General features: G+C 49.5%; 1 protein-coding gene across 1 annotated transcript; it reads right to left on the bottom strand.

Moving 5' to 3' along the window:
* Window positions 1–47,600: 47,600 nt before the first annotated feature.
* On the bottom strand, window positions 47,601–54,161 carry HMX3 (H6 family homeobox 3). The gene is made up of 2 exons (XM_069612023.1): window positions 53,641–54,161; window positions 47,601–49,253 (listed from the first exon to the last, which is right to left on the bottom strand). Exons 1-2 carry the CDS (start codon window positions 53,960–53,962, stop codon window positions 48,634–48,636), a joined length of 942 nt encoding a protein of 313 aa, XP_069468124.1. The 5' UTR covers window positions 53,963–54,161; the 3' UTR covers window positions 47,601–48,633.
* Between the last annotated feature and the right edge of the window lie 17,928 nt (window positions 54,162–72,089).

Genomic DNA, 72,089 nt, shown 5'->3' with positions numbered 1-72,089 from the left:
GTGGGCAAGACGTTCCAGGTATTGGTTGAATAGCTAGGGAGAGAGGTTAGACCCCTGGCGAACACCACAGGTAGAGATAGAGAGAGAGGAGAGGAAGGACCCAAGTTGGACCTGGGAGGGTCGATCGGAAAGGAAAGAGGTCAGCCAAGCCAGGGCCTGATTGGTGATACCCCGGTTATGACAAAACCGGTTGAGCAGGATGGCATGGTTGACCGTGTCAAAGGCAGAAGAGATATCAAGTAAGATGAGGACACAGGGGGCGTTGGAATCGAGGTTGGAGAGCAGATCTTTACGGATGTTCAGGACAGCAGTTTTGGTGCTTCTGTCAGCTCTTACGCCAGACTGATGGCAATGGAGACAACCAACAGATTCAGTGTGAAGATTAAGCTGGAAGATGGCCAGCTTTTCCAGGAGTTTGCCTAGGAAAGGAATGATGGAGATAGGGCGATAGTTAGCCGGGGAGGAGGGTTCGGCTGTGGGTTTCTTAAGAAGAGGTTGTACAAGGGAGTGCTTCAGGGGGAAGGAGAGAGACCAGTGGCAAAGGAGTGGTTACAGAAGTCGGCCAGAGCAGGGGCCAAAGTGTCAATGTGGTACTTGATGGTTTTGGAGGAACAGGGGTCAACCTGTTTTGACAAGACTTTCATAGATCAGACTTATCTAGAAACCTCATCTGGGGAGAACAGGGGAAAGGCAGAGAAGGAGGGAGGAGGAGATGCGGCCGAAGAAGGGCCAGAGGAAGAGCAGGGATAAGAGGGGATGCGGGGGAGAGAGAGGACAGTATGTCCTGGGTCTTTCAGAAGAAATGAGAAGACAGGGCCGTGCAGAGGGCCTGGGAGGGGACAGGAGAGGTAAAGATTGGCCAGCTCCTTGCAGATTTGGAAGAGTTCGGCCGAGTTGTTAGATGCCGCAGAGACACAGACTTGGATGTGGGCTCTCTTCTTGGTGCGGACAGAGAGCTGGTATTGCCTTTGGGGCAGGCGGCAGACCAGTTTGTAAGAGGATGTACTGGAAGCATGCCATTTCCTCTCAGCCACCCTACACTTGCTTTTAAGGGTGGTGAGGCCTGAGTCGTACCCGGAGTTGCACTTGGCTTTGGGCTTCAAGCAGATCCTCATGACAGGGGCAAGAACATCGAGAGTATCAGATATAGCAGAGTGGAGCATGGAAAGGGCTGTGTCAGGGTGTGAGTCAGCCAAAGGGGGAGGGGTGGTTGAGAAAGTGGCGGCAAAGGCCTCAACTGACACACGCTTTATGGGTCGGATAACCGAGAAGGTAGGAGGCAGTGCTGGAATTGGCTTGGGCTGAGTGGTGGGGAGATTGAGCTGGAACAAAATGATAAAGTGATCACTCCAGGAAAGAGGAGTGGTGAGAGGTATAGAAAGGGGAAGGTGTGTAGAGATCAGAACATCAAGAGTGTGCCCTGTATAGTGAGTTGGGGCAGAGAGGAGGATAGAGAGTGAGAGAGAGTCGCAGAGGTCGCGAAAGAGTCCAGACAAAGGATAGGAAGCATCCAGGTGGATGTTAAGGTCTCCAAGAAGGAGGAGCTGAGTGGCCGAGACCAGGAGGGAAGAGGAGAGGTCCACCCAATCAGAGAGGAAGGAGGAGATCTGACCAGGTGGCTGATAGATGGTAGCCACAGTAAGGGAATGGCTAGGAGAGAGAGAGCCTGCAGACAAGGCAATCGAAAGAGGAGTAAGCCTGCGTAGGAATGACAGAGGCAGGAATCCACTCAGGGAAGATCAGGGCAACACCCCCTCCGGAACGGTTGAATCTGAGCGCGGAGAGGATCTTGTAGCCATCAGGGAGGAGAGTGTCAAAGCTTGTGACAGAGCTGGCCGTGAACCATGTCTCGATGAGACCAAGGACATCGAGGTCAAGTTCCTCCAAGAGGCGGCAGATGTCAGAGGAGTATTTGACAGCTGAGCTAGAGTTTAGAGTGGCAATATAGAGAAGGTTGCCGTCCTTCAAAGACTTCCGCGTAGGGGTGAAAATCAGAGGTACGGCCCACAGTGGTGTAGAAGAAGCCCAAGGGGGGCAGAAGAGGAAGGAGGAGAGGATAAGGTAGCCAAGGCAGAGACAGCAGGGAGAGGCAAGGAAGCCGTGGGGAGAAGAGAGGAGACAGCAGGAGAAGAAAGGAAATTGATGAGGCGTGAGAAACATCTATCAAAGAGGAGAAGGTTGGCTTGAGGGCCTTGGACCAAGACGGTACCATTCAGGTAAACAATAATGATGACCTTAGAGGAGTGGAAGGAGGCCAGGCGGGCCTCCCACCGGTTGCCATCATTAATGGGAGAAGAAGAGAAATGAGAAAGCACAGAGACCATATGTAGGGTCCATAGGTCTGGCGAGGGAATGAAAATGAGGATGTCGGTGAGGATTAGCCTGGAGGAGGCACTGCTATAGGTGTCAGCGATAGGGAGGCCTGGGTTGGAGACCAGGAGGTTCTTTTTAAACTTCTTCCTACCAGATTTAGTGAGGAGAGCAGGATAGTCAATAGAGAAGCAGTTAGAAAAGATAGGAGAGACAGAGAGCACCATAGAGTAGGTAGGAAGAGGAGAGAAGAGGAAAGAGCGTGGGGGCGGGGAGAACACTAGGGAAGGACACAGAGAGGGGTGCAAGCCTAGTGAACGCTTTGCTAAGAAGGCAAAAAACCAAAGACAGCACTGCTCTCACAATGTAGTTTAACAACAGAGACGGCACACCTAGGTCTAAGAGGCCTGTAAAGAGGGAAAAGGGCCTAGATTTCACAATGCAATTTAAATACTTTCTCAGTGCAATTAAATAAAAACGCAACCTAGATCTAAGAGTCCTGTAAAGAGGGAAGAAGGACTAGATTTCAAAATGCAATTTAAATACTTTTTCAATGCACATCTCAGGGGCCCAAGCCCACAGCTGAGGCCAAAGAGTGGGGTGCAGTCACACAAAACAATCCGGGTAGCAGCAGCACTCGGCAGAGTTTCCAACACAGCCACTGTTTTAGTCAGTGCTTGTATTCAGCCAATCAGGAGCGAGCACGGGTCCTCGCCCAGCTGCAGCTCAGCGGCCATTGTGTTTGCTCGCTCAGTCCTTTTCCTGGTCCAGCCTGTGTTTCCGTCATCACATGGGAACTCAGCAGCTCTCTTCTGAAGTAGAGAACTACTCCCAATGTCAACACCCGGGCAACAGGCAGCACTGGTGCAAGATAAACTCGCGGGCTCGGCGTAGTGTCCCGCTCTTTTGCCAGCCGGTGTATTCCTTCAAGTGCCTTTATACATGCCAGCTTTCTAGGAATGGACTGTGCTATTGCCACGAGCAACGGTTAGATAGCTCCTAGTGGGGACAGTCGGCGCTCCTACAAGACACCGTTCACTCTCTGCAGAGACAAACAAGATCCTCTCAAGATCCTCGGCTTCCCTTTTGGTAACACAGTCAAGCACCAGGCTCTAGGTGGGGGTAACATTGCCGTATTTCTGTATCTCACTTCCAATTAAAGAAACTCTAATCAAACAGATATTTCTCCTTCCTTTTGAGGAGTTATTATTTCACCAAATTCCTCTGTGATATGAACTACGTCACCTCACTTGACCTTTGGAATAGGAAATTGGCTGCCTCGCGTGTCTTTGATTTGAGCTACTATCAGATCATCAAAGTGCATCTTTTGTAATGCGATTCATGAATTTATTAGACGCTAGCTGTTTGACCGATATCTGTCTCTATTGGAAATAATAATTGTATTGATTAGGTATGGACGTGAAAATTGTACATTTTCCCATCGTGTTTATTTATGTTTTATGTTTCTTTTTCAAGCCAGAACAATAAATAGAAACGAGTGGCAAGATGACACTTGGATGGCATGGATGAAGCGAGTGAAATTGATGGGAACTTTTGTCCGAGTGATTGACGTGTCACGTGACCAGAGTGTGAAGCTGCGGCTCCTGGGAAATCTTCGGGGCTTTGCGTGTTGCATGCAGGCCGTGCACGGCCACCCTTTGCTTTTTGGGGTAGTGATATACGGCTTCTTTCCTGCTCCCGGTGGCAGCCTGGACTCAAGAGGCCGTTCACGTCAGGCTCGGATTAGCTGACGAGGTGCCCTTGTAAAGTGGCAGCCATGCCACGGGCCCATGGCAATCCTAAAGTTTAGCAAAGCCACGCTCTGGGGGTGGGTGATGTAAATGCACGGTGAGGATCCACACTATTAAGTACATGTCCTTGCATTTTTGTGCCGAGGCTGTATTGGCTAAAATCCCTCACAGGGATGTTTGCCCCTCTCTGGGGCAGTAATGCCAGGCAATTCAAGGGGTGTGGCTGTCCGAGCCACATTGCTGACAGGGCACGGGGTGACTGCTGTGCGCCAGACCCAGGTGCCACTCTCGCAGTCCCCCCTCCAGCCATATATTGCACTGGGTCAGGACTGCAGGCTGGAGTTCCTAGGTTCTGTTGGGCCGCGCCCGTGCCAGTTTTCCCAGCATGCAGTGGGGCCTGCCGGCCTGCTGTGGGTGCCACTGACCACCTCTCAGAGTCTAGGGGTGGTCCTAGGTTATCATTTGCCTCCAGCTGATGGCACCTACCCTTTGCGTCCACCTGCCCAGGCGGTGCAGCTCCTTGGAGAGAAGCAAAGGGACGAGAAGCGGTGTTTCTCCCCCTGTGGAAGAGCCGCCTTCCTGCGAGATGCACGCCTCAAAAGCCGGGACAACCAGGTGATGGAGGGGGGCGCTAGGCTTCCAAGCCCTGCGCCACGGCGGTCCCCACAGATGTACAGCAAGACTGGCCACTACCACGGTGAGACTGGCCACTACCACGCCGAGACTGGCCACTACCACGCTGCGAGTGCGACTGGCCACTACAACAGCAAAACTGCCCACTACCACGGCAAGACTGGCCACTACTACGGCGAGACTGGCCACTACCACGGCGAGACTGGCCACTAACACGACGAGACTGGCCACTACCACGGCACTAATGGCCACTACCACGCCGAGACTGGCCACTACCATGCTGAGACTGGCCACTACCGCCACTACCACGGCACGACTGGCCACTACCATGGCGAGACTGGCCACTACCACGGCGAGACTGGCCACTACCATGGCGAGACTGGCCACTACCACGGCACTACTGGCCACTACTATGCCGAGACTGGCCACTACCACGCCGAGACTGGCCACTACCGCCACTACCATGGCACGACTGGCCACTACCACGGCGAGACTGGCCACTACCATGCCGAGACTGGCCACTACCACGCTGAGACTGGCCACTACAACAGCAAGACTGGCCACTACCACGGCAAGACTGGTCACTACTACGGCAAGACTGGCCACTACCACGGCGAGACTGGCCACTACCACTGCACTACTGGCCACTACCACGCCGAGACTGGCCACTACCATGCTGAGACTGGCTACTACCGCCACTACCACGGCATGACTGGCCACTACCATGGCACGACTGGCCACTACCACAGCGAGACTGGCCACTACCACGGCACTACTGGCCACTACCATGCCGAGACTGGCCACTACCATGCCGAGACTAGCCACTACCGCCACTACCACAGCACGACTGGCCACTACCATGGTACGACTGGCCACTACCACGGCGAGACTGGCCAATACCTCGCCGAGACTGACCACTACCACCACTACCACGGCGAGACTGACCACTACCATGGCAAGACTGGCCACTACCAGACAGAGACTGGCCACTACCACGCTGAGACCGTCCACTACCACAGCGAGACTGGCCACTACCACGGTGAGACTGGCCACTACCACGCCAAGACTGGGCACTACCACAGCAAGACTGGCCACTACCATGGCGAGACTGGCCACTACCACGGCGAGACTGCCCACTACCGCCACTACCACGGCAGGACTGACCACTACCATGGTGAGACTGGCCACTACCACGGCAAGACTGGCCACTACCATGCTGAGACTGGCCACTACCACGGCAAGACTGGCCACTACCACACAGAGACTGGCCACTACCATGCCAAGACTGGCCCCTACCATGGTAAGACTGGCCACTACCACGGTGAGACTGGCCACTACCATGGCGAGACTGGCCACTACCACGCAGAGACTGGCCACTACCACGGCAAGACTGGCCACTACCACACAGAGACTGGCCACTACCATAGTGAGACTGGCCACTACCACGGCGAGACTGGCCACTACCATGCCGAGACTGGCCACTACCATAGCGAGACTGGCCACTACCATGGCAAGACTGGCCACTACCACAGCAAGCTTGGCCACTACCGCAGAGAGACTGGCCACTATCACGGCAAGACTGCCCACTATCATGCCGAGACTGGCTACTACCACGGCAAGACTGGCCACCATAGCACAGGAATTCAGTGATCAGGGTCGTTCAAGTGACAGAGGTGCACTCTTCAAATCGCACATAATATAACATAACATGTACGCGTTTCCTTCCCAAGTCAACTTTGTGTGTCTACTTCCAAGACTCGATCTGGGCTTTCAAATGCACTATCTCACCGTTCCCTAAAATGCAGAAGTGGGAGGAGTGTGAAAAATCAACTTGAGGGGATGAATATCGGTTTATAAACCATCAATCAGCACCACACCTCTAGTATACCAGAAGGCGTCCGAACAGATTAGAACACAAGCAAATTATAAACCTTTTGGTCCAATTTTGGTAACGTGGACCGAACGGCAGGCTTATCTCTGTAAGGTCGTGGATCGTTGTTTAGTTGCAACACAGTGAAAATACAATTATTACCCAATGAAAAAAGGGACTGTCCAGTCAAGGTTGTATAACAATATCTACTTTATTATTATCACAACAGAGAGTTCTAGCACACTACAAAACACAACACACCCTGTAAAGGAATGCAGAGGACAGACAGTTTCAAAGAAGGAAAACAGATGCACTCTGCATGCTAACAGGAGTGTAGTCAGTAACGTAATTAATCTCAACCGTTCAAGGATACTTAGTTTCAATACAAAGGGAGCAACAGGTCATAAACATGTCGCTAGGGGCCTTCGGAGAAGGACCAGCGGGACAAAATCACAAAGTGCCTTGTACTGTATATGTTCTTGGTGCTTGACAGGGTCGAGTAGGCTTCAGGGTGCTTTTCAGGATTCTGCGACAGTGTTCAAGATGGGAGTCAGCTGGGGGTATAAGGCGACAAAACAGTTCGGCCAGCAAAGCCGAATGAACGGCTGCAGGTTGGGCTAGATGGCGGCTTCGGGTCAGGAATCGTCTCAGTACTGATCGTCGGTTCTGAAACACTGTTCAAGACGTCTTGGATGGCTTTAAGCACCTGCACAGGAGTAGTAGAGATAGTAATTCTACCCCTAATACAAGCAGAAGCGTAGTGGGATCCCCACAGAGAGGGGGAAGCGACTCATTGGACAGAGCATTGGGGAAACGACAAAGGAAAAACACTCTGAGGAGACTCCGTTTTGAGGTCAGTGGGGGTGAAGACAACGATGACAGCTTAGGAATGTAGGGGTCAGACAATGAGACAGAGGATAGTGACATGACAGAAAAGGAGGCCAAACTGTTGGTTCTTGGGAATGAGCCCAGAAAGGGCGACACTATGGGATGAAGGGAAGGTCGCAGAAAGGGTAAGGCTGGAACTTGGGGAGCATCTTGTGCGTTCCAAAGACAGATAGACAGATAGCGTAGTGCAGATGAAGTTACTCTGTATGCGCAGAGATTGAGGGCATTTCCCAGATGAAAGAGAACTAGCACGATAGGAGCATTCACAGTTATGAAAGGTTCAGGGAGACATGACAGAGGTGTGGAGCTGACGCAGTTCCCATTGCTAGAAAAGGGTTGTGGACGACCACAATACATACCGTGGCAACAGATGGACAAGGACAATCTGAGGTGTAATCTACCCTCGTTGACTGCAGGAGGGGGAGGTGGATTTATGAGCTAGAGAGATTGACAGCAGGGACGACATTAGCAGTGGGCGATATGAAAAGCTTACTTTCAGCCATTCTTGGGGAGTTAGCTGATGATGCTTGGAAATGGGAAGAGTTCCCCAGTGTGACAGCACACTACACAGCACACGATGGGGTGCAGTTCAATAACTGCAGAACAGCCGTATGGCAGGCTCTTAGGGTACAGTAGCCAGACACAAGTGCAGTTATGGCACGCAAAATGTGTGAGGACGAAGACCCACTTCACTATATTCAAGAGATACAAGAATGTTGGCGTCTCAAAATGCGTGAGCCGTGAGATAAAATGGTGGGTTTATTTTACCACATAATAAACCAGGGATTACCAGAACAGGTATTCAAGCAATTAAAGAAACTAATGGGGATGGAGGTGAAGCCATGGTCAGAAATTCAGTTGACTATAGTACATTTTGCCGACTCATGCAGGAGAAGGCGGGAAAGAAACCCCACGAGAGAAAGCAGGAAGAAGCGAAGTTGGATCAGAAAAAAATATCAAAATATATGATGAAGGGGTGATGTCGATAAGCGGATATGGGGTGGCTACCTCGAACGCTCAGTATCAGCAGCTAATGACAGGGGGAAGCTTCGCAGACAGAGGGAATGCTAACCATTGGCCGAGGGGAATAGGAGGTGTGCCCAGAGAGAGAGGAGCAGGGCACCCAGTGCAAGAGAGAGGAGACAGGTTTAAAAGGGACAGCCCAGATGAATGCGAGGTCCACTGCAAAGCTGGACATGTGGGAGGATAGGCCACATGCTCCAAGTGTGTAGGGGCAGAGAGGGAATGGAGCAAGGTGGGGCGGTGACATACCTGCCAACACACAACACTGGGCACCCCGACTGTTATGCCGAGGATCACATGCAGATGCTGACGTATACACTGTAAGGGGCACTAACACACAATGCACAGTGTCAGTCACAACAACCCACAACATATACTCAGCAAACTCGGTCCTGCTCACAGCTACTACAAGCAGTATCGCAAGCACCGGTGCATCAGAACACTATAGCTGTGAGACACGCAGACACCTCAACGCAAACTCCCACGCAGAGACTGGGGAAGAAACCATAGTAGGGGGGAATCCATTTACAGGGACAGGGTTGACTTTATACCCACAATAGCACAGCCCACAGACTGCCTTGATGTGCTGGATCCTATCTGTTACACCAGACCCGAACGAGGAACCAAGTGTATGGGGGCGACCAGATCCTGTATTAGGGAGGGGAAATACCCGATGTCAGGCATTGCTATGAATGCTCAAAGTTACTCTGGGGCTACAGATTTGGTTCCATTTACTGACAAATTGCCAATTGCCATTAAGGAGCACGATCGCACTATGCCTCTATTATATTCCCGCCAGACGCCAGTTAACATTATGGTAAGAATTAAACAAATGAGAAAGACTGCTGCTTCGGGTTGATACCAAAGTGGTTAACTTATTCGAAACCTTATTAGATCAACCTGTAATTTAAACAGTGCTTCAGTCAAACCAAGTTATTTGGGTGCCAGATGGAACACACAGGCCAAAATGAATATTTAAAAGAAGCAGTTGTTTTACTGATAATTTGTACCATAGAGTGAACGAGTAAAAATATTAATGATGCATAATATTTAAAAAAAAGAAAGAATATGCCAAATTGCAAATTTCAGTATTCAACATATCATATCTGGTGTTTTAGACATGTGTTTGCAATAAGAGAAGATGCTGTGGTTGCCCACTAGTGAAAATAGAATAGATAAAGTAGGTGAATTCTGAAAAAGTGCGAAAGACGCAACAGGGGGCAGGCAAATGGAGGAAGAGAGAGGCTGTCTGTTGATAGCAAAGTTGGTCCAACAAAACGGACCACACATTGTCCCCTGTCGAGGTCGCGTTTCGGCGGCAATGTTGATAGTGATACTGAGGGCCGCCTTCGTCAGGGCGAAATTTGAAGACCCTGTAAAGTACATGTAAAAGTAAAACCATTCTTAGGTCTGTGTGTATGTTCTGACACCTTGAAGTACAATATAAAGTAGCAAAAAACTATTTGTTCATATGTTTAAAGGCAAACATCATAGCTGCTCGAGGTAAAAAAAAGGGCATAGGGCCTTACCAAGAGAGTCAGTAGTCCCCTTTCCTCACACATGGACCACAACGGTCACAAGGGTTGCTGTAGCTATCTGGCTCAGGTGAGATGGTAGTGGAGAGTAATGCAGAACTCCTGTGGATGTACCTTCATGTTTCCAAATGGAAGGAGCCTCTGAACAAGTATTTGGGCTTCGTGCTGTAATAAGAAATGGGGGGGGAGTAGTGGTGATCAAACTGAGAGTTATGACAGTGTCCTGCTGTGTGAAATCAAACAGCCAGTCAGGGTAGCTGAAAGCCCAGTTAGGATCTCTTACCTGAGCGTGTCCCCCATCCAATGCTCGATTGGGAGAGAGGAGCGATGAAAATTGAAACACCGGCGTTTGGCTCGACTGTCAGCATGCTCTATCTGCCACGGGGGAGAAGAGAGAGAGAGAGAGAGAGAGAGACCATCTATCTGCAGAAAGTGCCCTGATCTTCAACTTGCATCACATCCGGGCCAGTAGGAGGACCCTTCTACTTCTGTCACCTCCACGGAAGGCTCACTGCCTGTTAGCCCCCACGGTTGGTCTCAATTGAATGTGGTACGCACACAAGCTGCCATGCCAAAAAGGTCCCCTAAATGACCCAGGACTACATGTGACCATCATGTCAGGAACAAGGAGGTGGGAGGGCATGGCTGTTAGGGATAAGGGAAGTGGGGGTAAGGGTGTTGGAAATGAGGGAGGTGGGAGGGAAAAGGTGTTGGAATTAGGGAATCGGGAGGGCAAGGGTGTTTGAGATGAAGGAGGTGGGAAGGCACAGCTGATAGGGATTATGGAAGTGGGGGGGTGAGGGTGTTGGGGATAAAAGGGGGTAATGGGAGGGCAAGGGTGTTGGGTATGTGGATGGTGGGAAGGTATGGCTGTTAGGGATTATGGAAGTGGGAGTGTAAGGATGTTGGGAATGGGGGAGGTGGGTAGGCATGGCTGTTGGGGATTATGGAAGTGGGAGGGTAAGGGTGTTATGATATGATATGATATTTTATTTGTATCGCGCTCGTACACAAGTGTTTCAGAGCGCGACTAGGCAAGGGAGGGGAACAAGGAAGAACACAGCACAACATAAAAACGATCTTACTAGGCTCAGTGACATTGAGAACGCGCAAGTGCATGGGAAAGGGAAAGGTAAAAAGTGCATGGAAGGGCGAGAGTGGAAAGTGCGGAGCAGAAGAGCGCAGATAAATAATAAATAAATAAAAATAAATAGAAAATGGAGGCAAACTGTGGTAGTGCAGCCAGCAAGTGGCAAGTGCTGTGTTTAAGGCAGCAGACTGGGTAAGTCTGATAAGTGCAGAAAAAGAAGGAAAATGGGGGGTGCTGTATGGGTACAGATACAGTCCCCAGTGCAAGAGGTGGCCAGGAGGCAGTGCAGGAAGGTGGCAAGGTGAGCAGGTACCTGGGCCCAGAGGACAGAGGGTGGCCAGGTGCACAGTGCCAAGAGAGCAGATCAGCAGGGGAGAAGGGGAGCGAAGGCAGAAGCAAAGAGGAAGGTTTTGAGGTGCTTCCGGAACCAGAGATGGTTCTCCTCAAGTTTTAGAGAGGCAGGGAGGCTGTTCCAGAGGGAGGCCCTAGCCGAAGATAGAGATCTACCCCCAGCTCGTTTCTTTGAAAAACGATTGACCCGGAGGGAGTTAGAGGTAGAGGAGCAAAGAGCTCGAGAGGGGAGGTATTTGCGGAGGGATAGCTGAAGGTATTTTGGACCCAGGCCCCAGAAAGCCTTCTGGACAATGCAGAGGGTTTTGAATTTAATCCTTGCATCCACTGGGAGCCATTGAAGAGATTTCAGAGCTGGAGAGATACGATCCCAGGGCTTGAGGCCAAGGACAAGTCTCGCAGTCCTGTTCTGGATAAGTTGTAAAGTGCGGAGAGTAGAGGCAAGTAGATTTAGAAAGAGGCTGTTACAAAAGTCCACCGAGAGCGAACCAGAGCTTGGGAGACAGTGAGCTTCTGAGGGAAGGAGAGGAAAGGCAGAGTACCTCTGAGGAGGTGCAGTAGGAAGTTTGACTTTTTAGAGACCTCAGAGATATGGGCCGAAAAGGAAAGTGTGGAGTCAAAGATGACCCCAAGGTTCTTAGCCTTGCAGGTGGGGGTAGGAGGAGGGCCAAGGGAGGCGGCCAGAGAGTGAGGGGAAAGGATGGTGAAGGTGTGCCGATGAGGAGGATCTCCGTCTTGCTGTCATTCAGACAAAGATCATTGGTGGCACACCAATTTTGAATGGCAGTTAGGCAGTCAGAGATGAGAGAGGGAGAGGAGGTGGCCGAGGGCAGCTGGAAAATGAGTTGAGTGTCATCAGCGTAGCACTGGAAATTTGAGCAGAACATGGCAATGCAGTGAGCGAGAGTTGCCAGGTATTGGTTGAAAAGCCAGGGTGAGAGGTTAGACCCCTGGGTAACCCCACAGGTGGAGCGGAAGATAGATGATAGGAAAGACACCAGTTGGACCTGGGAGGGTTGATCAGAGAGGAAAGAGTTCAGCCAGGCCAGAGCCTGATCAGTGATACCCAGATTATCATGGAGACGGTTGAGCAGGATGGTGTGGTTGTCCGTGTTGAAGGCAGAAGAGAGATCAAGAAGGACGAGGACAGAGGGAATGTTAGAATCAAGGTTGGAGAGCAGATCTTCACGGATATTGAGGAGAGCAGTTTCCGTGCTTCTGTCCGCTCTGAAGCCAGACTGGTGGTCATGGAGACAACCAACAGAATCTGAATGGTTAAGCTGAGAGATGGCCAGCTTTTCCAGGAGTTTGCCCAGAAAGGGGGTAATGGAAATTGGGTGATAGTTTGCCGGACAGGAAGGATCAGCTGTGGGTTTCTTAAGAAGAGAATGCACAAGGGAGTGCTTCAGAGGGGAGGGGAAGGATCCTGAGGCAAACGAGTGGTTGCAAAAATCAGCAAGGGCAGGAGCGAGGGTGTCAATGTGGTCCTTGATGGTTTTGGAGGAACAGGGATGAACCTGTTTTGGCGAGGCTTTCATAGATCAGACTTGTCTAGCGACCTCATCAGGGGAGAAAATAGGAAAGGAAGAGAAGGATGGTGGGGGTGGTTAAAGGGGGGTCTGCAAGCACAGACTGAGAGGGAATAGGAAGGGGAGGGGAGGCAAGGGTGGACAGGATGTCCTGGGTTTTAGAGATAAAGTGCGAGGCAATGTCATTGCAGAGAGCCTGAGAGGCAAGAGGAGGGGAGGAGACTGCTGCAGGGTTGGCAAGCTCCTTGCAGATTTTAAAGAGTTTGGCCGAGTTGTTGGATGCCGCAGAGACACGGGCTTGAATGTGGGCTCTCTTCTTAGTGCGGACAGAGAGTCGGCATTGCCTTTGGAGCAGGCGACATGCCAGTTTGTCAGAGGATGAGCAAGAAGACCTCCATTTCCTTTCAGCCGCCCTACACTTATGTTTAAGTGTAGCTAGGTTGGAATCATACCAGGAATTGCACTTGGCTTTGGACTTCAAGCGGATCCTCATGACAGGGGCAAGAGCATCAAGAGTATCAGAGATAGAAGAGTAGAGAAGGGACAGGGTTGTGTCGGGGTCTGAGTCAGCCAGGGGAGGAGGAGGGGGAGAGAAAGTGGCAGTGAAAGTCTCAGCTGACGCACGCTTCATAGGTTGGATGTCCGAGAAGGTAAGTGGAAGTGTTAGGGTGTGGTTGGCTTGGGGGGAAGAGAGTGAGAGATGGGAGGAGAGGAGGCAGTGGTCACTCTAGGAGAGAGGAGTGGTCAGAGGAATAGGGAGGGGGAGGCCAGGGGAGATCAAGACATCAAGTGTATGTCCTGCAGAGTGCGTCGGGCCAGAGGGGAGGATAGAGAGGGAGAGGGTATCGCAGAGGTTGCGAAAGAGCAGCCATGAGGGACAGTGAGAATCGAGGTGAATGTTGAGGTCACCAAGGAGGAGGAGTTGAGTGGTTGAGGCCAGGAGGGAGGAGGAGAGGTCGGCTCACTCAGAGAGAAAAGAGGTGATTTGCCCAAGGGGCCGATAGAGAGTAGCAACAGTAAGAGAGATTGAGAGCCTGCAGACAACGCATTCAAAAGAGGAGTAAATCTGAATCAGGATGATAGTGGCAGGAATCCACTCAGGAAAGATGAGGGCTACACCCCCTCCAGGTCGAGTGGATCTGGGTGCGGAGAGGATCTTGTTGCCCTCAGGGAGTAGAGTATCAAAGCTTGTGGCAGAGCTGGCCGTGAACCATGTCTCTGTAAGACCGAGGACATCAAGGTCTAGTTCTTCAAGGAGGTGGCAGATGTCAGAGAAGTGTTTGACAGCAGAGCAAGAGTTGAGAGTGGCAAGAAAAAGAAGGTTGCTGGCTTTAAAGACCTTCTGGAGAGGGGTACAAATCAGAGGTACATCCTGCAGAGTTGTGGAGGTAGCCTGAAGAGTGGGAGAGGAGGAGGAAAAAATGGGTAAGGTAGCCAGGGAGTGAGAGGAGGGGACAGCTGGAGATGAGAGGAAGTTGATGAGCCGAGGGAAACGCCTATCGAAGAGGAGGAGATAGGCCTGAGGACCTTGGACCATGACAGTGCCATTTAGGTGGACATTAAGGATGACTCTGGAGAAGTCGAAAGAAGCCATGAGGACATCCCAGCGAGTGCCACCATTAATGGGAGAGGAGGAGACAGGACAAAGCACAGAGATCATATGGGGGGTCCATAAATCTGGTGAAGGAACAACGAATAGGATGTCGGTGAAGGTCTGTCTGGAAGAGGCGCTGGTATAGGTATCAGCGATGGGGAGTCCAGGGTTGGAGGCCAAGATATCCTTTTTAAATTTCTTTTTTCCAGACTTAGTGAGAAGGGAAGGGTAGTTGATAGAGAAGCAGTTGGAATAGATGGGAGAGACAGAAAGCGCCATGAGTGGGAAAAGAGGAGGCAGAGGGAGGAGTAAGCAAGTAAAGCAGTATTGGACAGTCACTGGGCCAGCAGGTTACAATCAATGGCCAAAAGTTAGATGCAGAAATACACTGAAGTTGAACTTTCAAGTAAATGCAAAAATACACTCAGTCTGACTTTCAAGTAAATGCAAAAATACACCCAAGTCTGACTGTCAAATAAATGCAAAAATACACCCAAGTCTGACTTTCAAGTAAATGCAAAAATACACCCAAGTCTGACTTTCAAGTAAATGCAAAAATAAACCCAAGTCTGACTGTCAAATAAATGCAAAAATACACCCAAGTCTGACTTTCAAGTAAATGCAAAAATACACCCAAGTCTGTCTTTGAAGTAAATGCAAAAATACACTCAGTCTGACTTTCAAGTAAATGCAAAAATACACTCAGTCTGACTTTCAAGTAAATGCAAAAATACACCCAAGTCTGACTGTCAAATAAATGCAAAAATACACCCAAGTCTGACTTTCAAGTAAATGCAAAAATACACCCATGTCTGACTGTCAAGTAAATGCAAAAATACACTCAGTTTGACTTTCAAGTAAATGCAAAAATACACTTAGTTTGACTTTCAAGTAAATGCACAAATACACCCAAGTCTGACTTTCAAGTAAATGAAAAAATACACCCAAGTCTGACTTTCAAGTAAATGCAAAAATACACCCAAGTCTGTCTTTGAAGTAAATGCAAAAATACACTCAGTCTGACTTTCAAGGAAATGCAAAAATACACCCAAGTCTGACTTTCAAGTAAATGCAAAAATACACCCATGTCTGACTGTCAAGTAAATGAAAAAATACACTCAGTTTGACTTTCAAGTAAATGCAAAAATACACTTAGTTTGACTTTCAAGTAAATGCACAAATACACCCAAGTCTGACTTTCAAGTAAATGCAAAAATACACCCAAGTCTGACTTTCAAGTAAATGTAACAATACACTCAGTTTGACTTGTTGGGTTTGAAGGGGTAGTGGGAGGGCAAGGGTTTTGAGGATGTGGAAGGTTTTTAGGGATTATGGAAGTGGGAGGATAAGGTTGGTGGGTGTGAAGGGGTGGTGGGTGAGAAAGGGTTTTGAGCATGTGGGAGGTTTTTAGGGATTATGAAAGTGGGAGGGTAAGGGTGTTGGGTATGAGGGAGGTGATGGGAGGGCAAGGGTTTTGAGCATGTGGGAGGTTTTAGGCATTATGGAAGTGGGAGGGTAAGAGTGTTGGGTATGAAGGGGGTTGTAGGAGGGCAAGGGCTTTGAGGATGTGGAAGGTTTTTAGGGATTATGGAAGTGGGAGGGTAAGGGTGTTGGGTATAAAGGTGTGGTGGGAGGACAAGGGTGTTGAGGATGTGAAAGGTGGGAGGGTGCAGGTGTTCTTGAACAGATGCAAGCACAGGTATCTTTTAGTGGGTCTGACAGATTCACTATGTGACTATATACCAGTGTTTAATCTAAGGGAAATCAAATACCTTAAAAGGAATTCTCATCAATTCTTGGTGTAAAAGGCATCCGTCTCTGCTTTCATCATCGTCCCTGCGTGGGAGCAAGTGTGCCATCATCATGCTGCGGTTTACATCTGTGGGCCTTGGCTGACCTCTGCAATCTCTCCTTTTCCACTGGAGTTTTCCCAACTTCTCTTAAGCACTCCCTTGTGCACCCTCTGCTCAAGAAACCCTCTGCTGACCCCTCCATTCCGGCAAATGACCATCCCATCTCCATCACCCCTTTCCTGGGCAAACTCCGGGAGAAACTGGCTATCTCTCAGCTCATCCTCCACACTGAATCTGCTGGTTGCCTCCACGACCATCAGTCTGGCTTTAAGACATCCAGAGGCACGGAAACTGCTCTTCTGAACACCCCTGAAGACCTGCTCTAAAATCTTGACACTAACAATCCCTTGGTCCTCATTCTTCTTAACCTCTCCTCTGTCTTTGGTATGGTAAACCACAACATCCTGATTCCACGTCTCTGTGACACCCTGCGAATCACAGGGCAGGCTCTGGCGTTAACTTCCTTCCTTTCCGACCGCCCATCCCAGGTGGAACCTGGGCCTTTTCTCTCTACTATCACTCTCTCAACCTGCAGCATTCCACAGGGCTCTAACCTATCCCCCTGGTTCTTCAATGTCTACATGGCTGCCCGGGCACATGTGATCGCCACTTTCCTCTCTAACTTCCAGTGTTATGTGGATGACACGCAACTCTCCTTCAGGCTACTCCCAACCACTTCCTCTACCTTGCTCATATCTGACTGTCTGTCTGCAATTCAGTCCTGGTGTGCTGCAAGCGGCCTCTGCCTCACGCCAGTAAGACTGAGATTGTGTGCATTGGTACTCCTGCTCCTGCTTTCCCACTCACAGCCTGGATGGCATCCCTTGGCCCTGCGCCTGCACCCACCTGCGAGGCTAAAAACCTTGGGGTCATCTACCACTGCACTCTCTCCTTCTCCACTCACATTTCAGACATCTCTAAAAAGTCCAACTACCAGCTGCACCTCCTCAGAGGTAGTCTTCCTTTTCTGACCTTCCCCCAGCGGCTCACTGTCTTCTGAGCACTGGTTCTCTCTAGGCTGGACTACTGCAACAGTCTCTTTCTCAACCTCCCTGCTTCTGCTTTGCGCCCTCTGCAACCCAAACAGAACCGGACTGTGAGACTTATCCCTGGCCTCAATGACAGGGACGGCATCTCTCCGACACTGAAATCCCTCCACTGGCTCTCCGTGGCTGCAAGGATCAAGTTTAAGACCCTCAGTATTGTCCACAAGGCTTTCTGGGCCCTGGGACCCACCACCTGCAACAATGCCTACCTAAATACTGTCCTTCCGGAGCCCTGCACTCATCTACCTCCAACCTTCTGAGAGGGAGCCGGTTCTCCAAGCAGAGATTCAGAGGGAGATCTTTATCCTCTGCAGGGGCCTCCCTCTGAAATAGCCTCCCTGCCGCACTCGTCTTGAGCCTGATCGACTTAAGTTCTGGAAAATCCTTAAGACATCCCTCTTCTCCTCTCCCTTCTCTTTCCCTCTACCCTGCTAATCTCTTCTCTAAGCTCTATCCCTGTCTCCCTCCGTTTCCACACAGCTTACCTCAGAGTACTACAGGTCCCTGGCACCATCACCAGTCCTCTCGCACTTGCCTATGGGCCTGCACTTGCTGCATTGCTACTGCACTTGTTCAATGAGAATGGCACTTACCCAGGTTTCTGACTAACTGGGACACTTGATTCCCTCCCACCCGTCCCCCCACCATGTGCCCATGCCCCCTTTGCCCTCCCATTTTCCCTCCCCTCTCCTCTTCCCTCCCCTCTCCTGTACCGTCTGTGCACTTGCACGATCTGAACGTACCATGCCTTGAAGATCGTCTATCTATCCTCCCTGTCTCCCCTTCTTGCATGGTGGCACCTCAATGCACTAGGAAAAACTACAGAATCGTTGTCAGACCTAGTTACTGTTATCTACACTGTTAATTGTATAATATGCACTTACTCTGCGGTGCAGACTTTTATTGTTCAGAATTTCAAGGGCTCTGAATGACTGTTGTTTTTTCCCCCTTCTTCCCTCCCTCCTTGAGCGCTTTGAAACACTTGCCTTGTGTATAGGCGCGTTACAAATCACCATCACCATACCATACCATACAGTTCTCCTAATGCACATGTTGTGCAGCATGGCACACAATGGAAATTGGGACCACATTGTCTGATTTGTACATTAGGGCGCCTCCTGTCTGATGGAGACAACGGAATTGTCCCATCAGCAGGTAAAGGTACGCTCTATGCAGAGCCTGGTCCTGAATTCTGCCTCATCGTAGGCCGCCTCTTGTGCTGTGCGTGAGTTACGGATATGTGGGTGCCATCACCCGCGGGCGCTGGGGATAGCCAGAGTCGCCTGCAAAGGCAATGCGGATAGGCGTTGGTATCGGAAATGTGCACTGGTGTGGGAATGAATGGCCATGTCCAGTAGGGTACCTATGGCGCATGATATGATGGGTCATTTATAATGCACCTGCACACAAGTGTTTCTAGGTGTGACAAGACAAGGGAGGGAAGACAGAGGAGGGACAAGGCAAACAATCTTACTAGGCCTTGTGCCATTCAGATTGTGCAAGTGCAACAGCGCCAAGTGCAGGGAGAAGGGGGAAGTGTCAGGGAGAGGGAAGGGGGAAGTGCAGCCAGGGCAGCGCGGCTCTGGGTAAGTGCAAGGAGGCAGGGGACTGTAGAGGTTACAGTTACAGCCGCAAAGTGCTCAGTAGGCCCGATGGCAGTGCAAGGGAGACTGATCATGGAGGATCCTGGTACCTAGTCAGACTCTGAGGGTAACCAAGCAACCAGTCGGCCGTGCCGACAGGTGGTCAGCTGGGGATGGAGAGAGAGAAAGCAGAGGAAAAAGGGAAGGTCTTGAGCTGCTTCCGGAACTTCAGGTGGTCCGGCTAAAGTTTGAGAGGGGCAGGGAGGCCATTCCAGAGGGCGGCACCTGAAGAGCGGAGCGATCTACCCCCCACTCTCTACCTGGAGAACCTTATGACCCTGAGAGAATTGGAGGTGGCTGAGCGAAGGGCTCAGGAAGGAAGGTATTTGGGAAGAGAGAGTTGGATGTAATACAGGCCCTGGCCCCAGAAAGCCTTTTGGACGATGCAGAGGGTCTTGAACTTGATCCTTGCAGCCACCAGGAGCCAGTGGAGAGATTTCAAGGCTGGAGAGATGCGGTCCCTGGGTTTGAGTCCAAGGATAAGTCTTGCCATCCTGTTCTGGAATAGTTGCAGAGGGTGAAGAGTAGAGGAAGGAAGGGTCAGAAAGAGGCTGTTTCAGTAATCCAGCATAGAGAGAACCAGAGCTCTAAAGACAGTTAGCTTCTGGGGTAACATGAGAAAGGGAATAATACCTCTTAGGAGGTGCAGCTGGTAGTGGGCCTTCTTGGCAAGGTCTGTGATGTGCGGAGAGAAGGAGAGGGTAGAGTCGAAGGTGACACCAAGGTTTGTTGCCTCACAGGAAGGCGAAGGAAGAGAGCCCAAGGCAGACGGCCAGAATGAAAGAGGGAAAGCAGGAGCAGGCGTCCCAATGAGAAGGAGCTCTGTCCTACAGGCATTAGGGCAGAGGTCATTGGAGGTGCACCAATCCTGAATCGTGGATGGACAGTCAGGAAGGATTGGGAGAGGGGGCTGAGGGGAGCCGGAAGGAGAGCCGAGTGTCATCCGCATAACCTGAAATTTAGAGGAGAAGGTAGAGATCAGGTGGGCCAAGTAGACATTGAAGAGCCAAGGTGAGAGGTTAGAGCCCTGGGGAACACCACATGTGGAGAGAGAGGTGATGGAGAGAAAGGACCCAAGTTGAACCTGGGAGGGTCGGTCCCGGTGGGAGGAAGTCATCCACTCCAAAGCCTGATCCGTGATGCCCAGGTTCTCACTGAGTCACTTGATCAGGATGGCGTGGTTGATCATTTCAAAAGCAGAAGAGAGGTTAAGGAGGATGAGAACAGAAGGAAGGCTGGAATCCGAATTAGAGAGCAGATCTTCGCGGGTGTTCAAGAAAGCAGTTTCCATGCCATTGGCTGCTCTGAAGCCAGACTTATGGTCATGGAGACAACAAACAGATCCAGTGTGGAGAGTAGGGTAAGAGATGGCCATCTTTTCCAGGAGTTTGCCCAGGAAAGGAGTGATAGAGATCGGGCGGTAGTTTGCCAGACAGGTAGGTTCAGCAGAAGGTTTTTTGAGGAGGGGGTGCACAAGGCAGTGCCTGAGGAGAGATAGGAAAGATGCAGTGGCGAAAGAGTGATTGCAGAAATCAGTCAACACTGGCGCAAAGGAGTCAATGTGGTCCTTGATGGTTCTGCAGGAGCAGAAGAACGCCTGTTTGGATGACACTTTCATAGTTCGGACTTGTCTAGAAACCTTGTTAGGTGTTGTCAGAGAGAACGACGAGAATGGAAGAGGAGAGGGAGGGGCAGCCAGAGGAGGGCTGCGTGAGGTAGAGGGGGGATGTCCTGAGTTTTAGTGGTGAAGTGAGTAGCCATAGCCATACGGAGGGCCTGGGAGGGAACAGGAGAGGTGGAGACTGCAGAAGGATTGGCCAGCTCCTTTCAGATTTTAATGAGTTGGGCCGTGTTGCTAGAGGCCGCATAGATGCAGGCTTGGATGTGGCCTCTCTTCATGGACAGGACAGAGAATCTGTATTACGTTAGGAGAAGGTGGCAGGTCAGTTTGTCAGAGGATGTGTCCAAGGCCCTCCATTTCCTCTCAGCCACCATGCACTTACATTCCAGGGTGGCGAGGTAGGAGTCATTGTGATGCTGGAAATGCATTGGAGGGACAGGGCCTCCATGCCCTTGTCCTGTACTGCCTTACCATTTGTGCTCTGTGTTATTTTCTGCACAGGAGTCCATGTGGGACCCCTGGCAGTGCAGCTCTTCCTCATTTTGGTTGTGGTGAACAGACCCTTTGGATACCCTTATGGCACCCATGCGTGGGGGTTCAACCCTGTACCCCTAGTGTATGTTTTTGGGCACCTGTGTGTAGCCCACAGGGCAGGGTATGGGCTGGTGGCAGCTCCAAGCTGAATTTGACAGGTGCTCTGAGTATCCTTCATTTTGGGATACCCAGGCCCTGCCATTGCAATCTGTTGATTCCTGATAGAAGACAAGATGGCCCATGTGGCCTCTTGCTTTTAATTGCCTGTTACCTTGTTTTCCCAAAGTCCTGGGAAGCCCTGACTATGTCCCTTCGCCTGACTGTCTGTTGGGTGGAAGTTCCATATATGGTATTGTGGGGAAATCCAGGCCAGACTGGCTGGAACCTTCCCAATGACTGTATGTTGTGGGTACGCCCTTGGGGTGGGACCTGGGTGAATGGATTGTGTGGCCAATATACATTTCATATTAGGGGTGTCTGGTTTATGGTGTGCGACACAATAACTGAGACAGCCCTGCCTGAAACTGGTATGAATGCAGTGTGGAGTGCTGAAAGGCTGGGTGCTTGCCCCAATCCACATTCCTTGTTGTGAGTGGCTGGATGGAGAAGAATGGCCTGAATGCACTGTGAGTCTGATTGGCTGCCTGCCTGCATGAATGCCCCGCTGAATGATTGGCTGCTAAGCTTGGCACAGCAGTGTGAATGAGAGACAGAACAGTATTTCTGGGGACCTCTCACTTACTGGAATTGTTCAGAAGCTGAAGTCAAAACATGATGTTTAACCTTGAAACCCAGCGGGAAGAAGGCGGCTTTGTTGCTGCTTTCCTTTGACACAATCTGAAAGCTGTCGTGTCTTCAAGAACTGATACAAGAGAGGACCTGGCTAGGAGACCTCTTCCCAAGCTATGAGGGAACATTGTGCACCAGCTAACCTTCACCAAGGCTCCCTGGAAGTCACACCCGAAACGACTGTCGACCGGAGGCGGGGACGGCAGAGGAATCCTGAAGTAAAGCGACAGGACGTTGAGGCCATTGACGGCCATCACCGTCGTCTGAGGTTCGGAGGACTGCTGTAACCTCGTCGAATGGAGCCGCAATGCTCCATTGCCTAAGACACTTTGAAATTAAGGGGCCTCATTACGAGGTGGGCGGAATGGGTTCAGCGGCGCCGGTAATGGTAAATCCATTCCGCCCTATTACGAGGTTCCCTTCCGGGACCCGCTCAGAATGTCTGGTCAGACCAGATGTCCTTTGCAGGTCCCGCAAGGGGACCAGGGAGCTAATAACGGCCCCTTATTAGCTCCCTCTCCATTTCCATTGAGCCTATGAGAGCTCAAATGGGAATAGTGATGGGTTTTTTGAATGAGGAATTACCAGGTCCTCCAAGGTTGGAATGACCCAGTAATTCCTCATTCAAGGAACTCGGACCCGAGTTTGGAGGCAGCCATGGCGCTAATAGCACCATGGCTGCCTCCAAACTCGTAATGAGGCCCAAGGACTCCCTTGCCATCACCGTCGACCGTTTTGTCCCACCGCAGAAAGTCATGGTCGCCACCAAACCGAGGAGAATCAGCCGGTGGGTTTCCCGCCACCCGAAGTCCACAAAGATGCAGACGAAGATCCGAAGCCAGCCATGGTCTGATCGCTGACGCCGAACGCCGATGACCTGATGCCCTTGTTGGGCCTACGTTCTTCATTGACTCTTTGCGGCAACGGACTCTCATCACTGAGGTGCACCACACACCTCATCTTCACAGGATGTCCACGAATGATCGTCGACGAGCACCGCGAAGGTCGAAGCAGCTGTCTCAAAGACATTGTTCGCCTTTCGAGGAATCTCATCAACACGTGGCTCCTGCCTTAAAGAGAGTTCCCTCAAGAGGGATCTGTTGATGACCCGTCGAAGAACTCTGCTAAACCAGGTACATTGGGGTAGTAGAACATTTTTAGAAGGAAACAAGACTCTGCTAAACAATATACGTACTGGGCTTGTTAATATACTTTATTTGGTTCACATTGTTATTAGACTTGTATGTCATTTACAACTGTCAGCAGTTGGTGCATTTTAAAGGAGGCAAGAGTCAACTGTGGTACCACATAGATATTGTGCAGATTTATCATTATAGTATTGCCTGAGCACAAAGTGTGTTATTGATTGTGCATATATATTGAACCATATTTATATAAAGAACTGTATTGTCACTAATACAGTGTGTGGACATTCCTTTGTAGGGGCTTGGGGACTACACTGTACTTAAGAACCAGCTCACATCACCTCCAGAGAGCTTAAGACTTGATTGCTCGACCTTCGTTACCATATAGAGAATCAAGGCTGGGGTGCTCTGTGCTTCTACTCTACCGTATAGAGGGCAGGAGGACAGAAACTCCCCTCCAGTTTTTACAGTCATACCAAGCGTTGTACTTGGAGGTAGGCATCAGGCGGATTGTCATGACAGGGGCGAGGATGTCCAGAGTCTTGGAGATAGAAAGATGCAGGTTAGAGAGGGCTGTGTCTCATTTTAAATTCACTAGTTTTCTTTCCCTAGATTATATAACGCTTCATGGAATAAGGGGGGAAATGGCCAATGTCACTTGGGGAATCCCCCATTTCACTGACCCAGTAGAGGTAACAGTCATTCACTGACACTGGATTGGCAATAAACATGCTGTATGTGGATGTTCAGTACTGGGCTGTCATGCATGTGCTCTGATAAGTGTGCTGGTCATCTTGTGCACTTTGTGATGGCGCTCCCGCTCTAGGGAAATGGCATTCATGGGCTGCAGCGTACATGTCATCACATGCCATCAAAGCCTGTCAGTGTTGCACTGTCATCAGGAGGGCGTTGCCGGGCCCTGTGTAGGTCTGGCTTCCTTCCCTATGCATTGCGATACATGTAGTTGGCATTTGGGATCATGCAATGCTGTCTTGCTATGATGTTGTCCGGCAGGGCCTTGTCCGGGGGACCTCTGCTTCTTATTTGTTGTGTGAGAGCAGGTCCTTCATGCACAGGGCCGTGACAGGGCATGCATGAAATTGACATTAAATAGGTGTATGTTCGCATTCCTCATTCTTGCCAATCGTTTCATTTGCGATGACTCAATGTGTTGTTTGATGGTGATTGAACTTCCCCAGGATCTACCTATGTCTGTGGCTCGCCATATATGCTAGCAGTGGACTATTCAGCAGGACCATGGCATCATGGGTGGAACCTGGGAAGCGGGCACAGCAGCAGGGCATGGTTAGCTCTGCAGCACAGGTAACCTGTAATTTATTGGAATGTTTTTGCTTCCTTTTGCAGAGCACCTCTTCCAATGCCAGGAGCGCCACTAATGTCACATGCGTACAGTCCAGAGCTGTGATTTTAGTGAAGTGGGCAGCTACATGCAACTGTGCCTTTGTTGCATTTACCTGTGCATGGGTGGTGGGCAGGGAGAAGTGCTGGGGTACATGCTGCATGAGTGTACCCAGCACCTGGACAAGCAGAACAGAGGGTGTGGGCTGTGGCATGCCATGCAGCATGCCAACAGGTGTGTGTGGCCGGAAGGTGCAACACTGACACAAGCTTCAGCTGTGGTGGTGTAGATTTGCCTGCATCAGGGTGAGTGGCTCTGGTATGGTCTCTCTGTTAAGGCGGGAGAGTGTTGAAATTGTGTGAGTTCCCAAGGCGGGAACTTCCTCCCCTGCACACTAACTTAGGCCACACGCCAAACAATTGCACTTATGTAGACATCAAGTATGGCTTGTATTTAAAAAGATTAATAATTAATGTGATAGAGACATTTTCACATAAAAAATAAATATACAATCATTCACAAATGTTTTTTCTTGTGAAAAAGATGTTTAAATTTTAGTTTGGAAAGGTGAATAAAAGGCCAAACGTGTTTTGAGAATTTCTCTCTTAACCGGGGGTAATTTACAATAAATGTGTCTAGAAATAATCCAAAAATAATTATAAGTATGCATCTATCTCTTTAGTAAATTACTAACACAGATACAAAATATTTTCGTTATTATTATTATTTATTTGTTTTAGTTTGTTAAGAATTTTCACAAACTCTAAAGAAACCAAATATTAGTTACAAAAACAAACAACATTCCAACAATCATTTGATAAATAAATAACTACATAATACACTGTATAACATTCAGCATTAAAATCTGATATGTTATTTTCCGACCACTCTTCACCTTATAATGAATTCCTACTTAATTTGTATCATAATAACAATCCTGAATGAATCCTTCAAATACATGTTAATTTGTCGGCACAGACAATAAAGTAAAATGTGACTCTGAATCTGAGTTAAGGCAATAATTCCAAAATTCGTCAGTTTTGATTGATTCGTACCGGCTCACAAATTCTCCCAGGATACACATGTAGTCAGTTCCCAACTTCACGCACTCTATAAAGATGTGCTTAGTGGTTTCTACATTGTCCTGTGATTAGTATAGGCACCCACCACCAGTAGCGGTAACGGATTAATCCGGAGTCTGAGAATCAAGTTTCGAACAGCCGGGCTGGAGCGCTGTAATATGTATGTCTGCGTTTTAAGATAAATATGAGTAACGCTAGATATATACTTATAGCTATGCAAAGTATTGAAGTGTACATAAGTATTAATCCAATCCCATGGCTTTACTTTTCCCTTGTATATGTTTTTCTTTTTTTCAAACCTAGTGCCCCGTTCAAAATCTGGAAACCATTCAATGGAAGTAATTGAATTCTTTGCTCAATTTGACAACGCTGCTATTTCTTCCCTCGCCTGTGGGCTCAGTGTCATGAATGCCCCCTATCATTCTCGATAGGGGGCACTTTGGTTCTGATCTAGAATTGATGTACAATGTCCCTCTATGAATCAGGACTTGGATACTAAGAGAAACCAGCCCCAATTCCAACCGTAGATATTCCATAGATATTTGGAGGGAGCTGGATTGAATTTTATCCGTCAAAAGGTCCCTTCCAGAATGTTAAGTCAAGTCAAGCTCCTCATGGCCAATGCCTCCAACCCGTACAGTATAGTAGAGCCAAAGCTCTGCTTGTATAGCTTAATTATGCCTTCAATGCAGTATCCCACTCTTTGTTTGAGAAATTATTAATAATGGAGGTACGTGGACGAGCTTTTCTTTTGTCCCCCTCCTTGATAATATAGTAGTCCCCACAAGCCTGCAACTCCAAACCTAAGTAAGCCTATCTTTCCACATATTCTATGTTACCAACTTGAGACCCCAAGGTAAAATGATTTATTCTGTGGTCAGACACAACCATGGCTTTTGTCTTGCTCATATATTGCTGGATTGTTTATGGAGAAATGCTCCATGAGTTTGTTGAAGTTGGCTTTCACCCGCCTTATGGTACAATCCATTAGTACCACATCGTCCATTTAGAACATGTTGGCAATGGATCTAGCTCCTCGTCTTATGGGACATCCCACTGTTGTCAATAATCGAGAGGGTAAGTCAGCTAAATAAAGGTTAAATAACAGGGGAACAGCCACACCCTTGCTTAACAAACCTGTTGATCCTCACTGATGTAGACAAAGTGTCTGCATAGTCCAGGTGCACCTGAACACCCGTATTGGTGTGCAGACAAATAGGAATTGATAACAGCCAGCATGGACATCCCAAGAGTCTTAACATTTGCTACAAAGTGGTGCAGTTGATGGAGTCAAATGCCACACTGAAATCGACACAGATCAAATATAGTATTGGGTTGCCCCTCGCAACAGCCTCCTGGATCAGTCTAACCAACAGTCTAATATTGTTACCAGTGGCCGAATAAGGATGAAAACCTGTCTGCAGTGGGTGTAGGATATTGTTCTCATCCATCCTTTTTCGACGTGCTACCAATACAAAGGAGGCGAGCAATATTCCTGTCAAATCAAGGAGTGAAAGCAAGCTGTAGTTCTCTGGTAGTTCTCTGTCTCCTTTTTTGTAGATGGACAACAGAATAGCTTGTTGCCAGCTTGTAGATACTTCTCTATCTCTACAGACTTTATCAAATTGTATTTTTAAGATCCTTGTCCAGGATCCTGGGTCTGCTCGTATGTTAGGTCTAGGTGCTATAGAACCCTTTAGATGTATAATAGCAGCGTGAATGTCATCCATACTAATGTTTAATGGCCAGGGATTTCTATTCCTCATCACACCAGTATAGCGGATGCCAACCCCTCCCCCCATCAAATGGATATAGATAACATGATAGGCAGATCAAATAAGTTCACTCTCCCATCCATTATTGCAGAAATCAGGATTATATTACCTTTATTAAAAATAAAAAGTGCACATTGCACTGTGCATATTTGGGTTGAGATGGCCCAGAAAATGAAGGGTACTTTTAAGGTTACACTTAAGTGCACAAGGATACACAGTGAGAGATGCTTAATTAAATAAAACAAATAGTGTCAGACAACAATATATTTCAAAATGGATAGCTCAAGTACAAAATGGTTTCCATGCCTAAGCCAGGTGTGCAGGACTACGACCCATGTCAAGAGTTTTCGGACAAGCAAAAGAGGTTGATACATTGGAGATAGTCTTCGGCAGCATCTCGCAGTGAGGTAATAAGGTTTGTTAGGTTAAAAATGGAAATTGGCAGAAAAAGCAGGCACGCTTGTGATGAGGCCAGATAAGTAAGGAAAGCTTACATACATGTATCTATGTTCTTATTGAAGAGGGCACAATGTGTGTCATGCAGACTATTCTGAGAGACCAGCTGTATTATTTTGGCAGTAATAAAATCTGCTCCAAGGGAGTATAAAGCACTAATTAACTTGGCAGGACCTCCGTAATCAGATAAGGATTAGATATTGGTAAGTCAAATGTTCTTGGCAGTAGTTGAGCACTGTCATAGTTGTGTCCAGCCAAGTCTAAACTAAGCATATCAGTTTCATGCATCAGAGAACGTTGTGGATGCCAGACATGCTAATGTGGGCTTGTTGTACACAAAAGTGTATCTATCCAATGATACTGAAGGAATGTTTTTTTCTCTGACTAAGGGGACCTAGAAGCATACCATGTACATGGTAGTCATTTGCATGAAAATGTTACATCATTTCAAGCGGGTATAAAGCAGGATAAAGGAAAAATGTACTTGAGGAGTGTGTGTCTTGTTATTACAGCAAATAAAGGCCATGATGAAAAACTCCCAGGCGTCTTATTTTCTCTTGTATCTCTCTCTAAGAAGTGTTCATAGATGTCTCGTGCTTGATGGTAGATGAGGAGCAGGGCCCTCAGTTCACACCTTTCGCAATAAGTGGTGTTCCTGTCTTGGACTTAATGTATTCTGTCCATCTATGCTCACTGATGTGGTTTACAGTATGCCTGTCCCGGATTTGGTTTCGAGCTGTTTGAGGCGCTGTTCTATTTCATTTACATTCGAATGTGAGTATACCGCTAACTCAAATGTGTAAAGCTGGCGGCCAACAGGGAAGCCCTTTCGATGTTCCTATAGGACCACCTTATCCTGGGTCCCTGCATGATTCACTTCCAGCCCCCTTCCACTTATTAGCCTTTTATGGGCCTCAGGCATGCTTAATGTCAGCTCTATAATAGAGTGATCACTATAATCAGTATAGCGCACTCGTAAAGCTTCTACTTTCTACACGTAAGAATGACTTTCCGAAGAAGTAATCCAAAGTGGCCAGCTTTTTTCCCAAATGCCAAGTGCACTGTCCTGGACATTCCCCAGTTGTTCTTCCGTTATGCATAATCAGTTCCCACTCTTTCAAGAAATCCACCCACTGCCCCCCTTTCTACTCCCTCTCTTCAGGACCATCACATTGTCTGCCTTTACATTCTTATAGGCAGCACACTTATCGTATCCCTACAACCAGCGCTAAAGTCACCCCCTTGCAGAATAAATGCGTTTCCAGGGGTAGGCATCCACGAGGTGCATATAGAATATATACAGTCAAAAACATCAGGAGGAACAATCAATAGCATGGCAATGAGCTCACCACCCCCTTTAACAGTGACCTCAATGGCCAATACGTTTCTACTGTTGCTAATCAGTCTCGTACTGTATGTTAATGCATTTTGTTTTATTCCAATATTTAAGCTGCCATGAGGGCACCATCTCAGCCCTTTTTCAGCCAATTCTTGGAATAAAAAGTAGCCATCGATATGTATTTGAGAGATGAACCAGGTCTCTTGCAACAAAATGATATCATATTCCAGCAAAAGAGGAAGGGAGCCTGTATCTTCCAACATTTGTTGTAGCCCCTGGTGTTCCAACTCGCTATCTTTTAAGTTCATTTACTTTACACCAGTTGCTTCAATGAAACCTTTCAAACCATTCCCACCCTAATGCATTTCCAGAAGAATCCGCCGAGGACAGTGCAGTCCTGGATTTACTGGGAACTGCTCGTTCTTGTTTGGGGACCGCACAGATTTCATTGTACTAACTTTGATCGGTGGACAAACATGCGATGGGCAATCTACCATGTAGCCTACACTCTGAATGGAAGGCTGATGAGCACATAAAAGTTGTGATACTTCTAATGTAGCGCAGTGGACTCGCGCGAAATTTCCACCGTGAATGTGCACAGGATCCACAAAACTAAAATCACTTGTTGACAACACTCTTAAAGCGGGACCCTTTTCACATAGGCTCAGTGAATACGATGTATTGGCCCGTGTCTGTGTGAAAGTCAGGGGGACACGACTAGTACCTTGCATTCTCGGTTACTTCTAGAGTTATGTTATGCTGTGTTATGTTGATTTATACCATGCACCACTACCACCCGGGGCAGTCAATATTTGCATGCAAATCTGCGTCTGTTTCTCCCAGTACCTGATTAGAATTTGGAGGAGTAGATGCCCTCTGAATGGTCGACGGCGCTGGGTCACCCACGTCTTCCGTTTGTGGGCCAAGGTCATTTCTTGCACTTCTTCAGATGCCGCCTGGCCCCTGTCTCTAACTAACCAACTAGTTAAGGGGCAGGCAGTCCTGAACTTCCTCCTATGGGTGGCCTTTTTCCTTACCTTGTTTCGTGTTTGTTGCTCAGTGGCTCTAGACGTTGACTTGAATAGCTCCATTGAGGGTAGGTCAGACGAGGGAAGACTTTCACTGCTGGCAACTATCCCTCTGTGTTTGCCAGACTTCGCAGGAGCCTTTCATTCCTAGCCATGCACATGGAAAGGTCTGTATTAGATTCTTCCATAACTTCACAGTCCTGCAGGGCACTGGCTTCATTCTGCCCAATTTGAGCATTACTGGGAACACAGTTCACCTCAGTTGCTTGGTTGGAGGTACACAAGCCGGTTGTCCCCATTTCTTGTAGCCGGAGATCAATTGATGAAATAGCCCTGCTCTGCATCTGTACCTCTTCCAAAATGACCCCACAGAGTTTCAGGAGAATTTTAACTGCAAAGTGAACCACTCCTGCACACATTTTAGTAGTGTCTGTAGGGTCCATTTCCCCACTGCTAGTGGCTCTGTTTTGCTGGCTATCCTCACTGATTTCAGACCCCACACTTGAGTCAGGGTATAGGTTAGGTGGAGATGAAAGTCGATGCCTTGATCCCTGGCTAGATATAGGCCTGTGGGGACTATGAGTAATATTACCTCATTAAGAGAGTTGTGGCTCTCCATGATTCCAACTGGAAGAGATTTATCGACACTTTCCGCTGTGGCACCCTGAAGTGTGTAACAGAGTGCCAACAGAAAATTGTTGTCAATATCTCCAAAGTCAGAGTTTGTGCCACTAGCATTACCACCAAGCAGCTTTTCGCCCTATTCACAAACAGTATGTCACGCTAACCTCTGGTGCCCTGCAGGAGTGCCTGGTCCAGTCTGTACTGATGTGTAGCCCCCTCGCTGGCTGCTTTCACCCCAGCCACTCCTTCCTCCATCAGCCGACTAACTCCCAGGGGATCGTGAGGTTGGGAGGGACCTGGGTGGTTTCAGGACTTTTGGGATGTATCGTTCTGGGGGTCAGGGTGACCTAAAGGTATGTACAGGGTAAGTATAAGCACATGGCCTTCCCTTCTGCCCCTCCCCTTCAGAGCCTGGGTTGGCTGGCTTGCGCGAAGCGAGGGCTGCTCACCGTAATGTTTGCAACTACTCAGGTATGTATCATCCTCCAGTTACTACACTAAAGGTGCATGGTCCAGGCCGGCTGCGACACACAGGATACCACGGTGAGCAGGTAAGTCTTGATTAAACAAGGGTGTCAAACTTGTTGTGCTTGCAAACTTGTTCTGTACAGTGACTGGGCTTACTTTCACAATGTCTTTGTCTTTCTTCTTCACAGGAGTTGAGCGTCTGAAGGCTGACACCGCAATGAGATGCTGAAGGAACAGAGCTGGAATCAATGCACAGGTGAGCCCACTAGGCACTGGGATGGGCGGCGGTCAAAGAATGGAATGGGATCTCTCACAGTGTTGCTTTGCTTTTCAGGTCCTCGGATACTGCGGGAATGACAACAGTCAGAGAAATGAGAAACGAGGAAGAACCAAGATGAGCAGGCGATGAAGAACCAATGTCCAAGATGAGCAGGCGATGAAGAACCAATGTCCAAGGTGAGCAGGCAACGAAGAACCAATGTCCAAGATGAGCAGCCCCACCGGTTGACTCCGGGTGCTGTTCGGGAAAAAACAAAAATGAATGCAGATGCAAAGTCTTTACGCGGGTGCGTGGATCCTCGTTTCAGGTGAGTTTCTTCAGGTGAGTTTCCACTGCTTCCCATCCATGTAAAGTTGTTTGCAGATACACTGAGAGCAGGAGTGGTAAGCGAGACACTGCTCTGGCAAAGAGCCGAAGAAACGCTAAGCAAAGGGTGAGGTCCAGGGCGTGGTTTTATAGCCTTGGGCCATGCCCTGTCAGTGTTAGACTGCCAGGGGCGTTGGTTCCTCGCATGTGCCCGGCGCTCCTTTGCACGTGCCGGGCATTCCCTCTGCCTTTGTAGGCGCGCTGGTGCAGATTGCGGCCTTGCCACCATACCTGTCCACCACCTCCATACTCTATCATGGAGGAAAACACCTCTCCCCTGGGACCGACCGCACTGGGCCAGTAATGGGATCGTGACAGCACTCCCCTCCAAAGACTCCCCAAGGAGGGCCACCCCGAGTCCTGGCTTGCTGGGATGGTTGCAGTGAAATCCGGCTACTAATCATGGCGCATGAATGTTTTCTTCGGGTTCCCATGTCCTATCGTGGGTACTATACCCTTTCCAATCCACTAGGTAATATAAGTGTTGTCTGCTCATTTTGGAATCTAGGATGTCTTTTTCTTCATATTCCTTTTCCTCCTCTAGGACTTCTACGGAAGGAGGATTAGTCAAGGAATTGCGTGTGCCTGGGTATACGGGCCTGCGCAGTGATACATGAAAGACTGGGGGAATATTCATTGCCGAGGGGAGTTCAGGTTTGAGTACAACAGGATTAATGACGGCTGTCACTGGGTCGCCCACTTGGTACACGGGTGCTTCCTTTCTTCGTTTGTCAGCAAATCATTTTTGGGTGTTCTTTGTTTTGCATAGAGTTTGGATGGCCTTTTGTAAGGTTTCTTGGATGTTGGTGTGTAACGGTGTGACAGCGGGCATTTCCAGAGCTGTGGGTGGATCGAGGGCTGTGGTCCATGGGTTTCGTCCAAAGAGGAAGAAGAAAGGTGAGAACCCAGTGGAACTATGGATGCTTTTGTTGTAGGCATATTCTGCTGCCCAGAGAAGATCTACCCACCCATCATCAGCTTGAGGAAACATAAACCGCAAATGCTGTTCCAGGGTTTGAATTGTTCTCTCGGTCTGTCCGTCCATTTGCGGGTGGTGACTGGTGGACAGCTGGATATCAATTTGGGCCTTGGTGCAGCAGTGCTTCCAAAATTTCAATATAAATTGGCTTCCTCGATCCGTAATGATGACTGAAGGGAAGCCATGTACTCGCACTATGTTGGTTAAGAAGGTATGCGCAAGGGTTCCTGCGTTTGGTAGGCCTTTCAGGGCTATGAAGTGCGCCATCTTGGTCAGCAGGTCCACGACCACCATGATGGTATTGTACCCATTACACGGGGGGAATTCCATGATGAAGTCCAGAGAAATGGTGTGCCATGGGACCAGCGGTATATGTAAGGGGTGGAGCAACCCTGAAGGTATGGTTTTAGGCATCTTGCTGCGGGCACATGCATCACAAGTCTTGATGTTGCGAATCACGTCCTTTTGCCATGTAGGCCACCAATAATGTTGCTGAATCTTCCCTAGGGTTTTGGTGATTCCTTGATGACCCGCTGTCAGGGTGTCATGGTAGTATGTCATCTTGCATTCTGGGCTCCAGGAAATATAACCGTCCCTGGTAGTAAGGGAGCCCGCCCTCAATGGTTCATTGCAGATCTTGGGTAACCCATTCTTGCCATTGTTCCGGGTTCAATGATTGCTGGATGCCACGATGGAACTGGTCTAAGGGCGGTAATGTAGAACTGGTCAAACCCAGCAACTTGCTCCCTGGGATGATGAACATGGGTTCTGGACCTGCGTAGGCATCTCTTCCCTCTAGGCTGCACCCGATGCGCGATAAGGTGTCTGCCTTCCCATTCTTGACCCCCGGGCGGAACGTGATGACAAAGTCATTCTCTGAGAAAAATTGGGGCCCACCAAAGTTGGCGTGGGACTGGGCTTGCGCCGTTCGCAGGTACTGCAGATTCCGGTGGTCAGTGTAGACCATGATAGTATGTCGCACGCTTAACAGATGGTGGTGCCACTCCTTCAACGCTGCCTTGATGGCCAGTAACTCTTTGTCGGTTATAGAGTAATTTAGTTCCGCTGGTGAAAACATTTTTGAGCAAAACGCCACGGGATGTAGGTGGGTGGTCGTAGGGTCCCTTTGAGACAATGCCGCTCCCATCGCGACACTGGAGGCATCTGTTTCAACCACGAATGGTAGCTCGGGGTTCGGATGCTTCAAGATGGGTGCCGTCGTGAATTGCATCTTGAGTTGTTTGAAGGCTCGCTCAGCTTCCGGGGACTATTTAAAGGTGTTGTGCTTCCTAAGCAGCGAGGTGACAGGGTGTGCAATATCCGAGAACCCAGGTATGAACCGCCGATAGAAGTTAGCGAAGCCCAGGAAGCTTTGCATGGTCTTGAGCGATGTAGGTGAAGGGCAGTTCAAAATTGCCTCCACTTTCCTATTATCCATTTAGATGCCATGTGTGGTTAGTATAAAGCTGAGGAACTCCACTGTGGTTACGTGGAAAAAGCATGTCTCCAGTTTTGCATACAAGTGATGCTGGCAGAGTTTTTCTAGGATGGCCCTAACATGATGTACATGCTCTTCTTCGGTCGCGGAGTAGATTAATATATCGTCTATGTAGACCACGGCACAGGCAGCACATCTGTCATGAAGAACTGGAAGGCGGCTGGGGCATTGCACAGCCTGAAGGGCATTACAGTGTATTTGAACAGTCCTTACTTTGTGCGGAAGGCCGTCTTCCATTCGTCCCCTCTTTAATGCAGACTAAGTGGTATGCCCCACGCAGATCCAATTTGGAATATATTTTTGCATCCTTAACTTGTTCCAGTAGCGTGGGAATCAATGGTAAGGGGTACCGGTTCTTCACAGTGATTTTATTGAGCCCTCGATAGTCGATGCACGTCCTGAGGTCCCCTTCTTTCTACGGTATGAAAAACAGGGTTGAGGACGCCAGGGACTTGGACGGCCGGATAAACCCATTGGCCAGATACTGGTCTAGATACTCCTGCAGATGTTGGTTCTCTTTTTCTGTGAGCGCGTAGATGCGACTGCACGGTGGCTGGGACCCTGGTATTAGATCAATATGGCAATCGTGTGGTCTATGTGGTGGAAGGGTGTTGGCTGATTCGTTCTGAAACACGTCCTCCAATTCTTGGTACCTGGGGGATAATTGTCCTGCCGTGCTGGGTGAGGCCGCTGCTCCCAACTTTAGCGCCCTATGGACTGAAGGTATGTACGGGTAAGAGGTGCGCAGGCATTCAGACAGAAAGATCATTGTGTGTATTTTCCAATTAATGACAGGATTATGCCGTTCTAGCCACGGCATGCCAACTATGAGTTTAAAAGGTGGGACACTGATCAAGTCGAAAGTCATGCGCTCTCGATGACCGTCTTTGCACAATAGTTCCACTTCTTCTGTGCACTGTGTCACGGGTCCAGATGACAGTGGAGACCCGTCCACTGAAACAATGTTGTCTATCTTCCCCCTTGGCTGCCCCGGTATGCCCAGTCTTCGCACTACTCCGATATCAATATAATTGCTGACGACCCCGCAACCAATATAAGCCTCCAGGGCGTACATCCAGTGAGGTTGTCCTGGTCTGATCAGAATGACAGGTAAGGTGAGGTGTGAGACCGTGGTTACTTTAGTTTCCCTCGACAAGCCAATCCCTACTCTTGTCGAGTCCAGGAGTTTTCCGACGCAGGTGCGGGATCCTCGGGACTGGTCACTGCCTTTCCAATGGTACCCAGGCCTGTTTGCTCAGCTTACTAGGGCAGTCTTTCAGGAAGTGGCCCGCCTTGCCACAATATTGACACAATTGTTACTGCCGGCACCTCTCTCTTTCCTCTTTCGAGAGTGGTCCCCTCGCACTGCCCAACTGCATGGGTTCTGGGGTATTCTCTTCGGGACGCACTTGTACTTCGCCCAGGTGCACATATACGGGCCGGGCTTCTGCCCTTGTTCGGTCTGTCTTTCTCTCTTGCAAACGATGATTCAACTGTATCACTAAGTCTATGTAGTCTGCACAGCATTCAGGTGGGTTGACAATTTGCGCTAAAATGTCTTTCAGCTCACCCCGGAGGCCCCGAGAGAAGAGGGTGGTTCTTTTCTCCTCTGGCCAATTTGTTTCAGCCACAAGCCGATTGAATGTCGTGATATATACCAATAGATCTTGGGACCCTTGCCGCAGGGCCAGCAGTTCTCCGTCTAAGGCTACCCTTGATTTCTGAGGGCAAATAGTTTGTTCAGCTCTTGCTGAAATGCACCGAAGTTATGTAAGACAGGGTATACATCTCTCCCAGAACACAGGGTCCGCAGCATTCACTGTAGTTCTCTCAGAGTCCTTGGTTTTCCCAGTGTTCACTGCAGCTCTCTCCTACGCCTTGGGTGTCTCAGCATTAATTTCCTCTCTGATCGACCCTCCCAGGTCCAACTTGGGTCCTTCCTTTCATCTATCTTCCTCTCTACCTGTGGTGTTCCCCAGGGGTCTAACTTCTCACCATGGCTCTTCAACCAATACCTAGCAACTCTCGACCACTGCATTGCCATTTTCTGCTCAAATTTCCAATGCTACACTGATGACACTCAACTCATTTTCTGGCTGCCCTAGGCCACCTCTTCTCCTTCTCTCATCTCTGACTGCCTAACTGCCATTCAAGACTGGTGTGCCTCCAATGACCTTTGTCTGAATGCCAGCAAGACGGAGATCCTCCTCATCAGCACACCTTTACCATCCTTTTCCCTCACTCTCTGACCGGCCTCCAAGGGCCCTCCTCCTACCCCCACCTGCAAGGCTAAGAACCTTGGGGTCATCTTTGACTCCGCACTTTCCTTCTCCGCCCATATCTCTGAGGTATCTAAAAAGTCAAACTTCCTACTGCACCTCCTCAGAGGTATTCTGCCTTTCCTCTCCTTCACCCAGAAGGTCATGGTATCCCAAGCTCTGGTTCTCTCTAGCTTGGACTATTGTAACAGCCTCTTTCTAAATCTACCTGCCCCTACTCTCCGCCCTCTGCAACTATTCCAGAACAGGACTGCGAGACTTATCCTTGGCCTCAAGCCCTGGGTTCGTATCTCTCCAGCTCTGAAATCTCTCCATTGGCTGCCAGTGGATGCAAGGATTAAATTCAAAACCCTCTGCATTGTCCACAAGGCTTTCTGGCACCTGGGTCCAAAATACCTTCAGCTATCCCTCCGCAAATACCTCCCTCTCGAGCTCTTCGCTCCTCAACCTCTAACTCCCTCCGGGTCAATTGTTTTTCAAAGAAATGAGTTGGGGGTATATCTCTGTCTTCGGCTGGTGCCTCCCTATGGAACAGCCTCCCTGCCACTCTAAAGCTTGAGGAGAACCATCTCTGTTTCCGGACGCACCGCAATAACTTCCTCTTGAAGGTCCTGAGGTGCGTCCGGACTCTCAAGTGATCCACAAAAGGAATTCGGTGAGCCAAATCCAATAGGAACTTTATGTGGCATTGGGGAATCACCAACCTCCTGGTGCCCTCACCCTCAGACTCCTCTGGCTCACTGTACAGGAGTCCATCCTTCCAGTACACTTTGAGCAGTCCAGGGGCCTCGCGCTTAGCCTGTTCCGCTGCCTGCTTCCGCAGACCCACCAGAGTGGAACACTCTTTCTGGGCTGTGAAGAAGTCAGTCTGACCTGGGCCCCCAGCTGATGTGCACTCATCCAGCTTGGGCAGGCCCTTCAGATCTGCGCCCACCTGGTCCTCCACCTCAGATTCCTGCGCTGCGCCAGGCACTCTGAAGTCACGGGGTCCCATTCTGACAAAGTAGGGTCCTCAGTGGCTACTAGCCCCTCTACGGCAGGAGTAGGTGACTCATTAGTTTGTGGAACTGGACTAGGGGCTACCGGCCACGCTGGTCCTTCCAAAAAGCCCTCTGGAAGCACTCCAGGCCCAAAGGCCTTCAGAGTGTACAATCTTGCATTAACTTTGGCCCAGATCGTGTAGCCGCTGTTACTATTTTGGGATCATGAAGATCATTACCCAACAGACATGGGACAGGGATGGAGTCTTTCATCGCTACACGGCGCTGGGTCATTACACTTCTCCAGATTAACTCTGCTATCGCCAAAGGGCACTTACTCTTACCAGCAACCCACCTATGCACAACTCAGGCCAATCAATATACTGGCCTGGCTGTACCCACTGCCGGGTGACAGAGGTGACACTAGCTGCGGTGTCTCGGACAGCAGGAGTTCTGTGTCCATTGATATACACATGTTCTAGATAGAGTTGAGAATTATTGGGAACTGGGGTTCCCCCTGGCCTCGTGGGAAGACCACCTCTAGGAGGCCCACACTAATGATGGCCTCCTCAATGAGTCCAACAATCACTATGGCTTGCTTGGGTAAGCCCTTGCAAGCAGGATCCCCTTTCCTATGGCCCAGCTCCTTATGCACGAAACAACCTTTCGGTGGTGAGAACGCAGGTGTCCCAGTGTTAGGGGTGCCCAGCTGAACTAGAGTTTGGGGGTTTCTTTTCGCTCTTTCGGGGACCTGGCTTTGAAGAGGATTAGGTTGGACCTTTGTCCTTCCCATCCTTCTTTAATTTTTTGTCTGCCGATTTCTCTTCTGATTTGGGTGTGCTCGCCTGAACCTTTTTCTGGCCCTGGGTACTCACAAACCTGTCGGCAGCCTTTGCAAGCTTCCTCAGATCTGTGATAGTCTTGTCCACTAGATGCTGGTGTAGGTCAACCACACAATTCTTGAACACATGCTCACACGCAATCAAATTGTACATCCCTTTAAATGTGTCAACTTTGTTACCAGTCACCCCTCGCTCAGATATTTCAACAAGTGTGTGAATGCTTCAAATGTCTGCCCACTTTTCTTTATGAGCTCTCTGAAGCGCTTTAGATATTGTTCCGGAGTTTTACAGAACTTCCTGAGGAGGGCTGCCTTCATTCTCTCATAAATGGGCCTTTCCTTAGGAGTGACCTAAATAATTGCATCAGTCCCTGGTGTCGGTAAGTGACTCATCAGGGCTGCACCAGACTGTACTTCATCCACCACCTGCAGCTGGAATGCCAGCTTGAGTACTTCAAACCAGTTGGAAATATCCTTCCCCGCTTTATAGGCCTGTACTAAGCCTTTGGGGATGTGCCGTCAGGGCCTTTCCCGGACACTCTGGTTTGAGCCACTACTGCTGTCTTCGCTAGAGGTGGATCTGTTGGCCTCTTTCTTCTCTTCAAGCGCTAGCTTGCGCAGCTCTATGGCGGCCCTGTCCCACTCAATGGCGACCTTGTCCGGCTGTTCCTATTCCTCTAGCGCTAGTCTCCTCTGCTCGAGCAGGAGCTTTCTAACTGCGACCTCATTAACAGCCGTACCAATTACTGGGTCCCTTAGAAACTGTGCTGAGGCCTGGGACCTGCGGGAGCCGCACTAGCCCCTGTCCTTACTGACACTCTCGGCTCTTGAGACACAACACTTGTCCCCGGTAGGATGATTGACTAGAAATGCTGCTCATGCGGTCGTCCTCGTCATTTACCCCCTCCGGAAGGTCTTGTTCATTGGGTACACTGGGCCTAGCCCGTACACCGGGGTCTTCTCCCCAACCACCCTCGCTTCTACCTAAGCTTGGAGGCTGGTCAGCAACTCAGGTTTATTAACCTTAGTGTTGTGGGGAAGTCCCCCCTGTCTTGACATAAAATGTGCACGACATGCTTGGTCATGCCTTTTATAGTCTCCATGCCAAGCTCCATGACGATTACTATTACCTAGTAGTCACTAAAAGTTGCCTGCAACAGTACTTTTATTTTTGGGTTACTGAGCTGTTTTCAAGGCTGCAACAGATCCGACCGCTTGCCACCAATGTGACGAATCAGCTTCCAGGGCACCAGTGGTCCAGGGAGGAATATTGGTTTCTAAACCATCAGCCCGACACCTCTAGTGCACCAGAAGGGATCTGAACAGATTGGAATACCAGTGAATTATAATACCTCCTTGTCCAATTTTGGTAACATGGACGGAGCGGCAGGCTTATCTCTGCAAGGCCGTGGATCGTTGTTTAGTTGCAACACAGCGAAAATACAATTATTACCCAATGATAAAAGGCACTGTCCAGTCAAGGTTGTATAACAATATCTACTTTATTATTACTACCAGAGACAGTTCTAGCACCCTACAAATATGACCCACTCTGTAACGGAACACAGAGGACAAACAGTTTCATGAGGGAAAGGATGCACTCTGGATACTGACAGGAGGGTAGTTGGTAAAGCAATCAGTCTTACTGTTCCAGGTTATTCGGTTCCAGCACCAAGGGGGAAAAGGGTTGTAAGTGTCTCTAGGGGCCTTCAGAGAAGGACCAGAGGGACCAGGGGGGCAGAACCACAATGTACCTGGTGCTGAAGAAGTTCTTGGTGCTCAACAGAGCTGAGGTGGCTCCAGTGAGCTTTGCGGCCCTTGAGACAGAGTTAGTGGTGGGAGACAACTGCAGGTACCAGGCAGCAGGCAGTTCGACAAGCAAGGCTGGATGGACGTCTGCAGGCTGTCTGGCGTGGCTGCTCAGGGCTAAGAATCATTGTCTCTGTGCTGGTTGGCAGATCTGGAATGCTGGTTGAGGTGGCTCGGGAGGCTCTTGTGACTGCAGTGAGACAACAGTCAGCGGTGCAGCCAGATGCGGTTTGAGGGCTCAACAGTCTCGAAAATGTCCTTAAAAGATGGATGCTGGGTGATGCTTGTGTGGCACTCCTCCGAGCTTCTTCCGAGGGCTTGTATCATCCTTTCAAGGTGGACAGCCCAAATCTCAGGATAGTGATTGCATGCAACGGCCTTGTCCTTTGTCCTGATACTCTTTGGCACTTCCCAGCTAGGAAGCTTCCTGTCAGAACCTAGCAGGGCACGCTGTGTGCTGGCTGGGTACCGGTTCTGGAGCTGCTGGACCGGTCTTCTGAGTCTGGTATCTCCCTCTGTTAGCTGAGATGTTTAGGGGAGGGATCTTCCTTCCCTCTTGGAATACCTGGCCTTCAATGGTGGAGCTGTAAGGTAGACCGTGCCTCTGCCCGGGTCCAAATGAGTCCTTCTTCTTACTCCTTTCAAAGTCATCGGATGATCTGCTAAGTGAGGGGATCAGCCCTTTTTTAAAGCCAAATGGGCCCCAGTGATTGGTGCACACTAAGCCTAACCCAATCCTGGGTCCCCACCAAAAATCTTCTGTTATGCATGAGGTCAGGAGAGGAGTGCTCTGCAACCAGACAGAAAAAGGGTGACAACGCATAACTAAGTCCCACCCATCTTCCTGTCTGTTGTAGATCAAAGTGTCTCTCTGGTTAACTGAGCCCTATGTGACTCTTGATTAAAGCGCAGGTTTCCCTTGAAGTTTGTGCTGGGAGCAGACTTCCTGTCTCCCTCAAATCACATACTTCTCCCCTCTGCAAGGGGTCAGCTCTGCATGGGTTTGCCTACGGTAACTGCTGGACCCAGACAGGCCATTCACTTCCTTTCATATGGAGAGGTGGGAACTAGGGATACGACAAGTGTTAGGATTATATTAAGGGTTAGTGTTAAGGTTAGGATTAGGGTAAGAGCAAGTATTGAGCGTGGGTATCGAATGGTTAGGGTGGATTATGGTAGGTTAGTGTTAGGGTTTGGGTTACGTTTAGGGTTAGGGTATGAGCAAGTAATGAGCTAGGATATCGAATGGTTAGGGTAGGTTAGGGTTAAGGTTAAGGCAAGAATTAGGGTTAGGTTTAGGGTCAGGGTAAGAGCAAGTAATGAGCTAGGGCGTAGAATGGTTAGGGTAGGTTAGGGTTAGGATTAAGATTAGAATTAGGGTTAGGGTAAGAACAAGTAATGAGCAAGGGCGTAGAATGGTTAGGGTAGGTTAGTGTTAGGATTAGGGTAAGAGCAAGTAATGAGCTGGGTATAGAATGGTTAGGGTATTTTAGGGTTAGGGTTGGGGTAAGAGCAAGTAATGAGCTAGGGTATAGAATGGTTAGGGTAGATTAGGGTTAGAGTTAAGATTAGAATTAGGATTAGGGTAAAAGCAAGAAATGAGCTAGGGTATAGAATGGTTAGGGTAGATTAGGGTTAGGGTTAAGATTATAATTAGGATTAGGGTAAAAGCAAGTAATGAGCTAGGGTATAGAATGGTTAGGGTAGATTAGGGTTAGGGTTAAGATTAGAATTAGGATTAGGGTAAAAGCAAGTAATGAGCTAGGGTATAGAATGGTTAGGGTAGATTAGGGTTAGGGTTAAGATTAGAATTAGGATTAGGGTAAAAGCAAGTAATGAGCCAGGGTATAGAATGGTTAGAGTAGCTTAGGTTTAGGGTTAAGGCAAGAACTAGGGTTAAGGTAAGCAGAAGTAATGAGCTAGGGTATAGAATGTTTAGGGTAGGTTAGGGTAGGTTAGGGTTTGGATTCGGGTTAGGGTAAGCGCAAGGAATGAGCTAGGATATCGAATGTTTGGGGTAGGCTAGGGTTAGGGTTAAGGAAAGAATTAGGCTTAGGGTAAGAGCAAGTAACGAGCTAGGGTATAGGTTGGTTAGTGTAGGTTAGATACAGGTTAGGATGTGTGTTCAGGTTTTGTAAGAGGTCAGGGACAGGATAAGGGTTAGGGCTATACTAAGGGTAAGATTTAGGGTTAGGGTTAAGGCAAGAATTAGGGTTAGCGTTAGGGTTAGGGTTAGGGTAAGAGCAAGTAATGGGCTAGGGTATAGAATGGTTCGGGTAGGTTAGGGTCGGTTAGGGTTAGGGTTAGGGTTAGGGTTAGGGTTAGGGTAAGGGCAAGTAATGGGCTAGGGTATAGAATGGTTAGGGTAGGTTAGGGTCGGTTAGGGTTAGGGTTTGGATTAGGGTTAGGGTAAGAGCAAGTAATGAGCTATGGGATAGAATGGTTATGGTAGATTAGGGTAGGTTAGGGTTTGGAGTACTGTTAGGGTTAGAGCAAGTAATGAACTAGGATATAGAATGGTTAGGGTTAGGTTTGGATTAGGGTTGGGCTAAGCGCAAGTAATGAGCTAGGGTATAGGATGGTTAGTGTAGGTTAGATACAGGTTAGGATGTGTGTTCAGGTTTTGTAAGAGGTTAGGGACAGGATAAGGGTTAGGGCTGTACTATGGGTTAGATGTAGGACTGTGTAGTAGCTGAGTTATGGGTTAGGGACAGGATAAGGGTTAGGGCTATTCTAAGGGTTAGATCTAGGACTGTGTAGTAGCGGAGTTATGGCTTGGTATACAGTGGAGGCTTGTTTGTATGGGCGGGGGTCGTCACCCCCTCACTTGAGCGCAGTCAGCATACACCATTATTTGCAGGGGGGCTGTGCTACCTGCCTCTGGACAGGGGCGTATCCCCCGGGTACGTTTTATTTTTTTTGGGCTCTGCAAAATATGCATAGCGCAAAGTAATAAGAGCCCTTGGGCTGTAGGGGGGTCTACTCTGGCCCTGCCGCCTCTCATAGGGCGCTGACTGACAGGAGAGGGGTCCCCCTCTCTTCTGTCAGTGTGTGAGCTCTGCATGGAGCGGGATTTCCAGGCAGGCTTCCTGGCCCTGATGGCGCAGTGCTGAAGGTGCATGCATGAGGTCACTGCAATGCACATGTGTATAAAGTACAGTGTGTCTGTGTGTGTGCATTGTGTATAGGTGCATGCAGCTGGGACTGAGTGCAGATGTGTGCATATGTCTGCTTGTTTACGTGTCTGCATGTGCAGGGAATTGTCTGAGGGCTGTATGAATGCGCGGGTGAAACAGAGTGTGTATGTTGTGTGAATGACAGCGTGTGTGTTTTAAGTGTGTGTGTGTGGGTATGCTGCATCATGTAGGAAGGGGATCGAGCCTCTGTTTATAGGGCGTGGCTACTGGCGGCATGGCATTGATATTGGGCATCAAGGATAAAGCAAAAAAGATACGTCCTATTGCATAGCTAGACTGGCATACCTTGGTGCGACGAGTCTAGCTATACTTTCTTACTGTGGCATGGTATTTTTTAATGGCCATCGAGGATAAAGCAAACGTATTAAGTGTGATTACATAACTAGACTGCCCTTTATTGGTGCAGCAGGCCTAGTTATGTTTTCTTTTTGTGGCTTGGCATGTTTACTGGCATGAAGGCTAAAGCCAGCATGATGTGTGTTGTCATGCTAATAGATCGGCCTTCATTTGTGCAACCAGTGTTGGTATTTTTTCTTACCGTGTCAGGCCATTTTTTTTTTTTTACTGGACTTCGAGAGTAAAGGAAACATGTGCTGTTACAGGACTGAACTGGCCTCCATTAATGGCGCCAGTCTGGCTAGATATTCTCACTGTGGCAGTTCATGTCGTTGATGTGCATTCAGGTTAAAGTAAACATTATATATTTTATTCAATTACATTTTTTAAATTTACTTTAATGTGTAATTTGGCTATTAAACAAGCCTTAAACACGCATGGCTAGACTGGTAGAATGCAGCCCTATGGGTGTGTTTTCTTACTGTAGCATGACATTTTCAACAGGAAAAGTCAACAGGTCTTATGTGGTAATAATGGCATGAATGGGTGTATTCTGCACGGACATGTATGGGACCAGCATGAACATGTTTTTCATACGGGCATACAGTGTGTGAGAGGCATCATTAAATATGTTGGAAAACGCTGCGGTGCACCCTGGGTGACTGGCATCTATCGCATTTTTTTTACGTGCTGCTCTACCAAACCGAATGCAAACTGCGTGGCTTTTCAATCCATTTTTCACCGACAGTTTACTGGAAAATGCATCATTTTCACCCATCAATTTAAAAATGGTATTTTTGTAGAAGCCCCTGCCCTCCCTCGCACGGGACCCATTTTAGTAGTTTCGGGGTCCCTTTCTATACTCAGTCGCTCCCACATATTCCAGGCAAATATTGACCCCCTCCAATGAAAGCTTCCCCGCCGCCCCTGGGGTAGAGTTTATTTGCGCGCTTAATACCGACAGGAGGTGGGTTTCTCGGCGCGGGTCCGGGATTCGAACCTCCCTTGCTCTGAGCGTTGCCCCTGTGCTATCCTCCGTTCACTAGTGCACAGTTACGGAATAGGCAGGCAGCAAGGTGGGGGTCGGCCGCGGGTTGGGGCAGCGACTCGTTTTAATGCTGGGATGGGCGATGGGAAAAGGTTTTAGGGTTTTATTAAAGGTTTGGGCAGTGCAGGGGTTCCATAGACTCAGATTCGTGGAGCAGAAAAGTGTGTAAATGCGCTGGTATTTAGAGGTGCGGAGAGTGTGCAAGGGGGAGAGGGGGGGGCAGCCACCTGCAGCTTTTATTTCCCGATATTCCGAGGGTTCTGTTCCCAGCTGGGATATTATTCTGGCGCTCCCCCCCTCTTTTTTTCGGGGCAGTTTTCTGCGAATAACTAACGTCGCAGAGGGGGGCTTTTCAGGGTCTTTTATTTCCAGGGTCTCTGCTGAGACACCTGCACCCCGTTTACCTGGACAACCTCCCCGTTTCAGTGCCTGAGGGAAAAACAAACCGCCGCCCGGAGCAGAGGGCATGCGGTGGGTCCGCGGACTGCGGCGGACTCGGGCGCTGCGGACTCTACGAGGGCCCGTTCTCATCCAGAAGCCGTGGGTTGTTAAGCGGTGGGTTCGTTGTGTATTTGTATTGACGCCTTTCTGTCCTAATTCGCGTCGTTTCCGATCTGCCTGCCTTCGTAATTACTACATGTATGTATTACATTGGAACTGTATCAGACTTGCGGGTTGTATCTTTTTCTGATCTAATTGTTTCATAAATATATTAACACAGTTTACAGCTCTGCGTTATTCCTCGGGGTGTTCACTTCATTTTTGTTGTTTGGAGTTTCCCAAGTTTTACTTTTGGTTTCTGTTTATTTCCATATTTTCATGAACTCTTTCTAATTTCCTTCTGTTATCCTGCTGCTTTCGTTCTCCCTTTCTTTCCTTTCTGTTTTTTCTTTCTTTCTTTAATGTTTCCTTTCCTGTGTTTTTCCTTTCTTTATTTCTATTTTCCTTTCCTTTTTCCTGTCTTTAATTCTTTCTTTCCTTCATTTATTCTTTCCTTTTTTGCGTTCTTTTGTTCCTCCTTTCTTCCTTTCCTTCAGCCATGCCTTGGTTCTTGTTTTACATATTTCTGTTTATTATATTGCATTTTTTTCTCTATTTCTGTATTTTATTTCTAAATTTCATTTATTTTTCGTTCCTATTTTCTTTTGTTTCCTTCCTCTTTCTTTCTTCTCTTTTCCTATTCTTGTTCTTTTTTCCACCCATTCATTATTTCCCTTTTCCTTGTATTTCTATTTTATTTGTATTACCCACGTTCGCTCTTTCTTCCTCCCTTGCTTTCCTTCTTCCATTCTTTTTGTTTCTTTTTCTGAGCGCTTTTTGCTTGACTTCTTTTTTTGTTTTTCTTTCCGCTCCTTTTTCTTTTCCTTTTTCTCGTCAGTTCTATTTTTCTATTTCCTGCTTTATTTCTTTATTTCTTTATCTTGTTTCTGACTGCCTTCTTTTTTGAGGTGCTGGAGCCTGTCTCCTGTTCCCACCGCAGCACGCCGGGACTTTTCAGGAATACTGTTGGAATTGGTGTTTTCTAATGACTCTAATGTGCTCAAACCAAATGTTTATTTAACGCAATTGCACGCACCTCTTGTCCGAATTGCTATAATCCTCAGTTTTCTCGAATATACTGACACTTTTAAATACTATCATAGAATGCGTGTTACATACAATCCTGTTCGGATCAAGTGGGTCGGTTAAAGGATCCATCGCCTTAATACCACGAGCAGAACCAGGTGAATGAGTATTCGTGAGTGTTTCCACGCAATGGGCTCTTCTTCAGGGCTAAGGGGGAACGTGCCATAGAGATGTAATGGAGAATAACGGCACACGATACGTCAGGGGGTGCCATGGAAAATGGGACTGAGGCGGCTGCAGCCCGAGCTGCACCTGGACCTGGTCGCCAATGCGCCGGACTTGACTTTCGGGAACCACGATCGCACAGGAGGCGCCGTCTGAATAGTGTTTCCTGAGGCGTCAAAGCGCTTTAATTCCCGCCATTATCGGCCCGACCGCGCATGGAAATAAAGAACTTTGAGGCATCCGCAAGCGCGGAATTATTTCCCTGGAATTTCATTCTAGGTTTGCTTTTTTTGAACCCTTTACACAGACACGGTGTTCACTACCTTACAATTCTCTGAACCTGCTCGAATAACCGGCCCCTCCCAAGGCCGCCGCCCCCCTCCCTGTGTCTCTAGCATCCTTTCCGCTCTTACCCCCCCCCCCCCTCGTTCATCTGCTTCCCCCAGCAGACTGGGGTCCGGGTGGAGGGCACAGACGGTGCTCGGAGGATGCTGTGGGGGTGATGTTCCTCCTCGCCCCCAGGCCCCTCCAGTGAGCATCTGCCTTTCGCTCCACATCTGTGTCCTCTCCTGAAATGCCCTGTTACCCCCATCCCATTGCCCCCCCCCCCCACCCTCCCGTCTCTCCGTCTTCCGGCCATTGTCCGGAACCAGCCCCCCCCTTCCCCCTCCGCCCGCCTCAAACACACCCCGCAATTCCCCCCGGCTCTCCCCACCTCTGCAAGACCCCTGTTAGAGGACCGAAAGCCGGTGACCCCCGATAGCCCCCCCGCCCCACCACACCAACCCGCAGCAGCAAATTCAACGCTTAAAAAAAGGACAGAAATCAGTTTGTTAGGATGTTTTTTTTTTTAGAAAAATTACAGTACTCTTATATTCAAATATTTAAAAAGTCACAGAGGAGAACAAAAAAATATTTCACAGACAAATTGCAAAACGAAAGGAACCGTACAAATAAATAAATAACGTCAATTGGTCACAAATGGGAGTTTTTTCAGCTCCAATCATCAGATCCACGCAGAACCCGCGAGGTACAAAAACAGAGCGGTCCCGTGATGTGTCCAGAAAGGGTCCCGAACTCCGAACCGCGGGGGTACAAAAGAAACCCGGAGTCTGGAGTAAAGTGACGTCATTTCCGAGTTCGCGTTTGCTTTCACTTTTTTTGGCAAATACAAAGAAAGGGTGAGCGGGAAACATTGACTCCCAATCCCGTGATCCTTCAGTGTCCGGGTCCCCCCCCACCTCCAGCCAATGAGAGAGCGAGACCCCCAGCCTGTGCTTGTGGTCCTTACCCATGACTGCTCAGTGCAGGGCCCGTCGTGTAGGGTGTGGGGGGGAGGGGGTGGTCTTTCACTGTTCGAGCCCCTGACGCTGCCCCGCTCTTGTGTCAGTCCTCAAGCAGAAGGCCAGTCTTGCTCGGCGGGTACACCGTGGGTATCCCCCCCCCTCAGCGTGTTAATGATTGTAATTAGCGTTAGGCAAGGCCGCGTCCAGGGTCTGTCCTGCCTCAGGCCCGCAGGAGCTACCGGTGTCCGGGGAGTGTGTCCACACTGACGCCGGCCTGGTGGCGAGGCAATGCGCGTGACCAGCCTCATCCCTTTGAGGTGCAGTGGATGGGCCCATCCTGAGACAGAAGAGGTGCATTGTGTGTCCCCATTCTAGGCCACGCCTCGTTATGTCCAGTCCCAGGCAGGGTCGACACTTGTCAGTGTATTGCATGAGTCCAGCTTTGCTCCTCGTGATGCATGAGTGTGTCCATCTTTACTCATGGCTGGTCATTAGGGGGGCACCGACTGTGTGTATACTCAGGTAGGCCTGGCCTTCTCGGGTGCACCAATCGTGTCCAACCTCAAGTAGGCCTCATTCTCTGAGGTGCGTTGAGTGTGTCCAGCCTCAGACCGGCCTGAGCAGTGGCACGGAGGTCACCACAGGGTGTGAGTAGTACACAGGGTGAGGGAAGGTGAGTAAGGGTTGGCTGACGGGCACACTCGGCGCTGAGGAGGACCCATCACTGCCACCAGAGCTCTCGTGGTACAGGATGGGCACCCGCACAATGCGCTGTGCCGCGGCATGGCTAAGGTTGGCGGCTTCTAGCTCTGCAGCCAGCTGCCTCTTCCACTTGTTCCTGCGGTTCTGGAACCAAATTTTAACCTGCGTCTCAGTGAGGTGCAGGGAGGCGGCCAACCCAGCCCGCTCGGAGCTGCTCAGGTAGCGCTTCATGTCGAAGGTGGACTCCAACTGGAAGACTTGGCTCCTGGAGAACACGGTCCGGGTCTTTTTCTTCCTGCAGGGTTTCTTGTCGGAGCCTTCCTCTCGTTGCTTCCAATCCTCGCCTGCCTCTTCTTTCCGGCCCTCCTCCGAGTCACTCTCCTCAAGGATGATCTCCTCAGGGCTTTTCGGGTCACGCTCTTTAGAGTCCAGCTCTGTCTTCAGACGTTGCAGCGGTTCAGGGGAGTCCCTGTCAGCCCCCGAGGCTGGCGAAGACGGGCGCAGAAGGAGGCTCTTCTCTGGAACTGTGGGTAAAAGATACAAAAAAAAATCAATTAACCTCCTTGGCAAATATCAGACATGCACATTCCCCGTCGACCAATGTCAACACCCATAGCCATTACCCTAAATAACTATCAGTATCCTGGCCCAAATAGAGCCATCCCTCCTTCCAGGTGAAACACCAAATAGATACAGAAGCTGCCATCAAGATAAAATATCATCGATGAACATCAACCATTAATCTGGGAAAATATCATGGTCAACCTGGCTCAAACATCACCAACTCTCACCCTAAATATGGCTTTACGTCCAAGGTCTTCGGACTCCTCAGTCATCTCCAGACCCAATATCATCAAGAAACATCAATGAATATCAACCATTATCCTGGGCAAATATCACGATCAATCTGGCCCAAACATCTCCAACTGTCCCCCTCACTTTAATATCAAAAATAAATATGGCCTTACGTCCAAGGTCTTCAGACTCATCAGTCATCGTCCAGACCCAATATCATCAAGAAACATCAGCAATCATCCAAGCAAAATATCATCGATGAATATCAACCATTATCCTGGGCAAATATCACGATCAACCTGGCCCAAACATCACCAACTGTCACCCTTACTTTAATATCAAAAATAAATATGGCGTTATGTCCACGGTCTTCAGACTCAACAGCCCTTGTCCAGACCCAAGATCTTCAAGAAACCTCAGCAATCATCCAAGCAAAATATCATTGATGAACATCAACCAGTAGCCTAAGAAATATCTTGTCAATAAATGTTAACCACAAGCCGACCAACCAAAATCCATTGAAGCCCCTTCCTGTGCCTGCGCGTGAGTCAGGGAACCGATAAAGGGTACATCTGAGGGGGGAAACCCCCTGCCAAGGGAAATGGCAGCTTAGATCATGAGGAGTGCTGACGAGATACTGAGAAAATTAAAGACAGGCCCAAAGAAAATAGCCTGAGCAAAGGGGAAGAAGGTCAGACTTAAATATGTCCAGAAAGAACTGACGCTATGAGTACACATGCTCCTGAGGACTCCTGAAAGTATTCCAGAAATAACTAAATGCGTACCAGGAAAAAATAACAATATAACCGCCAGCAAGAAAATATAAACTAAAGGTGAAGCTGGGGAACAACGAAAAGCACCCATGATGCACTCCTTAATGAAGGAGCAGAACATGAGAGATTCTAGGAAAAGGACACACATATATTGGGCCGAGGCTGTTATATATATATATATTTATATGTTTATAATTATAATAACTACAATATCTGGAGAGTATTCTACTAATGTGTGCGTGTGTTTATACATTCTCTCTGTTGACACAGAGAAAGTACTACGTTTACCCTAGGTTTGTATATATATATATATATATATTGCGTGTGTGAAAGCGTGTGAGTGTGTGTATATATATACAACCCGTCTATATCTTTTAGCAATGTGTGTGTGTGTGTGTGTTGTGTGAGGGTGCGATGTATAGAAGAACGCAATAAGAAGCGTTAAAGCAAGAAATATATGCAGAGAAAAGGAAATGTATTAAAGGGACACATAAAATGAAGGGTGTAGTGGGTGAAGCGAATACAAGTAAAGCTATGATGTACTGGTGGACAATAGATCAGGTATGAGAGAAAGAAAGAAAGAGAGAAAGAAAGAGAGAAAGAGAGAAAGAGAGAAAGAAAGAAAGAAAGAAAGAAAGAAAGAAAGAAAGAAAGAAAGAAAGAAAGAAAGAAAGAAAGAAAGAAAGAAAGAAAGAAAGAAAGAAAGAAAGAAAGAAAGAAAGGCAAGTGCTGCAGACCCGCACCGACTGAATGGCCCAGAATCAAGAGGTGTCCGCGGACCTCAATTATTGGGGTGTGGAGGGGACAGATGGGGACTGCGAGGGCCGGACTTCGGCCGGACTTGGTGTGAGCCCCGGGCTGAGGCGGTCATTAACCCGGAGGCGCTTGGGCAGGACCTCAAGGCGAGCCATGTGTGTGAGAACTAGATAAAGTCTAAGGGGGTGGGGGAGACGAGAACACACCCGCGGGCGATTATACCACTCAGAATAAACCTCACAATACGGGCGGACGCCGGTGCGGAGCAATTGTTCCATGTGGAGGGGGACGCGCAGGAGGGATATTCGCGGACCCGTATCCGCCCTTGCGGCGATAACGGGTCTTCCATGGATGGGAAAGGTATGGGCCTGGGGGATAGCGTTTGGCACCGAAATAATTCCGTTTCGGATTCTAAAATAAATGGGTATGTTTTGGGGAGACGGGCCTGATTTAGTTAGCGTCATCCATTATGAAAATCCCATTGAAAAAAAGACGTTGTGCATGGGCCGGCCCTGAGAACAATTGCAGGGCCCGTCCTGCACGTGTGGGGGGCATTACCGGACCCCGTCCTACACGTGGGGCGGCATTACAGGGCCCGTCCTGCACGTGTGGGGGCATTACCGGGCCCCGTCCTACACGTGGGGCGGCATTACAGGGCCCGTCCTGCAGTTGTGGGGGGCATTGCAGGGCTCGTCCTGCACGTGCGGGGGGGGGGGGGGGGGGCATGAGGCCTGACTGGAAATTGCCTGCAGTTATTATTCTGCTCGGATGCCGTGGCATTCGGCAAATCAACTTTTAAGCAGTAACTGTAAAGTTTCCTCACATGACCCTCTCGGCTCTGACCCGTCCTTCTAATTTCGCGTTACAAAGTCAAAAAGTCTTCGAATGAGGTCCTGTGGTGCCTTTCAGATCCCCCTGAATATGTACCCCTTTATCCCACTCGGACGTTGCACGGTTTGAGCGCTGTCCGCCAAATAGGAGGAAGTCCGGAGCTGGAGTCCGCGGATCCTGTGAACGGTTTCTGGGCTGTTTTCGTAACGTCCTTGTTTTCATGTGTGGCCCGTATTTTAAAAAGTCTTTAAATGAGTGCAGTGAGAATGGGTGCAATGTTGAGCTGCTGCCCTCGGCAAATGAAGTTCTGGAGCATTTCCGAACTTGCAACATGTGCCTCACACGAGGGGGGTGATAGGTCTGATAGGGGGTGAAAGTGGTGATAGGCTGCTTCACCCCGCCACCTCAGCCGCTGGGGGCCCATTTTACCTAATTAGAGGCTATCGAATTAATTAATCACGCTTAACTGCCCAACAGGCCCGGACCTGGACTGTCCGCCGAGCGCTGCGGACAACCCCGGGGATATTGATCTCGTACAGGTGCTATAGGGGGATCCGACCCGCGAGGGTGGTGGGGGGGAGGGGGCGGGCGCGGTAGGGATACCGACCAACAAGTAATACGCGTAAATCCGAGCGCATGCTTTGCCAAAGCATGCCGGGAAGGCGTTTCCGTAATGGCCGCTAAGGGCATGTACATGTTCGCCGTCGAATGTGATGTGATGTGTGCATGATGTGAGGTGTGCATGAGGCGAGGTGTGCATGATGTGATGCGAGGTGTGCATGATGTGAGGTGTGCATGATGTGATGCGAGGTGTGCATGATGTGAGGTGTGCATGATGGGATGCGAGGTGTGCATGATGTGAGGTGTGCATGATGTGATGCGAGGTGTGCATGATGTGATGTGTGCATGATGTGAGGTGTGCATGAGGCGAGGTGTGCATGATGTGATGCGAGGTGTGCATGATGTGAGGTGTGCATGATGGGATGCGAGGTGTGCATGAGGCGAGGTCTGCATGTTGTGATGTGAGGCCTGCATGCTGGTTTAATATGGGTGTCACAATTGCTAGAATTGCAGAGAATATCGATAAATAACTTGTAATCGTCTGTCTGCGTTTATTCTGAAATGCGTGTGTCGGGCAGTGCCCGAATAGATTAATGAGGAGTGTGCGTGCGTGAGTGTGTGAGCGTGTGCGGGCGGGTTGGGCGTGTGTGTAAAGCGGCTATTCTGCATGTAAGCACAGCGGCCGCTGCCCCCCTTTCATCTTATGCTTTAGCAGTTATTCACCCCTCTTTCCGCACTTACCTGTACCCCAGCGCCCCCACCCTAATATCCGACCCCGGCTCCTGATTCGTTCACTCTCGTGCCCCCTTTCCTTGCTGTAAATGGTTGTTTTCTCGTTTATTCTCGAAACCCCCATTATATCATCCATCTTTCTTTCTTTCTTTCTTTCTTTCTTTCTTTCTTTCTTTCTTTCTTTCTTTCTTTCTTTCTTTCTTTCTTTCTTTCTTTCTTTCTTTCTTTCTTTCTTTCTTTCTTTCCTTCTTCCTCGCTCTTCCTCTTTCTTTCTTCCTTTCTCTCTTTTCCTCTTTCTTTTTCTTTCTTCCTCTCTCTTCCTCTTTCTTTCTTTCTTTCTTTCTTTCTTTCTTTCTTTCTTTCTTTCTTTCTTTCTTTCTTTCTTGCTTTCTTGCTTTCTTGCTTTCCTCCCTCCCGCTAACCCCCACTCACCCGCCCCCCCCACGGCCCCCTGGCCCCATACCTTCGCTCCGGGCCCCATGGTGCCCTCCGTGGCTGCTCAGCGTGTAGGGGTACCACCAGGCGGGGGCCCTGTCCAGGTAGTGCGCGGGGAGGGTGAACCTCTGCGACGGGATGTCCAGGCGGGGGAAGGAGAACTCTGCCAGCGGAGACAGGGTGAAGGCCGCCCCCTCCAGAGCCCCCTTGAAGGGGCTGAAGAAGGCCTTGGGGGCCCGCGGGGGCTCGCAGGTCAGAAGGCTCCGGATGGAGAAGGGGGACTCCTTGGCGGGGGGGCTGCTGGCACTCCCCGCGCTGCTGCTCCGCTCCTGGGTCCCCGTCTCGGGCATGGTGAGGGTGCAGGGCCCCTCGGGGGACAAGCAGGGCAGCACGCGCTGTCGGGGCCCCTCAGCGGAGAGCAACGAGCCGGCAGCAGGGGCTCTCAGGGGCTGAGGCAAGGTGAGGGCGCAGGCACACCAGGCAGGGGTCCGCGGACTCGGAAGCGGGGTACAGCGCGAACTGCTTGGGAGCAAAGCACCTGCACACTGGGCAGGCACAACATCCACGAGCAGGCAGGAGCGGGAGAGGCAGGGAGGGAGGGGCCAGAGGGGAGGGGAGAGGAGAGGGAGGGTGCAGGGCAGGGGGAGGAAGCGGGACCGTAGGACGAGCAGGGGGGAGGGGGGAGGGAGGAGGGCAAGGGACCGTAGGACGAGCAGGGGGGAGGGGGGGAGGGAGGAGGGCAACAGAAGAAAGAGTGGGGAGGGCGCAGCCAGACTATGTGCACTGTGCGTTATAAGGTAATTACAGCACACGAGGACTATCGCCTCATCTCGGGGGGCGCCGACTGTGCCAGGACGGCAAGCGACCGGCTGCACAAAGTAAGGGCAGCCCCCCACGCCCCCCCACCCCCGCCTCCGGCCCCCTCCAGCTGGGGCCTGCCTGCTGCTCCCCTCACACACCGCCTGCTGTCCTTCCGATGCCCAGGAAGAGCCGGTCTACAGGGGGACTACATAAGAGAGATAAAGAGAGGGCACGGGGAAGAAAGCAAAGGAGAGAGAGAGGGGGCGAGGGAAGAAGGACACGAGTAAAACAGGGAGAGAGAAAGAGAGAGAGAATAAGAGAGAGGGAGAGAGAGAGAAAAGTAAAAAGTGTCAAACAAGGCGAGCGAGAGAAGAGAGGAGAGACGACATGGCGAGGGTCGGAGGACAAGAGTAAAGGAGCGACAGAGGGGGCAGAGAAGGAGAAAGAAAGAAAGAAAGAAAGAAAGAAAGAAAGAAAGAAAGAAAGAAAGAAAGAAAGAAAGAAAGAAAGAAAGAAAGAAGAGGAGAGAAAGAAAGAAAGAAAGAAAGAAAGAAAGAAAGAAAGAAAGAAAGAAAGAAAGAAAGAGGAGAGAAAGAAAGAAAGAAAGAAAGAAAGAAAGAAAGAAATAGAAAGAAAGGAAGAAAGAGAGAGCGAGAAAAGAAGGAAGGTAGATAGGAAGGAAGGAAGGTAGATAGGAATGAAGGAAGGAAGGGAGGGAGGAAGGAAGGTAAGTAGGAAGTAAGTAAGGAAGGAAGGAAGGGAGGGAGGGAGGGAGGAAGGAAGGAAGGAAGGTAGGGAGGAAGGAAGGTAGGTAGGTAGGTAGGTAGGTAGGTGCGCCTGCGGAAGTGGCTTAAACTTGACATCACCTATCTGGCGGTGGGGGCGGACAGACAGGGGGAAAGAGGAACTGGTGCAAACGTTGCGGCGGGGGAGGGGGGATGGGGGGTGCACCCAGAGAAAGTGACTCCAAATGGCAGGAAGACGACCTGGGGCGGCGGGGCGGGCGCGTGCTGCGCCTGTGTTTGTGTTCATGCATTTGGGGGCCAGGGTGTTCATTTGTGGAAATAGATAATAGACGCTCACGGCCCCCACCCGCCCCCACCCGCACCTCCCGCCTTCGTGTGACGTGGTAGGGTCGCCCATTTCTTAGACACCGCCTCGGACCCCGGCCGCTCTCACGGCTTTGGGAGTAAATGAGCAGAACCCCTTTACACGTGCACCCCGTTCCCGCACAGAAAAATGCGCCGCGCTTTACGCCTGGTATTTATTATTGAGGTGGCGCAAGAGACTGGGCAGCTCTCGCCCCGAACCCCTTCTTCTTCCCGGGTGCCTCGTGTGCTTTGGGTGTCCATGTGGTGGCTGCCCGCGCCCTCTTTCTCCGAATGCTTTCATTTTAAGGGGGCACAAAATTAGAACCGACAATCACAAAGGGTATTCACCTTTTCCACCGGAAATGCGGGATTCCTGAGTGCCAACACCACCTACCCCAGCTCCTGTGCCCCCACCTCCCCCAGGGAGAGTAAACCATCAGACAACCCCTGTGCCCCCAGAGAGAGTAAAACATCAGACAGCCCCTGTGCCCCCGGGGAGAGTAAAACACAAGACAGTGGCTGTGCCCCCCCCCAGAGTAAAACACCAAACTGCTCCTGTACCCACAGGGAGAGTAAACCATCAGACAACCCCTGTGCCCCCCGGGAGAGTAAAACACCAGACTGCTCCTGTACCCACAGGGAGAGGAAAACACCAGACTGCTCCTGTGCCCCAAAGGGAGAGTAAAACACCAGACAGCTCCTGTGCCTCCAGGAGAGTACAACTCCAGACAGCTCCTGTGCCTCCAGGAGAGTACAACTCCAGACAGCCCCTGTACCCCCGGGGAGAGTAAACCATCAGACAGCCCCTGTGCCCCCAGGGAGAGTAAACCATCAGACAGCCCCTGTGCCCCCAGGGAGAGTAAAATACCAGAAAACTCCTGTGCCCCCAGGGAGAGTAAACCATCAGACAGCCCCTGTGCCCCCAGGGAGAGTAAAATACCAGACAACTCCTGTGCCCCCAGGGAGAGTAAAACACAAGACAGTCCCTGTGCCCCCGGGGAGAGTAAACCACCAGACAAGTCCTGTGCCCCAGGGAGAGTAAAACATCAGACAGCTCCCGTGCCCGCAGTGAGGGTAAAACACCAGACAGCCCTTGTGCCCCAAAGTGAGAGTACAACACCAGACAGCTCCTGTGGCCCCAGGGAGCGTAAAACACACACACAGCTCCTGTGCCCGAAAGGGAGAGTAAAACACCAGACAGCCCCTGTCCCCCCAGGGAGAGTAAAACACCAGCCAGCTCCTGTGCCCCCAGGAAGAGTAAACCACCAGACAACTCCTATGCCCCCAGGGAGAGTAAACCATCAAACAGCCTCTGTGCCCCCGGGAAGAGTAAACCATCGCACAGCCTCTGTGCCCCAAAGGGAGAGTAAAACACAAGACAGCTCCTGTACCCACAGGGAGGGTGAAACACAAGACAGCTCCTCTGCTCACAGGGAGAGTAAAACACCAGAGAGCTCCTGTGCCCCCAGGAAGAGTAAAACACCAGACAACTCCTGTGCCCACAGGGAGAGTAAAACACCAGGCAGCCCCTGTGCCCCCAGGGACAGTAAACCACCAGACAGCCTCTGTGCCCCCAGGGAGAGTAAAACACCAGACAGCCTCTGTGCCCCAAAAGGAGAGTACAACTCCAGACAGCCCCTGTGCCCACAGGGAGAGTAAAATACAAGACTGCTCCTGTACCCACAGGGAGAGTAAAATACCAGACAGCTCCTGCGCCCCCAGGAAGATTAAAACACCAGACAGCTCCTAAGCCCAAAGGGAGAGTAAAACACCAGACTGCCCCTGTGCCCCCAAGGGAGAGTAAACCATAAGACAGCCCATGTGCCCCCAGGGAGAGTAAAACAACAGACAACTCATGTGCCCCAAAGGGAGAGTACAACTCCAGACAGCTCATGTGCCCCAAAGGGAGAGTACAACTCCAGACAGCTCATGTGACCCCAGGGAGAGTACAACTCCAGACAGCTCATGTGCCCCAAAGGGAGAGTACAACTCCAGGCAGCTCATGTGACCCCTGGGAGAGTGAAACTCCAGACAGCTCATGTGCCCCAAAGGGAGAGTACAACTCCAGATAGCTCATGTGACCCCAGGGAGAGTGAAACTGCAGACATTTCCTTTTGAGTTGAGAGCGTAGCCATGGTTGAGAGGTGTCGCGACGGTCGCAAATCCACGTGCAACCGGTGTCACCCTCGGTACTGGGTAGCTACTCACGCACCAGTCTGCCTGTTTTCACAAGAGCTTCGGGAAGCGCTGGAACGCCTCCACTCTGGGCGCTTTCTGGTTAGAGCACCCTGCACAAAAGGACGCACAGGACCACTCCAAGACCCAGAGCTGCACCGGGCACACACGAGGGGTGGTGGGCAGGGGCGAGTCGGGGAGCGCCCCAAGGGCGCACGTGTTTATGAGCCCCACGCACCCTGCGCTAAACATCAGCCTATACGCACGCACGCACACTGCGCCCTCCCACTCGCATGTATGCCCCAGAGTCATGGGTGCAAGCCTCGCCCACCCACCAGCCAACCCCACGAGTCTGCCCGTGGGGGCCCGGCCCCCCACCGGCACAGCATCGCAGCTGGGTGCATACAGGCGCCCTCCCTCCTCGCGCGCGCCCCCGCCCCTCAGGCCCAGGTCTCCACTCCGAGCACCCCCTCTGCACCCCCGCCGCCCCCTCTCTCCCGTCGCCTCTCTTTAAATTGAATAATTCCTGATTATTCCGGGCCTTCGTTCCTCGCTAGTTGTTTGATAGTGGGCGGGCGGGGCCATTAGTTCTCAATAATGCCCTTGGTAATTCGCGTTTCCTCAAGGGGCAGGGCTGTGGTTTTTTTCCTGTGCCAGCAGCTGCTGCTCAGGTACAGCCCCCACCCAGCCCTCAGTCGAGTTGCCCCATTTACCCCCTCACTCCCCCAAGGCCCCTGAGGGTATTTAGGAAACGAGGGGAGACCCCCGGCAGGAGGAGAATGAAAGACAGTTACAGGCGGAAGAGAAGGGACCGGGGACAGTCAGTACAGGGGGGCGGGGGGGATGGGGGCTGTATCGCCGAAATCCCCCCATAGACGCCCGTGCAGCAATACCCTTTAACCCCCACATTCGCACTGTATAAATAACTCCATATTAGCAATGATAACATTAATAACGACGAGAGGAGGAATTCTCGCAAATACATAACGTTCTTAACAATGACCCCTGACTTTTCGTTTCGTTTGCGACAGGGTGGGCGTGGGGGCAGTGCGGGGCGGGGGGGGGGGGGTCAGATACCCGGCATTCCATCATTACCACTTTAGATAGCGACCTGTTTTTTCGGTCCCTGCATTTCCCGAGAAGCGTTTGCTGATCCCCCGCCGCTGCCCCCCCCCACCCCCCAGCTCCCATTGTGTGATTTTTTGTGCTTGTGTTTTAGTTTCGTTTCTTATACCTTGTGTCGCCCTTTGTTCTGTTTTGTAAATTGTCCCAGTCTACGTAGAGGCAGATGGGAGGTGGGGGGGGATGGGGGGGCTGCATCTTGCTGCAGTCATTGCAATCGCCCCACCCCATGCAAATACTGGGGGGGGGGGGGGGCGGGCTCAGCATTTGCCTCTTATCGGACCCGGGCGCGGTCTGGCGGCGGCGTTACTGCGCGGGATGGAAATGACGGACTTTAAATATCGCCGGATTAACGCCGGTGTAAACACGACCCCCCTCCCTGCCCCTCCCCTAGGACAAGGGCACTATTGTTCCAGCCACCCACCTCCCCTCCCGTGCCGTGTTTCGCTTGGCACCGCAAGGGCACACACCAGGCCCGTGCCAGGCCGCATCACACACCCGCGCGCTCGGCGGTATTTACGCCTGTTCCCGACACTTGTTACCGCTGCCTGTTCCGGGGCCGGGAATCGTTTTAGTTCAAATGTAATTATTTAGAAAACTCTGCTCGTGTCGAAAACTGGGAGTTTATAGGGCCAAACTGTGCACAGGGGCCACAGCTTGCGTGCACACCTCGGGGCAGAACTGTGCACCTGTCCGGGACGGCAAGGTGAGTAGTTGGTAAGCGGTAGTGTACACAACATGACGGTAGAGATGTGCGCAGGAAATGCTCCAAGCAACAAGGTGGGGACGCGCACACGCGCTGGCCAGGGGTGTGCACAGAATGCGGCCACGAGAGTACCGCGGGAAAGTGCACGGCATCGGGGTTACACACTGCACAACCCCTGGTAGCAATGTGCACGGCATCGGAGCTACACAGTGCACAACCCCTGGCTGGTAGCAATGTGCACGGCATCAGGGCTACACAGTGCACAACCCTGGCTGGTAGCAATGTGCACGGCATCAGGGCTACACACTGCACAGCTCCTGGTAGCAATGTGCACGGCATCAGGGCTACACAGTGCACAACCCCTGGCTGGTAGCAATGTGCACGGCATTGGGGCTACACAGTGCACAGCTCCTGGTAGCAATGTGCACGGCATCGGGGCTACACACTGCACAACCCCTGGTAGCAATGTGCACGGCATCGGAGCTACACACTGCACAACCCCTAGTAGCAATGTGCACGGCATCGGAGCTACACAGTGCACAACCCCATGGCTGGTAGCAATGCGCACAGCATCAGGGCTACACAGTGCACAACCCCTGGCTGGTAGCAAAGTGCACGGCATCGGAGCTACACAGTGCACAACCCCTGGTAGCAACGTGCACGGCATCAGGGCTACACAGTGCACAACCCATGGCTGGTAGCAATGTGCACGGCATCAGGGCTACACAGTGCACAACCCATGGCTGGTAGCAATGTGCACGGCATCAGGGCTACACAGTGCACAACCCCTGGCTGGTAGCAATGTGCACGGCATCGGGGCTACACAGTGCACAACCCCTGGTAGCAATGTGCACGGCATCAGGGCTACACAGTGCATAACCCATGGCTGGTTGCAATGTGCACGGCATCAGGGCTACACAGTGCACAACCCCTGGCTGGTAGCAAATCGCACGGCATCGGGGCTACACAGTGCACAGCTCCTGGTAGCAATGCGCACCAGGGCTACACAGTGCACAACCCCTGGTAGCAATGTGCACGGCATCAGGGCTACACAGTGCACAGCTCCTGGTAGCAATGTGCACGGCATCAGGGCTACACACTGCACAACCCCTGGCTGGTAGCAATGCGCACGGCATCGGGGCTACACACTGCACAAACCCTGGCTGGTAGCAATGCGCACAGCATCAGGGCTACACAGTGCACAACCCCTGGCTGGTAGCAACGTGCACGGCACCAGGGCTACACAGTGCACAGCTCCTGGTAGCAATTTGCACGGCATCGGGGTTACACAGTGCACAACCCCTGGTAGCAATGTGCACGGCATCAGGGCTACACAGTGCACAACCCCTGGTAGCAATGTGCACGGCACCGGGGCTACACAGTGCACAACCCCTGGCTGGTAGCAATGCGCACGGCATCGGGGCCACACAGTGCACAGCTCCTGGTAGCAATGTGCACGGCATCAGGGCTACACACTGCACAACCCCTGGCTGGTAGCAATGCGCACGGCATCGGGGCTACACAGTGCACAACCCCTGGCTGGTAGCAATGTGCACGGCATCGGGGCTACACACTGCACAACCCCTGGCTGGTAGCAATGCGCACGGCATCGGGGCTACACAGTGCACAACCCCTGGCTGGTAGCAATGCGCACAGCATCAGGGCTACACAATGCACAAACCCTGGCTGGTAGCAATGTGCATGGCATCGGGGCTACACAGTGCACAACCCCTGGTAGGAATGTGCACGGCATCAGGGCTACACAGTCCACAACCCCTGGCTGGTAGCAATGCGCACGGCATCGGGGCTACACAGTGCACAACCCCTGGCTGGTAGCAATGTGCACGGCATCAGGGCTACACAGTGCACAACCCCTGGTAGCAATGTGCACGGCACCGGGGCTACACAGTGCACAACCCCTGGCTGGTAGCAATGCGCACGGCATCGGGGCCACACAGTGCATAGCTCCTGGTAGCAATGTGCACGGCATCAGGGCTGCACACTGCACAACCCCTGGCTGGTAGCAATGCGCACGGCATCGGGGCTACACAGTGCACAACCCCTGACTGGTAGCAATTTGCACGACATCGGGACTACACACTGCACAACCCCTGGCTGGTAGCAATGCGCACAGCATCAGGGCTACACAGTGCACAACCCCTGGCTGGTAGCAACGTGTACGGCATCAGGGCTACACAGTGCACAGCTCCTGGTAGCAATGTGCACGGAATCGGGGCTACACAGTGCACAACCCCTGGTAGCAATGTGCACGGCATCAGGGCTACACAGTGCACAGCTCCTGGTAGCAATGTGCACGGCATCAGGGCTACACACTGCACAACCCCTGGCTGGTAGCAATGCGCACGGCATCGGGGCTACACACTGCACAACCCCTGGCTGGTAGCAATGCGCACGGCATCGGGGCTACACAGTGCACAACCCCTGGCTTTTAGCAATGTGCATGGCATCAGGGCTACACACTGCACAATTCCTGGCTGGTAGCAATGCGCACGGCATCGGGGCTACACAGTGCACAACCCCTGGCTGGTAGCAACGTGCACGGCATCAGGGCTGCACAGTGCACAACCCCTGGTAGCAATGCGCACGGCATCGGGGTTACACAGTGCACAACCCCTGGTAGCAATGTGCACGGCATCAGGGCTACACAGTGCACAGCTCCTGGTAGCAATGTGAACGGCATCAGGGCTACACAGTGCACAGCTCCTGGTAGCAATGTGCACGGCATCGGGGCTACACAGTCCACAACCCCTGGTAGCAATTTGCACGGCATCGGAGCTACACAGTGCACAACCCCTGGCTGGTAGCAATGCGCACAGCATCAGGGCTACACAGTGCACAACCCCTGGCTGGTAGCAATGCGCACGGCATCAGGGCTACACAGTGCACAACCCCTGGTAGGAATGTGCACGGCATCAGGGCTACACAGTGCACAACCCCTGGCTGGTAGCAATGCGCACGGCATCGGGGCTACACAGTGCACAACCCCTGGCTGGTAGCAACGTGCACGGCCTCAGGGCTGCACAGTGCACAACCGCTGGTAGCAATGCGCACGGCATCGGGGCTACACAGTGCACAACCCCTGGCTGGTAGCAATGTGCACGGCACCGGAGCTGAAACGTGCACAGATTGAAGCGACAAATGCACACAATATCAGGAAATAAATACCTAGAGCGCAGGGCGTGGCAGAAATGTGCACGGGACGTGCCACAGCTGAAATGCACACAGCAGCTGGGCGGAACTGTGCACACGGCTCTGCGTGACACACTTCGGATCGAACCAGAGCCCCCCCGGCCCCCAAGTTCATCCGGGAACTGGGAGGCGTGCAAGGACCACAGGTGCACGAGCATACAGCGCCGGCGGGCGCGAAACTGCACGAGGCACTGCCGCAGGCGCACCGACCCCCCGCGGGCCGATGAGGATTAAAAGAGCGGCACTTTTATTTTTTTCTTTATTTTTTTTTTAAAAAGGGGCAAACACGTTGCCACATAGGGAGCCATATGCCGCGTGCACACAGAAGCGCGCTTTACACCAATTGGGCCCGATTCACAGAAGTGTAACATAATGGCGCAATCTCAAAGGAAAGCCTCTGTGAATCGGGCCCTTACACGCAAATAGTGGCCTTTTTAGGTGTGTGCACGTTCGATGTAGTGTGTGTAAATATATATATATATGTATTTATTGATGTGTGGAGTCCGTCCCCTCCTTCCATAACCCCGCACTCGTTCTCCAGATGTGGGGGGGGGCTGTGCAGCCCCCCTCCCCCGCCCGCCGCCAGAGTGCTGAGCTGACATCACCGGCTAATTATCCGCAGCCGGGACTTTGCCGGTTATTTAGATTTTCTGCTTGAAAAGGGCACTTAGTTAAAACGAAATCTGAAGGGGGGAGTGAAACGGATTAACAGCGCCCAATAAAGCGGAGTGATGGATAGCACACACCGGCGTGCTGCCGCGCTGCGGAAAAGTGAGGCGCCAGCGGCCTCTGGCGGCCGCCCGCGGCACTGCAGGCGGAGAGCAGAGAGGCTCTGCACTCTGCAGGGGAGAGGGGGGGGGGACGCCTGCGGCCCACGGGGGCCAGGAGGCAAAGGCGCATTTATTTAGAGGCGTATCGACTAAACCACGTGAAGAGGCGTTTCATGGTTTGCATGTAAGCACAGCGGGCCTAATTCACAGAAGAGTTTTATAATGGCAAAACCCCATTGGAAAACGCTCTGTGTGTCAGGGTCATCCAGACCTCAAGGAGCTGCACTGGCCAAACCCCCCCCCTCCCTTCCAGAGCTTTAAGTAGGGTGACCAGATGTCCCCGTTCTCCTAGGACAGTCTCGGGAAATCTGCCTCTGTCCCAGGAGTTTTTTCATTTTATAAACCCCATCCCGGCTTTGCAAGGGTGGATGACTACAGGGCCTGATTTTGCCGGGACCGGATTTCTAAATCCCAAAATCGTGCTCAGTGCGGCCCTTCCTACTCGAATGGGGTCATGAAAAGGGGGTGTGAATGCTTTTAACGCCCCCATTTCCTCCCCCTCCACTTCCCCAGCTGCTCTTCTCCAATGAAAGTGAGTGTGCCTGTGAGCACACCCCCGCGACATAGAAGTACGACTACAGTTGTATTTGTGTTTACGTTAGTCCTACTTCTATGTCCATGGCCTGCCCCATTAAAAAAACAAAAAAAACAACTGGTCACCCTTTTTAAGGGGGAAAGAAATGGAGGGGGGGCTCATTCGGGGCATGGCCTAAGAGATGGGCGTGGCTTAAAGAAGGAGACAGAGCTGGCAGTTGAACTCCGTTCAAAGCTAATGTTCAAAATAATAGTTTTAAAATAGTGTAATTTCTTTCATGCTGCTTCCAGCAACACCCCCAAAAGACGCAGATAACCTGTTCCAAAATACAACTGCAGTCAGCTTGAACTTTCTCCATACAGTCCATAAGATGTCCAAACACATAACCGGTGCCACTGGACCCGGTGGGCTCATCAGCAACTGGTCCACTGTCATTTACAAAACAGGCACAGCGCCTTGCCAGATTTGCAAACGTACTCGTTTAGGAAATAGCAGAAAACCCCTCAAAACAACAAGTATTTTGCTAAAACAAGGGGGTTTCCATTTTAGGGGAAATTCCACTAGTCCAGAAGTTGTGTGGAAAAAAAGTTTCCTGAAATTTTTCGAAGCTAAAATGCTAACAACAAGGTATTGATCAACAAAGCCAACACTATAAAGACAATATTTAAAACATATATACATAACTGTAACAACAAATAAAACCCACAGGCAATTCGTTCAGTGCTTAATTTGTGGGGGTGTTTCCTGGGGCTCAGCCCTGGCACTTATTTTTGAGCCCAGGCATATATTGTCTCAACACACTTTACTTATGAAGCGGTGATCGCCAGAGCATCCATCAACCACAATGAGCAGGTGCGAGCTGTAGCATAACCCCCAATATGTTAACACTGTGGGGAGCAGCTATCGGTGGTGGCAGCAGTGGTGGGGCACTGCCCACCCACCGTGTCACAGCAGTACTAGAAAGAACTGTTGGTAGAACATGCCAGTAGGGAGCATTCAAGGGTGACACAACAAACAGAGGAATTGTAACAGGAGATGAAAGATACCACCAATGCAGAAGCTACTAAACAGAACAATATGACAAAATGCATGACATTTTAATAACATATCAAGATGAAATCAAATTGAGGAAATGTAGAAAGTATTTCAGAGATGACAGGGACTACCGTGATGATAGGGTGTATACCTTCCCGGCCACATTTGATGATAGCAGTTGCAAATCAAGGGAAAGCACAGCAAATAGCACGCCGGGCAGCTCTGATCCAGAATCTGAAGGGAGAATACCAACACTTTAGGAGACAGTGCCAACATTACTGATAAAGTAACAAACAAAGGAGTTTTTTTTAGATCAAATTCGGAGGCACCAAAAAGATACACAAAGCAATATAAAACAAGTAAGATTTCCAAGCCTATTAGTGTAAAATATGACAACACAGAACATCACACCAGGAGCAGGTGGGGGGGGGAGCGGAAGCTCAAACGAGGACACATGACCCACTGGCATACTAAACAGGTCGAATACCAGGAAACAACTAGGGAAATGACCAATAACAATTTGGTAGTGAACCTTTCAAGTATACTACAAACCAAGTCAGAACAGGCGGTTTTGAATAAAGGATTGTTGCTTGCACCGAGTTCCAATACCAACTTTGTGGATTGTCAAATTGATATATACAAATTTGGAAGAAAACCTCAATAAAAAAAAATGTGCGACTCAAGTGAAATCATTTGTACATAGACCACTGCTCAACCCTTTGAGTACCCTCAACAAGGGAGACATTGAGAATACTAATCTTCTGATGTCTCTGCAATCAGACACATATCATGACAAGGCAATGATTTGCTTTGAATTGGGGGTGCAAGCTCGACACATTATACTAGATGAGAGGGAACCCAAATACAGGTCTACTCCACAATTGAGCAATGAAAGTGTTATAAAGACATTCCATCAAGCTCTTATTCAGGATATTCACTCACGTTTAATCAGGATTGTTGTCAAGAAGAAGAGGCCTAAAATATATGTTAGTATAGAGGAACTGAGATCATTGGACAAGTTAGCAGGAGGCATTACTATAGTAATCAAGGAGGCAGAGAAAAGGGGAAAAGTTGTTGTTCTAAACACACAAGATTACATAGACATGGGCAAGAAGCATTTAACCGCACCAGGCTGTTACAGAAGCCTGGGCTCTAACCCAACCAAGAACATTGTTCAAGATCTACTTGCATTGATACAAGAATGGCATGTTTTAGGGTATCTGACTGACAAAGAGAAAGGGGGTTTGAGCATTCCATAGCCTACCATGCCTACATTATATTTTTTACCCAAAATACACAAATCTTTTGCAACTCTTCCTGAAGTGCGACCTTTCATGAGTGGAATTGTTTGGGCCAAGGAAGGCTGTTCACAATACATAGACCATGCACTTAAGGAACACAAACTAACAATGCCATCTTACATCAGAGGCAGTACTCACGTGTTGTAATTTTGATTGGAAACACAGTGGCAAGAAGGCTACTGTTTAGCAACTTTAGATGTAACAGCCCTGTACACAAGTATTAATCATGAACTGGCCATTGGAGCGGTTGACAACACTTGCCGTAATCTTTCAGCATCCTGTCGCTTGCATATAGAAATGCTAAAATGTTTTTGAGATTTACTCTAGTCACCAATGCCTTTGTGTTTAATGATACATATTATGTTCAGACAAAAAGGGGTGGCCATGGGAGCCAAATATGCACCATCACATGCCAACTTATTTATGGCCCATTTTGAAGAGACACATGCTCTTAACAATAGTGATTTTTCTGAGAATATCATCACATGGAAACGCCATATAGACGACCTTCTTATTATATGGCATGGCTCTCAAGAGCATTTTAAAAGATTTTTTTCCTCCGCTAATGAAAATAAATTTGGTATTACATTGACAGACCACAGTGATGCAACAAATATTGATTTCCTTGGTCTCCACTTTGCCTTAATGGATGGCAAGATTGTGACCAAGACTTTTCAGAAACCAACCGAAGTGAACTCTACGGTACATGCTCAGAGTTGCCCTTGCAAGTCCACCATCAACAATATACCGGGAGGGGAATTTTTCAGAGTGTGTTGCAACAGCAACAATGAGGCAGATTTCACCAAAGAATGTGACATTCTGGCCAAAAGATTCCTTGATAGCGGATATGAACAAGACATCATTCACAAACCATCTTTGAAATATAAAACAGTTGACAGAATAACTATGCTGCATCCTGTTGTCAATAAAACGCTACCAGTAAGAAGCATAGACATAATTACTACGTTTTCACAGCATGCACACCTTCTATACAAATTAGTTTGCAAACATTGGCATCTCTTGCTTTTGAGTAATGATCTATGACCCTTTTTGGCAGACAAACCACAGTTTGTATTCACTAAAGCACAAACTATCAAGAACAAATTGAGCCTGTCATTTTTAGATACGGGTACAATGAGACAACCTACAGTTAGTGAATGGTTACAACCTACTAAAGGCTTTCACAAATGCAGCACATGTAGCACGTGCAAGCATGCACATGAAGACTTTGCTGAATATACTGACCTTAATGGGATACACATTACAATCAATGATTTATTTAATTGCCGTACAACATTTGTTGTTTATGCACTGTTTTGTGTATGCAAGAAACTTTATGTGGGCAGCACGATTAGGCAGCTGCGTGTTAGAATAAGGGAACACTTGGCTAGTCTATGTAGCCAAGATCAGGAAGTTCCACTTGCTGTGCATTGGCAAGAAAGCCATCAATTTGCAGTCTAGTCAGGCCTTCAATTTAATGGTCTGATGAAAGTGAAGAGGGGAAAGAGGGGTGGGGATGTCAAATCAAAATTGAAGCAAATGGAATCCAAATGCATATGTTATTTGCGTTGTACTAAAGTGGGTCTAAATACAGACCACAAAATGAATATATTTTTATAACCCATAATTGGTTGTCATGTGCAGTGTGTTGATGATCTATTCAATGAGACTAATATAGAAGCAGCCTTGTTCCAACGTGAGCTAGTGCACTGTCCAGGAGGACAAATCACACCCAGTCTGTACAAAGTGAGACATCAGGAATGCGGGGGCTTTTCAGGACTCCTATATACGCTGAGGGGTACAAGGTGTATAAGAAATGGCATTGGACATTGCCGTTCATGCTATGATGAATATGGGCACATTGGTGGAGACGTCTGCATCACCTATCTTGCATGGCCACTCTAGTTTTAAACTTGACATCTGCATCACATGTCAGAACTGTGCACACTATGGCTACAGTTTGGGCCGTGGTTCAATGTCTTAGCTGGGATTTGGCACTGATTGACACAATTCACAATGGTAGGCACACCATGACTGAGGCACACTTAATGTATCTAATGATAGATGCACACCCACTCTGCTGTTCTCGGAGACCTGTTTGACCAGCATATGCAATGAGCTATTCTGCAAATACGTTTACATGTCTCTGCATTGAATTATTTCCATTTCCATCAAAGGTAAGTACCATTGAATCCCACCCCAACCCACAGTTTTTAACCCTTAAAAAAGCACCCCAAACAAAATTAACCCTTTACCCCACATAAATATGCAAAAATATGCATTTGATGGACATTTGTTCATTGGAAAAAATTCGATGGAAAAATCCATGATGGAACATTTTTCGATGGAAAGTCTGCATGCCTGAAAATACAACCGTTGGTTCTACAATAATCAATTTAAGTTCGCATAAGACACATATTAAATGATATGCGTTCTACATTCACAACATATAAGACCAGCATTGGGTCATGACCTTATGTCTTAGTTGGCAAGGGGTACCATTTGTTTCAAGTCTTCAAGGATAGGCATTAAAGCAATTTTGGGAAACTTGGTGCATTATATAGCGTGAACATACATTCAGAAAATGGACGTCCGGCATAATAATACAAACAAACATGGCGGCGGTGCAACCAGGCACGCGTGCGCCACCCGGGACTTTAGCCCATGGACAAAGAATGAGGCAAACCATTAAGGTAAGTCTTAGGGAAAAGGGCTTTGCATTTCAATAGTCTTTGCCACATATGGATTTCTGGTCCTAGGACGAGGCACAGGGAAGATTTCCACTCATGTTATCTCTGGTCACATAGAGGTACCAATGATGACACAGAGATCTTATTTTGGGAATTAATCCTGCACTTCTAGCAATCGATGGAGAGAAATGCAAGAAAGCTATCGACCTTTTCAGCGTGCCAGACACTGGTAAGACAGTGAACGGACTCAATAAATAGCCAATGCTTAAAACACAGGGGTCTCCATAGTATGTTTAGACTCTGTTCTATCCACTATTTCAGAGGGATTCCACTCTGGGATTTAACCCTTCATCACAAGGCACTGTCAGGTAAATATTCAAGGAACTATGGTACATAGCCAGCAAACCGAGACTGGTAAAATAGCAATTTGTAAATTAACACCAGATGGCATTAACACAAAGATCTCCACAGTATCATCGGACCCTGTTCGATTTTTCTTCAGTTGTTAGGATCGCTACTACTAGCATTGAATCCAAGGATGAGTTTGTACCATTCCCCTTACATATTATTTTGGGCAATAGCGCACACGTTGGTGTAGATCACGGGCCCTTCTAACACTAGTGATGATATAAGACATCTCACACAACTTTAGACATTAACACTGAGATTGCGATACTTGCCTGATACTTTCCATTTACTATGCACAATCCCACGAACATAAAGAACCAACACAGGACTAACTTAGGGGAGTAAATCACAGATTGGCCATGGTAGGATGGGGTGTATAGCGTACCCACTCCCTGAGCACAATGGAACATTCAGAATGTAACACGTGAATACCTTAGGCAATTTGTTCTTGTCTGTTCTTCCTGCTTCTGTGTACCCCTACAATTGTGCCATGACTTTGGGTATGTAACTTCCTGTTGAATTTACAAAAATTTGGCTATCAATTTTGTGTTTACAAATTGTATATTCTAACAAATATGCTCATTTTTTATTTTACTTTTTCACTCGGTATGTTAACTATATTTTTTCATGTCTGTGTGTACACGTTTACAATTATTTACAATACCTGATCATGGTTGTATGGTTACTGTATCAGCCTTGAAGACGACATTGGTCCAAACATGTTTTGGCTGATTTTGGGAATACATCACTAACAGATGAAGACTTAACAAGATTTACTTGTCCATTTAATATTTATGTTATACTAATAATACAGAAGCATAGCGCAATTCGCCAGCACCAATCCAATCTTTGTTTTCCTTGTCCAATGCCTTTATGGGCAGACCTTGTGGAATTGGTGACGCAAGTTACTGCTTCATTGATCAAAAGTATTCAACGTGCACTCTCAAAGGGTTGGACCCATACACAATTTTGACTGGAGATTTCCCTTGTCTCGCAATTTGGACTTAATGCAGGCCTTGTCTCTTAACTACAATAACTAACATTACTGCAAAAAATAGCAATGTTGCTCGTGCCTGCGCTACACTATCTGGGTTGATTGTATTTTATCACATTGAGGTGGGGTCCTTTATATAAGGGGGTGGTATGTTCACCGTCTCCCCTCCCCCCTGATCCATCATAGTGTTTCGAATACATCTTGCCTCAACCTAAAGCGCCTAGTGGGGTGGGACGGGACTGTCCCCTTCCCAACATTCCCCCCTTTTGTCACTTCTACAGTAACAAACTCTGTTATACCTCTGGGCTCCCGCTCCCTCCCCTCTGCTTCCACATATGGCTGAGTTCCCTTTATTGGCAACCTGGCCCTACACACCGACTGCAAACACTCCCCCCTAAGTGCATACTCTTCAGGTGAGCAAGTCATATAGAAGCAACCCCCTGCCCCGCCAGGTCCAACCAAACCTATGTGTAATTTTCTAGATCAGGCAGTGGGATAATGATAGTATGGTATAAACAGTCAACTTCGTCTCCATATAGGACAGGGAATATTTAATACTTCGGACCACTCTGTGGTCTTGCAAGGTGCTTTTGGAACCCCAATTGATACCATCATTCTTGCGCGATGGGTGGACGCACTAGCACAACATCGAAGGCCTAATTGGCAGGTACATCAGATGACTAGGGTGAACACGATAATGGGCATCAACATCTTCAAGATTGCTCCGAGCCAAGAAGGGGGCCAATTGAATGCCAAAGTAAACCAATCACTGTCCTGTATTCCTCCTCCTTCTTCCTGCGAACACCCGGGTCATGGACCACTGCAATGATGTGGGATAATGAGGCATTCTCTGCATCCTCTTGAGGCACAAATGTGCAGCAGGAATCACCAACCTTTTTACAAACCCCCTTCCATTGCTGTTAACATGCCCAACACATATCAGTTTTTCATCGCCATAAGTCTTAATGCAAGCATCTCAACCCTGACAACATTGAACCCTTTCTCTGTATCGTTTGTGAGCTGGACCAGCTCCCATCTCACAATCTGCAACCATTTGGCATTTGCTGTGGCCTGCACTCCCGGCAAAAGTAAAGAAGCAAAAAAGGATTCGGCGGAGCTGAAGAGCCTGTATTCTTCTAGTATTTCAGCAAGCAATGCAGAGGAGTCTTTGGATATGTAATTCAATATTTTCGTCCGCTTTAGTTGTTGGAACTGTCCTTTTCCTGGCAGGATGTGGAGCTCTTTGTGTGGGCAACAGGCCCTTATCTTCATTTCCGAATGTGGGGAGACTAGTTGGTCCCTCGGCAGGCAGTGCTCCCCTCTTCAGGTTCTGGGATTACTAATAGCATGAGTGCAATGTGGCCAGTGAACCACAGCCCCTCCATGAGGGTGGGAGGTGAAAGTACTCTTGTTTGCCACAGTCCCAGTAGTAATCCATCATCGCCACTGTTCCCGTATTCATGTCTGCGATCAGGAGTGTTTTATTGCAACATTTGTTCGAGCCGACAAAGACTGTACCTTTGCTGTGGAGACAGAGTTTATATTCTACTTCCTTGTTTATTCCATTGTTGCAATCCAC

Source organism: Ambystoma mexicanum, chromosome 8 (assembly GCF_040938575.1).
Source record: "Ambystoma mexicanum isolate Mex_15411 chromosome 8, UKY_AmexF1_1, whole genome shotgun sequence".
Lineage (NCBI taxonomy): Eukaryota > Metazoa > Chordata > Amphibia > Caudata > Ambystomatidae > Ambystoma > Ambystoma mexicanum.
This window is presented reverse-complemented; position numbering and strand designations above follow the sequence as displayed.

Excerpts from the sequence above, each read along its gene's own strand:
- HMX3 (XM_069612023.1), bottom strand. The coding sequence starts at position 53,962 with ATGCCCGAGACGGGGACCCAGGAGCGGAGCAGCAGCGCGGGGAGTGCC. Across the intron at positions 49,254-53,640 it reads CCATGGGGCCCGGAGCGAAG|TTCCAGAGAAGAGCCTCCTT; the intron begins GTATGGGGCCAG and ends TTTTACCCACAG.